The sequence below is a fragment of the Adiantum capillus-veneris genome, chromosome 8 (assembly GCF_014529385.1).
Source record: "Adiantum capillus-veneris isolate H3 chromosome 8, ASM1452938v2, whole genome shotgun sequence".
NCBI lineage: Eukaryota > Viridiplantae > Streptophyta > Polypodiopsida > Polypodiales > Pteridaceae > Adiantum > Adiantum capillus-veneris.
In genome coordinates, this window is record NC_140938.1 from 90300218 (window position 1) to 90372306 (window position 72089).

At 43.0% G+C, this 72089-nt stretch overlaps 1 protein-coding gene across 1 annotated transcript; it reads right to left on the reverse strand.

The window, feature by feature from the left end:
• Nucleotides 1-521: 521 nt before the first annotated feature.
• LOC147452542 (Eukaryotic aspartyl protease family protein) lies at nucleotides 522-46038 on the reverse strand. Its single transcript, XM_086518191.1, has 12 exons — nucleotides 45657-46038; nucleotides 45387-45507; nucleotides 44837-45267; nucleotides 44608-44764; nucleotides 9271-9350; nucleotides 8316-8412; nucleotides 8166-8238; nucleotides 5831-6010; nucleotides 5604-5731; nucleotides 5196-5297; nucleotides 985-1079; nucleotides 522-913 (listed from the first exon to the last, which is right to left on the reverse strand). The coding sequence occupies exons 1-12, from the start codon at nucleotides 45893-45895 to the stop codon at nucleotides 748-750; spliced, it is 1869 nt and encodes a 622-aa protein (XP_086374317.1). The 5' UTR covers nucleotides 45896-46038; the 3' UTR covers nucleotides 522-747.
• Between the last annotated feature and the right edge of the window lie 26051 nt (nucleotides 46039-72089).

A 72089-nucleotide genomic window follows, 5' to 3' on the forward strand; every position in this document is an offset into this window, starting at 1 on the left:
GTATGACACAACAGCATAGGAACCTGACCTTAGACAGAGAGGCTGTAGATCCTTAAGCTCTTAAGAGATGATCCACAAGAAACCTTCCGTACCAAGACATAATCCAAGTTGAGTTTATTGCGCCTTTTCTTCTCAAAAAACCTGTTTCATATGGAACGGTTTATACATCCATGTATGCATGCCATTGGTTGGACAAAACACAGACATCCCTCGAGCTGACCACCTTGATGAAACGCAGACATCCCTCGAGCTGAGACGATACACAAACTCTATGGCAAGAAAGTAGGAAGTGAGGGGCACTACATATGTAGATGCAAGGTATACAACTCTATCAAAGAGAGAAACCAACCTGACTGCAACAAATCATGGAGTCAACGAACCGACATCAATTTTGTCTTGATAGACAGAGAGATCACAGTACACTTAAACTACTCCGAGTCCAACAGTAGTCTCAAATCAGAGATATCACTAAAAGCCGCACTACCACAGCAGGAGTTTACACTTAACGCTAATCGAGGATCTCCCAGCAATACCATGAACTATAATATGAGGCCATACAACATTACATAGTGATCTTCACCAGATAAAGCATTCTATATACAGAAGGCGTTTATGCAGACCACTTCTTTCTGAACTAAGTACTTGCAAGAGCTCTGAGCAATTTTACATGGAAAATCTGAGGTTTGTGTCAGTCACATTATACAAGAATTAAAAAATCATCAGCAAAAATTGTGTACACTTAATATGCTATAGCTGATCGGACATCTCAACACTCTGTTGGATGGTCATGTAATTTTGATCACTGTATCTTCGGTTATACCACCATACTGTGAAGCCAATTGCGGTAGAAATTACAATCAAGCCTATTGCTATGAGCCCAACAAGCACAAAAATGCTTTTGACCTTGTGCGACCTGCAAGCAAGCTTGAAGTTAAATCATGTGAGCACGGAGTCAATCCAAATTATGAAATTCAATATAAAAACCTTGTGCTTTCAGGCTCTATGGTCCAATGCATGACTTGGTATTCGCCAAACACATTACCCAGACGAAGCTCTTTGTTTAGCTGTGCAATAATGCGCTGCGACCAAGAAGAGGAGTCAGATGTGCTCTCTCTCTCTCTCTCTCTCTCTCTCTCTCTCTCTCTCTCTCTCTCTCTCTCTATGTGGCATATTTGTGCGAGCATTCATGTCTCCAAAAACAATGACTTCACCTTGATCCTTGTAATGAGCAATGTCTTCCTCTAGTTCAACAAAGGGCTGATCTCTATCCATATTCAAGCAAGCATAAAAGTTGGAGTCAAAGTGAGGAATGTAGCAACCGGCCACAAACATGACTTGACCATTTGGTGGGCTGATTTTCAGCCATAAGTAGCGTTTATACTTATCTTCTTTGACAATGGAAACATCTTTCAAACCCTTTTTGGTCATACATGCTACGCCTTTTTTGGCCCACATCAAAGAATGCACATCGTATTTGTCAAATCCAAGAATTCGTTGCGCATCATGCTCCCATGTTTCGACAAGAAGTATCACATCGGAGTCATTGGTAAGCTCATCAATGCCAATTCCCGCATTCCATGGATACCCGTTACAATTCCAAAAGCTTATTCGCAAGCGTGAGTTGGTCTCATAGATCATGTGTCCCTATTTGTTGGGTGGACTTGCCACATGTCTCAAGAAGAATGGATGACTCATACATGTATAATCGAAGTTCTAATGATGCAAAAGAAGTGGATCACTATGGAAAGTCACTTCTACATATGTGCAATAGTACCGGAATGCTCATTGCAAATGGTGTATCTCTATGGCAAGGCACCAATGACTTTACATGTAGAAAGCACAACGGTGCTAGCGTGATTGACTATATGTTGTTCTCGGAAGCCACTCTAGAATGCATACAAAGCTTTACACTTGGTGAATGGAATCCGGAATCGGATCATAGGATGTTATGTATTGACCTCAAGTGTGGTAAACGGACCGAGCATGTAGCCTCCAATCATGATGTGAATCGTTTGTACCTACGTCTAGACTTCAAACGAGCACTTATATATGCTGATATGGTGGACCAAATGTTAAGCATGATAGAGCATCAAGAGAGCCCAACATTAGAATGCAAGTGGAAAGTTTTCAAAGAAGTAATTTTCTCTTGTGCGAAGGAATGCTTTTCTGTGAAACACATGTCTTGCAAAAGGTCAAAGAAGGGTAGCACCAAGAAGAAATGGTTTGACATGGAATGTAGTCAAGCCCGAAAACACTTGCTAAGATTGGATGCAATCAAAGACAAGGAAGTTTACTTGGAATGTTCACACACATACAAAGCACTTGTTCAAAAGAAGAGGAGAAGGTGGGAAGTCGAAAAACAACTTCTTTTAGCACAAGAGAAAGCACATGCATGTGGCAAGTTTTGGCAAAATCTAAAAGGCAAGCGCGTTGAGAGCTTTGGTGACTTGACTCTTGAGGATATGTATATGCATTGTAAGAATCTCTATGAGCAACCCAATGTTGATAAGATGGAGTGTTGTAGCTCCCTTCCGTTTATGTCTCCCTTCTTTACCATTGAAGATGTATGCCGCGCGCTTGAGAAACTTGCTACTCGCAAGGCAGGTGACCTTCAAGGTGTCAAGGCTGAAATGATTAAATGGACAAGCAAGAAAACACGATATTGGATATACGATATGTTTAACCTTGCACTTCAGTATGGCATACCTCATGATTGGAGTGCAAATTGGATCAAACCTTTGCACAAAGGAGGAGATGTAAACAATGTGAACAACTATCGCACTATAACGGTTGGTTCTTTAATGGCAAAGTTATTTGGATGTATCATGGAGATGAAGATAAGTGAATGGGCTGAAAAGAATGGTAAACGTGCACTTGGCCAAGCAGGTTTTCGAAATCATCATAGCACTATTGATCACCTTGTCACTCTTCGAGTTCTTATGGAAGCGTCTCGATTGAAAGGAAAAAAGTTGTATTATTGCTTTGTGGATTTCAAGAAAGCTTTTGACATGGTACCGCGAGGAAATCTTTGGAGACGTATGCAAAGCCTTGAAGTGCCGAGAGAATTTATGCATGCAGTCTTTCGCATCTACCAAAAAGTGATATGTCGATTACGTATGGGAGATGGAATTTCAGAATTTTTTGCAAGCACTATTGGTGTCAAACAAGGATGCCCACTTTCCCCAACCCTCTTTGGGCTACTCATTGATGAATTGGAATGCATGGTTCTTGACTTTATGCAGCAAGAAGGCATAGAAGAGGTTAAGATTGGAAATGCGGTGATCATGCTTTTGCTTTATGCCGATGATGTAGTGCTCTTGGCACATACCTTAGAAGATGCACAAAAGCTTATGAGTGTCTTGGAACGCTTTTGCCTACATAGCGGGCTGATCGTGAATGGATCCAAAACCAAGGTTATGCTTGTAAAGACCCTCAATGATGAAAATCAATGCATTGTATATAACAATGAAAAACTTTAAGTGGTAGATCACTTCAAGTACCTTGGCCTTGAGGTTCCATCCAATCATAAATGGAAGGATTGTGCAATGCGTCGCTTGGAAGCCGGAAAGAGGGCCTATTATGCATTTGAGAACATGTGCAATGTAGGAGAGATCAAGTGTTGGGCTCTCAAAAAGTACCTCTTTGACACATTGGTGACACCGGTGCTTCTTTATGGAGTGGAGGTGTGGGGTGGAAGCATCGGGAAGTCTACTTGGAAAGAGTTTGAGAATGTCCAAAAGCGTTTTCTCACCAACTTTCTCCAAGTCAAGACACAAACACCCTACATGCTCTTACTTCTTGAGTCCGGATTGCTTCCCATTGAGGTCTTGGGCATGCAAAGGGTTGTGGAGTACATACGTAAGACACAACGTAGCCCTTTGCATCGACTTTCTAGAATCGCATATGAAGCGAGTCAAATGGTTCAAAAGACATGCAAGAGCAAAATACTAAGTTCGGGGTGGATGCTTGATATCAAGAAATGGTTTGGAAGATGGGATGCATGTCACTTGGTCAAGGATGCGTCAATCGACTCCCAAGTTAATGAGGCCTTCTTACAACGCCAATGTATCACGGCTTGGGAGAAATCCGGAGGTTCTCGCTTCAGCCATTACACCACACACGTTGCCCCAAACTACAAATCTCTCTTCTTCTCGGAACGAGGTAACCGAACCCATTCCTACATCCTTGAGCCCATCCCGTTGAGTGCGATCCGCACCATTGCCTCCATTCGTCTTAGCTCCCATTCTCTACGCTGCGAGACAGGACGTTGGGGCACTGGCGAGGAGTGTCATCGACTTTGCACCTTATGCCCTCATCAAGTGCGAGAGAGTGAGTACCACACACTACTCGAGTGCTCAGCTTTTGACCACATTAGGTCCTCTTTTCCCCATATATTCAGCCATGATCTCTCCCTACATACCTTCCTCTCCCAACCACGATGTGGACTCTCTATTGCGACGCTCATTTCAGCCATTTTTGAGCATCGAGAGTCACTTATGAACTCCACTCACACCACGTGACATGTTCATTTGGTCCCATAGGTCATATTTGACCTCCCAGGACGATAATAGAACTAACTCTCTCTCTCTCTCTCTCTCTCTCTCTCTCTCTCTCTCTCTCTCTCTCTCTCTCTCTGTGTGTGTGAAAACAAACATATGCTCCTACTTGGAGGGACGAATGGTTAATTTAGACCATAACATTTGATATCACCTCACGTCTTTCAGAATGTCTTACAATTTTTAAAGCTTTAAACGTCTTGCAATTTTGAACCTTAAAATTGAACACTCCGATATTTCCAGTAGAAGTTATTAAGCTAAAAGATTTTGAAGCAGCATTTGGGAAAAGTGTCTCAGCTTATAATTGTGTCTTCTGGCAATTCAGTAATGCCTGTAAAGAGCAAGAGAAAGAGGAGATATTCCCCCTAAAATCTCAGAGAGACAGTGTCAAAATGTGAATAAAGAGCTCAAATTTCTGAAATTTCCTCTTTGAAAAAGTGTGTATGGTTCAAAAAATGGTTTTTCCCACACATTATTCATTGAAAGCATCACACAAAAATTACCCTTTTAGAAGCTATCACTCCAACAATACATTTCACCAATTTCTAGAAGCTCATTTCTGAGCTCATGATCTTTTTCTAAACTTATGCCAAGCTCATGCTAGATGCAGGATCCTTTATTTTAACTAGTTACTTTTACCTGGGCTCGATCATTCAAAAGGTGCTTGTCTGTTGCTGCAATTTGGACTGAGAATGTTACTGTCACGTTTCCTCCTGTATTTACAATTTTTACTATACTGACCTGCATCCAAAAAACAGAAGGCCCAATTGTTACTATTTTCCTGCTATGGTCACAGCCTCTAGATATTGAGCTAAAAATTTGGAAGGACAAAGCAGGCAATACCCCAGAAGCCTAGACAGAAACGATGGAAAATGTTTTCAAAGCAGAAAAGATATGGATGCTACAAAACTAAAGAGAGAAATAGGACCAATGCCTTAGAGCGCAAACAACAAAAAGACTATCGGAAAATGCACAAAATTTTCCACAGATAGATTGGTTAATCATTGCTTTATCTGCATCTGAAGAAGTTTTGAAAATAGTCCGTACCTGGCTCTTATTGACATGTAACTCTTCCGATATGCTATCCACAAACATGGATTTGAGACTGTCGAAGTCATTGAATTTTGTGCTCAAATACATGACCACATCCACAGTGCCTGAAACAGTCATTGGACCTGCTCTGCAACAGAAAGGAAATAGCTCAAAACGCATTTCTCTCATTCAGCAGCTCAAACAAATGGCAACACTCCAAAATCAGGTCCAAAATCAAGAACCTGGCAAGCTAGGAGAGCTCCCTTGTGGAACAAAAGCAGGACCTGCCACAGGAGCAGCTGCAGGAGGAGTAGCTGTGGCCGCTTGTAAGCTGTTCCAGAGATCAGAGCAATTTGTCCTCCAAAACCCAATCTGCTGATTCACACGGTCATAAGTGACTAGCATATTTCGCACCACAATGCCTGAAGCAGCAGACACGACCTTCAAAATGAGTTCAAGATTCTAGAAAGTGCACGAAACAGTTGTTCACAAGGGCCAATCATTCTGCCATAGGTCAACGTGAAGTGTTGTACTGATCAGTAAGCTTTACAAAAGAACAATCTCAGGCTTGCCCATGAAATTAATGACTTTGATAACAAATACTGCAACAGAAATATAGCTTGATGGACACCCCATATAGAAACTCAAAATGAGAGAAAACATGCAATAGTGAAAGAAGAGAGATATCTTCACACTTCTTAAAGGCCAGAACAAGGCACAACTGATAATGACATATCGCATACTCAGTGTCAAAGAATTGGCTTGTCATCCTATAAAGGCCCCTCTGTGTGGGCAGCAAGGGGCCTGATGTTCTCCAGTCCTTAAGAAAGCCTGTGTGTGACGCTAAGCTCCACTCAAGAGAACCCAAGGCAACTCGGGTCCTCAAAGCACACGATCTGACACAATGACCCAATGCCTCCACAACAAAGGCAATGGTACTCCCTTGGATTCTTAAGAGTTTCAGATTCTTGTCCGGTGGTGGCTCCAGTATCTCCTAGGAGCAGATTAGGGAGTGAGGGCTGGTTTGTGGCTGTGCCCCGCGTACCTGAGGTAGACATACTTTCTCAGCGGTGCATTTCATTTTGTTACCCTCATAGTAGGCTGGCGTGAGGTGGGACCCTTGTTCCTGAGGTTTCCTAGGTCAGAGTCTCCACTAAATGTGAAAAGCCACTATGAGTGACATCCTACCACATTTACAAGCGCAAGTGCAAAACACTAGCAGTCTAGGCCATTTTTACCAAGTCGTGGGCACATTTGCAGACCTCCTCCTTGTATATATATACACAGAGGGGGGTATATTTGTTTCTTGCCTATATATATGCAGACCCCTTCCTTGCAGTTGCGCTTATACAGGAGGCAATATGTCACTTATAGTGACTTTTCACATTTAGGAGCAGTCTAGGTCATTTTTACCAAGTCGTGGGGTTTTGCTGCAAGTAGGCACATTTGCTTTTCACATTTAGTAGCAGTCTAGGTCACTCTTACCAAGTCGTGGGGTTTTGCTGCAGGTAGAGCACATTTGTTTTTTGTCTATATATGCAGACCCCCTCCTTGTACTTTGCCATATCAAATAGCAGAGCTAGCCAATGTTTGGGTCCTAGAGCGCGCACACTAGCATTTTCTCTCTCCAACATTTGTGCTTGCCTGTCATTTTCTGTCTCTAGTGTTTTGCTTTCACCAGAGTCTCTCTCTCTCTCTCTCTCTCTCTCTCTCTCTCTCTCTCTCTCTCTCTCTCTCTCTCTCAGTCTTATGCTTGGCTCACATCGACCAACTTAGGCCCCCATAGTAGATATCTTTGTTTTGTATTGTTATTAGGCTATTTTGTTACTCTGACTTTGTATCAGATCCACCACTTTGTAACTTTCGGGTCTCATAGGTCATTATGGCCTTTTGAAGACGTTAATATAACATTTCATTTCATTTCATTTCTCACACAGTATTTGCCAGCGATCTCATCTTCTCTCTCTAGCGCTCCCCTTCCCCTCCGTGTTGACAGCCTACTTGCAAGTGTGCACTTGCAAATTGCTACCCATGCCCGTTCGATGGGCAGTACACGAGAGGAGGTTGTTTCTAAGAACATGTGCCACGATAGATTCGAGATCCATTGGCTGGAACAGGGAAGGGCAATAGGACAGAAAACTATTCCCTGTTACGCATATTCACATCTGAAACATGGAACAGGGATTCCAAACAAGAAGTTGGAATAGGAACGGGGTGGTACGGAGACCTGAAAATGGTCATTCCCTGTAACTATGCTTAGTTAGGCTTTTCATAACTTGTGGGAAGGGGAAAGGCATTAATAGGGATTTTATCCCTCCATAACCGAAGAAATGAGGAAAACAATACACATTTTCTGCTGCTTTTTAAGACAACTAAGTATTCATATCTATGAAGACTATGACATGTTTTATAGAGGAGATACCACAATTTTTATATTGATCTGTCTCATACGCCAAATTCAACCGCCAGAAAAAACTTTCTTCCTTTCTTTCTTCTCTCTCTCTCCCCTCTCACACACACATTTCAAAAAAGCCTTGCTGTTCTTACTACAGAAACAGAAAAGGTAAGCCCACCCACCTCCTAAAAGAGTAGCCGAATTTTTACCATTGGAGAAAATGCCCAAACAATAGCTTCCTGGCACCCTTAAATGCTGTAGAAAAGGAACAAGTGTCAAAACTTGCCATACTGCTTTTCAATTAAAATGCACCTACATTCACAGTAGCCTGCCTTGAAAAGATAATTTTCAGGTGCCAACGACACTATCTTCCCATCTCCAAACTTAAGCTGCACTTCTGGAAAGTGGTCCGCCAGCTTTGATAAATCACTGCAGCATTGATTACAAATAATAAATGTCAGTGTTCAAACTTACGCAAAAGCATCAATTTTCAGTGTCCTTCACACTTGCAAAATGCATATTTTTGGCCCCTCAAATACAAAATAGTTTCCATTTTTTGTGATAAGCAGAAAAGGTCTCTGACAAAAAAAAGCTCGAAGAAATAATACACATCAGTTTCCAAACTCACACACTTGTGTTGAGTTGTTGATAAGAAAACATTATATTGGTCAAATTCTTTAGGATTGGAGGAAATATTCTAATGGAACAGATATCTGCTATCTACCAATGTTGCAAGCGATTCCCTCCGATGTGATAACGAACAGAAAAAAGCTGAAATGAAAGATCAGACAGGTCTGAAATGAGCTAACAACTGCCAGAAACACAGAATCAAAATAACACACGTCACCTATTCATATATCTTATACCTTTGAAAAAAGAGGATTCAAAAAAAGTGAACGAGATAATTAACAGTTTAGTATTGGATTAATCAAAGAAATAGCCGAAAGAAGTGAGAAAAACTTACTTCACTGACTTTCGTCTCGCAAACAAAACTCAACTTACAGTCATGCATGCGTAGAACATACCATCAGAAAAAATATAAGGTGCTAATATTTGCAGAGAAAGTTAGCTTGAGCATGTGTAGCAGCCAAGGAAAATGAACTGATCAGCTGGTAAGTTATTGATAAAAGACTTTTTGGCCGTGAGAAAGAGTTTAAAGCTTATCTTACTGACACACAAAGAGCCTGAAAACTTTTGCTTGTCTCCACTTGACGTGATTGAGACTTGGATATGGGCATTTCTACTCTTAAATATGAGGCAAGAATAAACTTTTTTAATTTGAGTTACCTTCCTGCACCCTCGTAGCATACATCAGGATAATGAGAATCGGGCCCAGCAACTCGATGCAGTTTCACATGCTGTGAAAGCTGTCAGAATCAAATAAACAGATTTAAGTTCACAATACGGTGAAACTTTTTCATTTCATTTTCATCTCTCTCTCTCTCTCTCTCTCTCTCTCTCTCTCTCTCTCTCTCTCTCTCTCTCTCTCTCTCTCTCTCTCTCTCTCTCTCTCTCTCTCTCTCTCGTCCTTTCTTGCTGTGGCAGCTGCGCCAAAGAAGGATCCTATCGCTCATCAAGATGCCAGGATAACAGCCTTAGAGGCTCAGATTCAAGATCTCATCGAGGAGAATGCTCAACTTAAGCAACGCCTATGCAAGCTTGAGGATATTAGGGAAGTAGACAGCAAAGCTCCACTTGCAAAAGCACACAATGTCGATGTCTCTCTCACAGAGACTGTCAAGGCAGCCCGGAAAGAAGTCCACAAGGAAACACAAAAAAGATCGACGTCGAAATTCAAGACACATTACAAGAGAACCGGCTACAAGAATCTCTTAGCCTTAAGGTTAGGATTGGGGGACTCCATGCGCCATGGTGCACAAATGAGGATACTCTTGAAGAAGCAATCTCTAAGCTCAATGATATTCTTCAACCAGTAAATATCAAGCCAGAAATCGTCTCTTGAATCAACGACACACATAGAAATGTATACCTAGATGAATCCAGGATAAGCCCAGATTCACCCTTGAAGGAAAGTGCCAACCGAGCATTGTATTCTCACTCTCAAGGACAAAGAAGAGCGGTGGAAGCTTTTACGCCAATCTCGTCTCCTCAAAGGAAAGAAACTTTGGATCGCCGAAGAATTGACCCTGAATCAACTCAAGATCAAAGCAAGTAAGCTCAAGAGGATGTACGAAGCTAGCAAACAAGGAAAGTGGGCAGTCTATCGAGGTGGTAAAGCCGTCATTCAGGAGTTCCGAAATCCCACACCAGCTTCCCTCTCACCTGAACCCCCTTAGGTTTTTGTCCCTTTTCTTTTACATCACCCTTTTGATGGGTCCTCAGCCCTTAACTGATATATATCTATGTTTTATTTGAAGGTATTTGTTGTAATGCTTTGTTTTCGGTCCCATGGGTCATATCTGACCCCCGTGGACGATAATCTCTCTCTCTCTCTCTCTCTCTCTCTCTCTCTCTCTCTCTCTCTCTCTCTCTCTCTCTCTCTCTGTGTGTGTGTGTGTGTGTGTGTGTGTGTGTGTGTGTGTGTGTGTGTGGTGCTGATGACAGAGACAGAGCTGCACTACATGTCACAAACTACTGACGTGTCAAAGCCCTAGAGAATGGAGCCAACTTACAAATTCCAGCCGAGGGGCCTAAACCCTAAGAAGAACAAGTAGTAGCAGAAGAAGTCCTACCAACTTATGGGACCCCGTCCGATGGGACCCAAGTGACATAAAGGAATTAAAAAGCACGACCCACACACACACACACACACACCAAGAATTACGCAAAAGTTGATGACATGGCCGCTCTATGGACGCTCTGAATTTTCCGTTGGCATGATGACGTGGCACTCTATGGATTTCTGTGTTTTGTGTTGACTGCTGACGTGGCAATAGTACGAAATTCCGTGATTTGCACTGGTAGCTTTTTGGCATTGCTTTTTGGACCAGAAGCTTTTGAGTTTGAAGGCTTTTCATGTAAACTGCTTTTGGAGACTAGAGCCTTTAAATATGAGGCCATGGGCTCATTCTCTGGCATGCTTCTTGGAGAAGGTGCAGAGTCTGGAGTACCGCCTTGAACTGTGTTGATGCAATATAAAGAAATACCGAAAGGGGCGCCAAGGTTTGGGGCCAATACTCTCTGGGGTGGAATTCCGCCACTCTGTGTCGCGTGTCGTCTCTCTGTTATTGAAGTGCTAAAAGTCTGTTCAGTCTATTCTTTTCTATTGGCACGTGGTGCCCGTCTTGCGACAGTGGTATCAAAGCATCAGGTGTGTGCTTTTCTGAACGCATACTGGTCCTACCAAAGAGAAGACAGAGCAAGATCGCACTTCCAAAGTTCATTGGCAATTGTAGCTTCGTGTTCCGACCCCGGACTTATTAGCCACTCCCACCCTTACTCCATCGTACGTCGGCCACGTTATAACAAACTGCTGACGTGTCGAAACCCTAATTCCGCTGAAAGCCTAACCCTAAAATCAGAAACGCTAATTCTGTCCATAACCCTAATTCTGCCGAAACCCTAACCTTGAAATCAGAAACCTTAATTCTGCCCAAAACCCTAATTCTGTTGAAACCCTAACCCTAAAATCAGAAACCCTAATTCTGCCAAAACCCTAATTTTGCTGAAACCCTAACCCTAAAATCAAAAACCCTAACCCTGATTTGTTGACGTGGCCGGCTGACACGTGGCGGGCTGTACGGACACCAACGCAATTTACGAAAAGTTGGCAGCTTTCGGCATTGCTTTTTGGACCAGGAGCTTTTGAGTTTTGAAGGATTTTCACTGTAATTGCTTTTTAGGCCAAGGGCCTTTAAATATGAGGTTAGGCTCATTCTCTGGCATGCTTCCTAGAGAAGGTGCAGAGTCTAGAGTACCGGCTTGTATTGTGTTGATGCAATATAAAGAAATACCGAAAGGGGCGCCAAGGTTTGGGGCCAATACTCTCTGGGGTGGAATTCCGCCACTCCGTGTCGCGTGTCGTCTCTCTCTTTCAGTTCAGTTATTATTGAAGTGCTAAAAGTCTGTTCAGTCTGTTCTTTTCTATTGGCACGTGGTGCCCGCCTTGTGACAGTGGTATCAGAGCATCAGGCGTGTGCTTTTCTAAAAGCATACCGGTCCTACCAAAGAGGAGACAGAGCTATTGGAATTTTGTTCGAGGTATCTTGGCCCTGCAACCCGGACGTATTAGCTACTCCCACTCTTACTTCATCGCGCATCGAGCGCGCTCCCGTCTTCACCGCTCATGTCTTACAGGGCATAAGCCATTAAGATCACTTGCAAGAGAAGGATCCAAGATTTGTTTCAAGTTGCTGTTTTCTCAGAGACAGTGCCATGCAGATGATGTCTACAGCTACCAAGCCGCACACTTCCAAGGACTTGGCAAGCTTTCAAGAAAAATTTTACCCAAAGTTATATGGTTTCTGACATCTTCCTTCGGAGTGTAACTTCTAGCAGAGTGGGGAATCTTGAAATGCTTGCCATGAAAACCCTAGCAGATTATATCTTGAAATTTCTCGACATCTCTCAATAGTTGTCTCTTCTTGAATTGATAACCTTGGAGGTTAGGTGCGATTGCTATGTCCTGGGACTACCATCGCCGCCAAAGAAACACTGTCTGTCCAAGAGCTGATGGACCATACTGTGCTCGGCTACGACCTCATGGAAGGAACCTAACCCTAATTTTTGGTGCAGGTTTCAAGATGGAAAGTCAGTCGACTTTTCGAGCTCGATTATGTCGAGATTACTTTTTAAGTTTGAGTTCTGTTTGATCTTGTTTGGTGATCCTGTTTGGAATTTGCTTGAAATGAATAGTATTTGTTTTGAACCTGTTTTGGTGCCGATTTGAATTGTTTGACTCTGGTTTGATACTAGTTTCAATGATTGGTGATTTTACTCCCGGGTGGAGAAGTGAGTAAATATTGTTTTGGTATTGTTTGAACCTCGAAACGACGCACGCCAATGCCTTGGGAGCGTTTCGTTGTATGTTTGAAAACCTCCGAACGACACAGGCCGATGCCTGGGGAGCGTTTGGTTGTATGCTTGTAAAATAATTGTTGTTGTGACTCCCGACCCGAACCTGGATGGTTATGCGGGAGGAGTATTAAGAAGTCTGAGCAGTGGTTACTCTCAACACCTCCAAACGACGCAAGTTGTGGTCTGAGGGGTGTTTGGTTGTAAAAGGCCTCTATATCTCCCGACCCGGACCTTTTTAGGTTATGCGGGAGGAGTGATGAGGGAGTCGTTGAATATCTCCCGGCCCGGACTTTGCTAGGTTATGCGGGAGGAGTGTTCATCGGCAGCTTTATGTTTCTATGTCTTGTAACATGCATATGTAAGCATTTGTGTTGCATTGTGATGTGCCAACCACTGAATATTCCTAATTGGATGACATTGCCTGGGTACGTAATTTTAGTGCATCAAGACACCAGTGGAAGATCAATACTGTCTGGGTGTGATGGCTAATTTTACTACGACGGAATATCAAGAGTTGCGATCTGGCCGAAAGGAGAAGCTAACTCCTTGATCAAAACAGCGGAAAGGAGAAGCTAACTCCTTAATAAAAAGAGCAAACTAATTGTCCCTCGGAACGACCCTCGGAATTTTTTGAGCTAACTTGACTTATTTTGCAGATATGCTGTAATCGCAAACGATTACTCTCTTTCAAGAAGGGGAGATGTAACAAATTGCTGATGTGTCGAAACCCTAATTCCGCTGAAACCCTAACCCTAAAATCAAAAACCCTAATTTTGTTCAAAACCCTAATTCTGCTGAAACCCTAACCCTAAAATCAAAAACACTAATTCTACCCAAAACCCTAATTTTGCTGGAACCCTAACCCTAAAATCAGAAACCCTAATTCTACCCAAAACCCTAATTTTGTTGAAACCCTAACCCTAAAATCAAAAACCCTAATTTGTCCAAAACACTAACCCTAAAATCAAAAACCCTAACCCTAACCCCGATTTGCTGACGTGGCGGGCTGACACGTGGCCTGCTGTACGGACACCAACGCGATTTACGAAAAGTTGGCAGCTTTTGGCATTGCTTTTTGGACGAGGAGCTTTTGAGTTTTGAAGGCTTTTCACTGTAATTGCTTTTTAGGCCAAAGGCCTTTAAATATGAGGTTAGGACTCATTCTCTGGCATGCTTCCTGGAGAAGGTGCAGAGTCTGGAGTACCGGCTTGTACTGTGTTGATACAATATAAAGAAATACCGAAAGGGGCGCCAAGGTTTGGGGCCAATACTCTCTAGGGTGGAATTCCGCCACTCCGTGTCGCGTGTCGTGTCTCTCTTTCAGTTCAGTTGTTATTGAAGTGCTAGAAGTCTGTTCAATCTGTTCTTTTCTATTGGCACGTGGTACCCGTCTTGTGACACACGCTCCCGTCTTCACCACTCATCTCTTACAGGGCATAAGCCATAAACATCACTTGCAAGAGAAGGATCCAAGATTTATTTCGAGTCACTATGTTTTCTCAAAAGTAGTGCCATGCAGATGTTGATGTCTATAGGTACCAAGCCGCACACTCCAAGGACTTGTCAAGCTTTCAAGAAATTTTTGACCGAAGTTAAATGGTTTCTGACATTTTCCTTCGGAGTGCAACTTCTAACAAAGTGGGGTATCCTGAAATGCTTTCCATGCAAACCCTAGCAAATTATAACTTGAAATTCCTCGACATCTCTCAATAGATATCTCTTCACGAGCAGATGACCTTGGAGGTCCAATGCGATTGCTATCTTGAGACTACCATCGCTGCCAAAGAAACACTGTCTGTCCCAAGAGCTAATGGACCATGGTGTGCTCGGCAACGACCTTATGGAATGAACCTAGCCCTAATTTTTGGTGCAGGTTTCAGGATGGAAAGTCCGTCGACTTTTCGAGCTCGACAAATGTCGAGATTGCTTTTTAAGTTTGAAATCTGATAAATAAGTGGGCAGCCATCTAATAAATAAGGCAACAGATCAGCCAGCGTTTTCTCTCTCTCTTTTTTTGGCAAAACAGCGAAATAAAAAATTGGAAAAAAAAAAAGAAAAAAAAAACGGCCGCGATTTCTACGCGAGCAGCTATTCGTGCCCGTGGATAGGAGCTATAAAAGCATCACATGCCCTCACTCAGAGGAGAGGATCAGTTTTTGCAAGAAGGAGATGCTGCTGCAGAGTTCACCCACAAAGAAGACGTTTGCCGGTGATGCCCATGGCTGCCCCAAGTGTACCAGATGTCGCCAAGACACAGTGCGCGAGTTCCCTCGCGAAGAAGTGCCTACGGAGCGTGTTTCCATCGCGACAAGCTGCTGTTTTTCTCTGTTTTCAGCCCATAAACATCGTAGACGATCGTAGACGGGGTTGATTTACGAGAAGGAACCCGAGAACACACCTCTTTTGTGTGTAGGATTGGAAGAGAGGATTTTCTATGCAGAGATCTCTTCCGGGGAATTGCTTTTTTGAGAACCGAGTTGCGTTATGAGCGTCGCGACTTTGAAGGTACGATTTTTATGTTATGATCTCTAAGTATTTGATTGCAAGTGTACTTCCTCTTCGTGAGGGAGTAGGAGCAGAGGAAGGCATGAGCCTCTGCAGGATAAAAGCGCTCTGAGGAACTCGAGCCAGATCAGCCCAAGGGTTTCGTACCCAAGTTTGGGAAGCAGATCCACGGATTGAAGAGAGGTAGACTCTCGAGATGTGATCCGGAAGTTGAAATTCCCAAGGGAAGGACTTCGTGTCCAAGAAAGCGGAGTTATTCTGCAGGAACAAGACTCTGGAAACAGAGTCGGAAAAGAGTTGCAGAGATGTCCATTGTCATGCCCTGAGTCTGGAAGGTGAGATCCAGAGGCGAGAACCTTGATTCTCGAGGAATTGGAATAAGGAATGGAAGTTCCTTGGAATAGGGTTTTGCCCTAGGAATCGGAAGCTGAGGCTTCTGGGAACCATCAAGTCTTATTCTAGAACGAACGTGGTAATACGTTCGGTTCAAGTGCTTGTATAGACTTCTCCTCAGTAATAAAGATACTATTACGAGGGGGGGGACCAGCCCATCTTCTGGTCCCCAATACTATGTCAATCTTCTCACTTTATCTCTCTCTCTCTCTATCTATTTCTCTCTATATCCTCTGGCTTCAATATTAAGTGATAAATTTTATTTCTCCGAGTATATTTTATATTGTTATGCGCTCCCGTTTGTGACAAGCTCTCTTTCTTGCTAATTGCGTGGAAATTAAAGCAACTTTTGCGTAGAATTCCCAGCCTATTATGCGTAGAAAAAGCAGCCTGAATTTTTGTACACTGTTGCCACGTCATCAGCCCCGCAGAATGCGCCGCATTCTTCGGGAGGCTATACGGCATGCCACGTCAGCAGTCCAGCATAGCGGGTGTGTGTGTGTACAGGGCAACCACGTCACCAGTTTGTGACATACCCCCCGCTTGAAAGCATTGTGATCGCCTTCGATTACGCCTGCAAAACAGACAGAGGCCATAAACTGTCTTAGCAGACACTGGCTGTTAGTACCGACGCACTAGGAATACATCTAGCACATGTACCAATCGACAATCACATGACAAGACATCACAGGATATCACATGACAAATCACATTCAAAATTCATTCGGATCTCAGACCGTGATTTATCGGCAACGTATTTAGCAATCGCATCTAGATCCAGTCGGGACCTCACAGATGCCCGATTGACTAATCCTTATTGCAACCATGTCTATCAAGATCTTTCAGACCAAAATGCTGCAGTCATTTCATCTATCAGTTCCTCCACTTAAACAAGTCAAGAACAAATCAGTATCTTATTATCGAGAATTCCACTTCATAAAGTCATACAGCAGAATACTGTCAACTCACAATATCCCTGAAACTAAAAGAGACATCAGTGACTTTAATATCAAAAATCGAGGCAATCTGTTGACAAAGGAGTGGAGCACTCCCCTCTTGTGCATACCCACTGCACCAGACTCCGCCCAAGCTGAGTTTGGGGTTCCATTTAGACTAGACGATGCTAATCTAAATGCTTCAAGGTAAAGATTCACAATCTGAGGAGTATCTGCTAGGTCCTCCTCCTCCGTCCACTTCGCATCCAATGCAGGATAGTTCTTGAATTTAACCAAGAACTGCCTTATCACTTTACCCTTGATCTTTTTGTCTTTATGTGCCAATATCTGTTTGGAACAAGGATCTCCTCGTCTTCTTCTACTTCGGGTTGCTCATCAAGCTCCCCATCTTCGGGCACATCGCCTTTAAAAGGCTTCAAGAGACTCACATGAAAAGCATTGTGAACTCCAAGTATCAGGTAGCTCAGGCGTGCCTTCTCAAAACGTAAGACCACCCAATCGTTCTCCTTCAATTTCAAATCGTGACGATGGCGATATGTTGCCTTTTTCTGTCTTTCTTGAGATTTCTGCAAAGCCTCGCGGACCCTAAACCCTAAACCCTAAAGCCGTGTTCAAGTCACGCGTGTACTCATTGGCTTCAAAAATCTTATCTTTCGTGCTTAGGAAGGGTGGAACCTTCGTAGCACCTTCAATAATCTCAAATGGCTAAATCTGTCAATAATAGTCCAGATACCCTCGTGACCACTCTCTGTTTTCGGAACATCAAAATGAAATCCATTGCAATACTTTCCCAGGGGCGGGTGGGTATGGGTAAAGGCTGTAACAATCCATGTGCTTTATGCCTGTCAAACTTGACCTTCTCGCATACCAAGCAATTGCGCACAAAATCGTCCACGTCCTTCTTGAGTCTCCGACCAAAAGAAGTATCTCTCCACACCTTTCAAGGTGGTAGCAATGCCGCGGTGACCCATAAAAGGTGGAGAATGGCATTCGGTTATAACCTTTTTCCTCAACGGCTGTGTAACGCACAACATGGTTTTCCTCATCAAGTAGCCATCCCGAATGGAATATCCCGCTACTATCTCCTCATTTCATATCCGAGTGAAAATATTTGCAAAATCTGTATCTGTGGCATATTGATCGACCATATCCTCGAAGCTCCTATGATGTATCGCGGAAATAGCCAGAACCAACTGCTTCCGAGACAAAGCATCTACCACCAAGTTTTTATGTCCCTGTACATGGACAATCTGAGAGTGAAATTGTGACAAGATGTTCGCCCACCGCATCTGCTTTTCCGATAGCTGCTTCTGTGACAAGAAGTAGCGTAAACTCTGATGGTCTGTGAAGACAGTAAAATCCGCTCCGAGTAGGTAATGTCGCCACTGAGTAAGAGCATGGATAACCACCAAAAGCTCTTTCTCATAAATCTGTGCTGTCAATAAAACAATCGGCTTTTGTAGGCAATGACATGGCCTTCTTGCATTAAAACCGCACCCAGACTATGACCACAAGCATCACAATATACTTCGAATGACTTCTACAAATTCGGCAAAGTCAAAATTGGTCATGTAGTCAATTTCTCTTTCAATGTCTGAAAGGCAATCAACTCTGTGGATCCCCACGAGAAAGGGACTCCTTTCTGCGTCAAGATATGCAAAGGGGAAGCAACCTCTGCAAACTTTCTAATGAACCGCCTGTAGTACGAACACAAGCCCAAGAAGCTTCTAACTTCATGGACATTCTTCAAATCGGACCAATCACGGGTAGTCTCTATCTTGGCCTAGTCCATCTGCACTCCTGTTGCTGAGACAATGTGTCCCAAAAAGTGTATCTCGAGTAGGAAAAATTCACTTTTCTTCGCATTAATCACCAACTTGTGATCTCGTAATGCCTGAAAGACCTGTAGCAGATGTTCTCTATGTTCTGTCTCGTCCTTAGAGAAAACAATGATGTCGTCAAAGAAAGTGCCAACAAATAGTCTGTACTCTCAAAAAATCATGTCCATCATCCGGTTAAATGTCGTTGGAGCATTGGCTAGGCCAAAAAGCATCACCAAAAACTCAAATAACCCAAAAGTCATCCGAAAAGCTTACTTGTAGACATCTCCCGACGCGATTCGGATCTGATGATATCCGCTCTTCAAATAGATCCTGCTAAAACACAAAGATCCCTTTTAGTCGGTAAAGAATATCATCATCCTAGGAATTGGAAATCTGTTCTTGATGGTGATTTTGTTGAGAGCTCTATAATCGATGCACATTCTCCAAGATCCGTCTTTCTTCAAAACCAACAACACTGGAGAGCAGTACAGTGAAGTACTAGGCTGGACAAGACCCTTTTTTCACTTGGTTTATAATTTCTTCGTTATGGGCTCGATTCACACGGTAAGGTGGCCGGTTCGGTGGTGTGCTTCCAAGTATTAGATCAATGGTATGATCCTTAGGATGAGTTGGTGGTAACTCGCCTGGCAGGCCCTCTGAAAAGCAATCGGCATGAGTGTGGAGAAAATCTTGCCGTTCTTTATCAAGTTCACACATATTTGTCCTATTCTCATCATTCAACTTTTTCAAAAAGATCGAGTAAACAAACAGACTGGATTTCATTAATTTGACGCACGATAGTCGACCACGGCGTTGTTCTTGTGGTACTAGGGAATTCCCAAGAGGGCATCACAACTTCCAAGGGCATTATGTAGAAGTCCTCGTGTCTCAAATACCCCTGACAATCCAATCGAAGTTTGCCAATGACGGGTGTAATGGCTACGTCCTTGCCGGATGCCGCTAGAACTGCCTCTGCTAGTGGTTCCATTCGATCGGGTGTGATCTCGAGCCGCGCCGCCAATTCAAGTGAAATGAAATTGGCCTTGGCTCCTCCATCAAAGAAAATCAGGGCTTCTTGGTCTTTCACTTTGCCCCAAGCTCAGCAAAGTTCTGTACTCTCGTCAATCGTGCTTGGGTCAGTATCCATGCAATCTGGAACCAGTCCTGCTTTCATCTTGCCTTTTCGTCCACGTTCCTCAGTTGCTTTCGAACCCTCAGGAATGTCTTCATCCTTGTCGTTCTGTTCTTTCGGTGCCTTTTTAGGGCACTTCGCGGAGATATGCCTAGTTTCCCTGCATCCAAAGCACTTCCCCTCTTTGATGTAGAGAGCTCTCTCTCGAAGAGTGGCTTGGGTCGTGCATCCTTTTCTTTCTTTTCTGGGTTGCTCTTCTTCTTTCTACTTTCATTGTTCGAAGTCTGTTCGGTCCTTTGCGTCATGATTTCATCTGTGGGGTAGGTCAAACTGCCTGAATGAATGACAAAACCCCGTTTCACATGACTCATCAGTTCCTGAATGGAAACTGACTTTTTCTCTAAGTAGTGATCTCGGATCTCTGTAGGAAGTCCCAAGGTAAACCGCTCAATCTGTTCTTTGAACGAGATCTTCTTAAATGAAGAGGCTGGTAGAAAAGAGCTCTAGAATCTCTCGCAATATGCGTCCAATGTATCCTTCTTGGTCATCCGAAGATGGTTCCAAGCAGTTCGTATGTCGCGTTCGTACTCCCGAGTCAACCAAGAAGAAATAAAAATCCTTTTAAATTTCAGCCATTTAATTGGTGCTGACTTGTTCAATAGCAACGTGGACCACCAAATTTGAGCATTTCCCTTGAAGTAAGAGGTAGCCCTCCGAATCTTGGAGTGCTCTGAGTAACGCCCTCCAGAGAAAGCTATGTCAAACTGCTGTATGAAGGCCAAAGCCTTCGAAGCATCTCGATATCCTGAAAACGTGTCAAATTTAATTGATTGTCCACCTTCTTTAAACTCTCGGACTTTCTTGCTTTTATCCTCCAGAAAGTCATACTCGTTGGCTTTATAAAAATTCTTCTTCTTTGCATAAAAGAAGAAGTCGTCGAAGTCCGAACTACCCGAAGACGAGTTCTCTGTAGAACTGTCAATAAGTGGACGAGATTTAGACTTCTTTGCCTTTTTCTTGCCATTTCCGAAGCTTTGCTTTTTGCTTCGCTTTTTCCCTTTTCGGTCTTCTTTGCTCGAGTCAGAGGAGCTAGAAGAACTATCAAACGAAGAAGAAGAAGAACTGGATACTCCTTCAAATTTGACGTGCTTTTTAAGCTTTCTTGCCGAGGCAAATGTAGACTGACGACACAAATAACCCGGGAAGTCGTGCCTTTCTTCTGCTTTTTGTCGTGCTTTTTGGCTTTGTTCTGTGCGTCAAAAAGCTGAGAAATTCGTGTATCAACCACCTCTTCTAATTCTTGCTCTGTAAACGTCCTTGGAGTGGGAGGTTTCTTGAGTGCCGGTTTGAGGGGTGGTTCTGTGGTTTGCCGCCATTGTGAGTGCACCTCGTCGAAGGAGGTCTGGGTCATAAATTTTGCAAATTTCAGGTCCTTTGCAAAATTTAGCATCATCTTGGTTGCATTGTCACATGACACATCCAACCCTATGTGCCTGTGGATAAGCTACAGCATGATCAGGGTTCAGTCAGTCCAGTCGAGTCTAGATTAGAAGTGATCTAGCACTTTTGTGAGTCTATTCATAGACCGTGCATGCCCAATCACTTAGTGTAGATGCATATCCTCTGGTTGCACACAGCATGATCATCAGTATTCCCATCAGAATCCATTAGAATCAGTTAGGGGAATTTTCCAATCCTATTTTTCCTATTTTTGACATTTTTCACTTATTAATTTAAGTGACTTTCCAACAAAAGTAGGTAGGGCAATTTTGCTAAGTTTGTATATAAGCAAACCCAAGTTAGCACTCAATGGCAGAAGAAGCAACAGGAGCACATGCTCAACAGGCACCTTCTCAGCAGGATCCCAAAGGCTTCTAGTGTTTTTGCTCCCCAGCAACTTGGCTAGCGTTTTTGGACAAGACACAGCAGATCAGCCAGCGTTTTGCCATTGCAGATCCCTGGCGACAAGACCCCAGCAGATCAGCCTAGCGTTTTTGCATTTGCAGAACCGCGGCGACAGAAACACCATTTTCAGCCCTAGCGTTTTTCCATCCGCCAGCAACCTCAGCGTTTTGCAGATCTATCGCGACAGAATCAGCCCTAGGATCAGCGTTTTCAGTTTTCAGCAGTCAGACATCGCAGATCAAGTCCCGAACCTCGCAGATCTCACCTTTCCGCAGCAGTTCCTCGCCGCACGGTCAGTTTCCGCAAGGTTTACAGTTTCAGCCCGGAAAACGCAGATTTCAGCATCTGCGTTTTCAGCCCGTCGTCGTCGCATCGTCACCATCGACATCGTCATCGACATAGAGTCAGAATTCAGCAGATACAAGATTTGCAGATTTCAGCCCATAGCGTTTTTGGACAGCAGTAGAAAGATTGCAGATTTCAGCCCTTAGGTCGGTCTCGTCGTCATCACCGACATAGCCTAGACTTGCATCAGTCACATGCATTCAGTTTGTACCAGTTTGTGCAATCAATAGTAGACCACTCTCGCCGACAAGAGTGGGGCCTTCGGAGGAGGGTTTTACAACGTCTCTAGTGTCGTATCTCTCTTCTCTCTCTATCTCTCAGTCTCATGCACTTCCATTCACAGTGTCCATTCACTTTGTTTGTGTCCATTGCACTCTCTCACTAAAGAAATGGAAGGCTCTCTCCTCCATAAGAACAAAAGGAACCTTGAGCACAATTCGGAGCACTCATCTTGAGCAAAGCGCAAACATTCATTCCGCTGCACCTAACATGCATCCTCATCAATCATCGACGCTCCATCTCTTCAAGCTCCGCCTGAGTAGGCCGAGGCGGGCCGTACTCCTTGCGTGAATCTTCTTCGTGATCTCTTCCCGCATCTCCGGATGCAGAGGAAGTCGACTGATCTCTGTCTGAATCCATAAGTGCCGAGTAAAAAGGATCGGATTTCCCGGTAGAAGAGAAATCTATCGTGCTCTGATACCACTGTAACAGACTTGGACACTCCAAGTCAAGATTGTATCGCGACACGACAGGAAATCACTTCAAAACAGTTCACGGTTCACAATTGATTCGACACAGCTCGACGGAGTTCCGTGCCTAGAGATATTGGCCCCAAAGACTGGCGCCCATTTCGGTATTTCTTTTTGTATTAATCTGTTGCACAAAGTACACACAAGTGGTTGGGTCTCACTCTCAAACTCTGCGTCCAGATGCTCTGAGAAGTGGGAGCCCAACTACACTTATGAAGAGTTACAAGGGATGCCAAAAGCAAAGCCCCAAAAGCTGCCAATTCAAAGCATTCTCAAAATAAAGCAACTCCCCTCACTTGCTTGGTAAAAATAAAGCAAAGCTAAAAGCTCTCTCTCTCTCTTGCTAATTGCATGGAAATTAAAGCAGCTTTTGTGTAGAATCCCAGCCTATTATGCACAGAAAAAGCAGCCTGAATTTCCTACACTGCTGCCACATCATCAGCCCCGCAAAACGCGTCGCATTTTTCGAGAGGTTGTACGGAATGCCACATCAGCAGTCCAACAGGACGGGTGTGTGTACCGGGCAGCCACGTCACCAATTTGTGACAGGTTATTTTTGGGGGGGGGGGGGGGGGGGGGGGGGGGGGTATTAAATGATTGAAAAGTGTTGTTTTTACTCATGGCCCGGACCCTTGTGGTTATTTACAGGGAGAGTATTGTTGTTGTTACTCATGGCCCGAACCTGCATGGTTATTTACGGGGGGAGTATTAAGAAGTCTGAGTAGTGGTTACTCTCAGCACCTCCAAACGACGCAAGCTACGGACTGGGGGGCGTTTGGTTGTAAAAGGCCTCTATATCTCATGGCTCGGACCTTTTCAGGTTATTTGCGGGAGGAGTGATGAGGGAGTCGTTGAACAACTCATGGCCCGAACCTGGATGGTTATTTGCGAAGGGAGTGTTCATCGCGGCTTTATGTTTCTATGTCTTGTAACATGCATATGTATTATGTGAGCATTTGAGTTGCATTGTGATGTGCCAACCAAAGAATATTCCTAATTGGATGAGACTGTATGGGTATGTAATTTTAGCGCATCAAGACACCCGTGGCAGATCAGTGTGGTCTGAGTGTGATGGCTAATTTTACTACGTCGGAATATCAAGAGTTTTGATCTGGACGAAAGGAGAAGCCAACTCCTTGATCAAAAGAGCCGAAAGGAGAAGTTAACTCCTTAACAAAAAGAGCAAACTGATTGTTCCTCGGAATGACCCTCGGAAATTTTTGAGCTAGCTTGAGTTGTTTTGCAGATATGTTGTAATCGCGGATGATTTCTCTTTCAAGAAGGGGAGTTGTCACAAACTGCTGACGTGTCAAAGCCCTGAAGAATGGAGCCAACTTGCAGATCCCAACCGAGGGGCCTAAACCCTAACAAGAACAAGTAACAGAAGAAGTCCTACCAACTTATGGGACCCCGTCCGATGGGACCCAAGTGACATAAAGGAATTAAAAAGCAGGACCCACACACACACCAAGAATTACGCAAAAGCTGATGACGTGGCAACTATACGGATGCTCCGAATTTTTCATTGGCATGATGACGTGGCACTGTATGGATTTTCGTGTTTTGTGCTGACTGCTGACGTGGCAGTTGTACGGAATTCCGTGATTTACGTTGGTAGCTTTTTGGCATTGCTTTTTGGACCAGAAGCTTTTGAGTTTTTGAAGGCTTTTCATGTAAACTTCTTTTGGGGCCTAGAGCCTTTAAATATGAGCCCATGGGCTCATTCTCTAGCATGCTTCTTTGAGAAGGTGCAGAGTCTGGAGTACCGCCTTGTACTGTGTTGATGCAATATAAAGAAATAGCGAAAGGGGCGCCAAGGTTTGGGGCCAATTCTCTCTAGGGTGGAATTCCACCACTCTGTGTCGCGTGTCATCTCTCTCTTTCAGTTCAGTTGTTATTGAAGTGCTAAAAGTCTGTTCAGTCTGTTCTTTTCTATTGGCACGTGGTGCCCATCTTGTGACACTACACATGTCATTGCCCGGCATACTATGAGATACAAGGCCGCTTCCACTATCTGTTTAGAGAGGGTTTTGGACCATTTTCTAGAGTCGGTGAGATACGAGGATCAGAGATGTCTCGGATTGTTTCTACTAGAGCTGCGTAGACTTAGGGAGAGCGTGCTGAGGACATCATGGGGGAGAGAGTCTCAGAGACAAATCACAAATTTCTTTACACCAGCCAGGGGAGAGCCAGAGGAGCAGTCATCACAGCAGATCTCAGAGCCCACCCACACTAGAGGTACATTGATTGATCGAGCTAGGCAAATCCAGACGTCCACGACCTCGGGGGGTCTCCCACCATCGACAAAGGCTGCAGCACAAGATCAAGATCACTCTAGCTCGACATGCAAGACGCCCAGTTAGAATATTTGACCGTGGAGGATATTAATGAGATTCGACAGCGACCGATGAGAGATTTCATTTGAACCCACCAACCCCCTCCCTCTATCTCGTTTCAGTTCCGGATCAGCTTATGATTCATTTCCTTAACAAATCAGATGGATGAAAGCACAGAACTTTGTCGTGCATGGGGCGAAGTATGAGATCAAGAAGCCCTCATCTTCTTGGACGGAGGAGCCAAGGCAAACTTCATTTCACGAATTGGTGACTCGACTCGGAATCACGCCCGCCAACAGAATGGGGCCACATGCAGAGGTTGTTCCAGCGGCACCTAGACGGGATGTTGCCATTACACTTGTCATTGGCAAACTTCGTTTGCATTGTGAGGGGTATTTAGGGCACGAGGACTTTTACATCATGCCTTTAGAAGGGTGTGACGTCCTCCTAGGAATCTCATGGTTCCACAAGAACATTGTAGTGGTCGATTATAGGGCCAGGAAAGAGACTTTGAAGAATGAGAAGGACCAAGAAATTGTACTAGATGTAAAAATGAAGGGCGAGTCTGTCCCACTTGTATCGGCTTCAGCCGTTTCCAAATTAATGAAATCTAGTCTTTTTGTTTACTCGATCTTCTTGAAAGAACTGAATGATGAACAACGATCAAATATGTCTGCATTGGAAAGGAACGACAACAATTTTTGCACACACAGGCTGAGTTTCTCTAAAGGCCTACCAGGCGAATTACCTCCACCTCGTCCTGAAATGTAACGTGCATATCTAACCCTATGTGTACGTGGACAAGCTACTTCATGACATGGATTCAGTTCAGTTAGGTTAGGAAGTGATCTGGCACATTTATGAGTCTGTTCACAGATCGTGCATGTCCAGACACTTAGAGTAGATGCATATCCTCTGGTTGCACACAACGTGATCATCAGATTTCCATCAAAACCCATCAGGAGCATTTTTATAGTGCATAGACCTATTTTCCTATTTTAGCCAATTTTCACTTATTATTTTAAAGTGACTTTTGTTGAGAACTAAGTAGGGTAAATTAGCAAGTCAAGTACATAAGCAACCTAGCGCTAGCACTTTCTAGAAGAAGAGGCAACAAGAACTCCGCGTTCAACAAGGAACTTCTCAGCAGGACCCCCATCAGCAAACCTAGCATTTTTGCTACAACAAAAACCTAAAGTTTTCAGCGAGGCCAGCCCCTTGCGTTTTCAATTGCAGATCAGCCCTAGCGCTTTGCATTGCAGCAGCCTGGCAATAACAAGACACAGCAAATCAGCCCTAGCGTTGGCAGATTCCACAGCGACAACAAATCAGCCCTAGCATTAGCTGATTTCCTCAGCAAGGACAGTTTTCAGCCCTAGTGTTTTTGGTTTGCAGATCATCCTCGGCGTTTTGCAATTCCATCACGACAGTAACCTCAGTAAGCACCAGGTTTTCAGCTTTCAGCAGTGAGACATCACAGTAGAACCCCCAGACCTCGCAGATCTCACCTTCCCGCAATAGATCCTCGCCGCACGGTCAGATCTAGCACAATTTGCAGATTCAGCCCGGAAAAAGCAAACTTCAGCATCTACATTTAGTCGTCGCATCGTCGCCATCGACATCATCACCAACATAGAGTCAGAATTCAGCAGATAAAGATTTGCAGATTTCAGCCATTAGCATTTTCAGATTTCAGCCCGTCTCGTCGTCGTCCTCATCGTCATTGACCGTTCGGCAAGTCCAAGCATTGTAGAGATTTGTGCAATCAATAGTAGACCGCTCTCGCTATAGAGTGGGGCCTTCAGAGGAGGGTTTGACAACATTCTGGTGTCGTATTCTTCTCTCTCTATCTCTCTATCTCTCAATCTCAGTACCTTCATTCACAGTGTTTATCCACTTTGTTTGTGTCCATTGCACTCTCTCACTAAAGGAACGGAAGGCTCTCCCTTCCGTAGATAAAAGGAACCCTTGAGCACAATTCGGAGCACTCATCTTGAGCAAAGTTCAACATTCACTTCCGCTGCACCTTACATTGGTATCAGAGCTTTGGTAGTGTTTTGTATCACTCAAGGAAAGAACCACATTAAAAAAAAATTGCTTGTTGAGATCGCACGTAACCCAAGTCCTCTTGGGCGTGTCGATTCCTAATCATGTTTTCGAAGAGTGGCAGGAAACCCAAGAAAGAAGGGCTTGTCCAACCTCCCGTTGTTTCTCTTTTCACTCATTGAGAGCAGACCGTGCACTTAGCGTCCGGCCAATCGACGTGAGTTGGGAAAAAGCAACCTTGGTGTGAGCGCAAGGCTGCCAAGGGGTGTGCCCGCGGGGAAGAGAAGAACTCAGGTGAAGAGAAGATCCTTCTCTAACACAGATTGCAAGCTAAAGAAGAACCTCAAGACCCTCAAGAACCTCAAGAACCCAAGAACCAAGACCCACAAGAACCCGAGTTCCTCGTGAACTTAGGAACCCAAGACTTCAGTGGATAGTCATCACCCAAAGCGGAATGGATACTTCACATGGAGGTGGTGAGCATGGGAGTTGCGAAGAAGAGTTTTCCCCACGAGGAGGTTTTTCCGACCCTCCCCCTTCCCCATCTACGTCAAGGATTGGACTAACTCCTATGGAGGCTGTCACAAGACGAGCACCATGTGCCAGTAGAAAAGAATAGACCGAACACACTTTAATAACAACTGAACTGAAAGAGAGACGACACACAACACGGAGTGGCAGAATTCCACCCTAGAGAGTATTGCAAACCTTGGCGCCCCTTTCGATATTTCTTTATATTGCATCAACACATCACAAGCCGGTACTCCAGACTCTGTACCTTCTCCAGGAAGCATGCCACAAAATGAGCCCTAACCTCATGTTTAAAGGCCCTAGGCCCCAAAAGCAGTTTACAGTAAAAAGCCTTCAAACTCAAAAGCATCTGGTCCAAAACAAAGCCAAAAAGCTGCCAACGTGAATTACGGAAATCCGTACAACTTGCCACATCATCAGCAAACACAAAACACGGAAATACATACAGCTTGCCATGTCATCATGTCAACGCAATTTTTGAAAATCTACCACGTCATCAGTTTGTGTGTGCGTGTGCGCGGGTCCTGCTTTATTTTAATCCTTTATGTCACTTGGGGCCCCATCGAACGGGGTCCCCACAAGTTGGTAGGACTTCTTCTGTTACTTGTTCTCCTTAGGGTTTAGGCCCCTTGGCCGACATCTGCAAGTTGGCTCCCTTCTTCAAGGCTTTGACACGTCAACAGTTTGTTACAGAGGCGTTGGATAGATGTTTATGGAAAGGAAGTTAGACCACGAAGAAAGAATGGCAACCATAACGCGTGAGCGCGAGCAAGCACGCTTGGAAGCCAAAGTAAGAGAAGCAAAATTTGATCGCTCAAACAAAGCAAGAAGAGCAATGAACGACCGACACATGAAAGAGATGTTGCAACTCTTTTCTCAAGTGCAGGCACAGGTGCAAGAGATTCGGGAAAAAGAGACTCTCTCCATCTCTTCTTCTCCCAAGCATGACATACATGATTTATATGATTATGATAAGCATGATGATTTGAATGACAATGACAAGCATGATGATTTGAATGATAATGCCAAGCATGATGAATTGCATAATAATGACAAGCATGATGGTTTGTATGATCAAGATGTGATTTTTCACAAGGATGATAGTTTAGTTGATGCTTTTTCTAGTGAAGCTAACCTCATTGCAGATTCGATCAATCACGAAGACCCGATCTTGGCTCTCGAGTCGAGGTCCACAGAACCCCACAGGAAGATTCGATCAATCACGAGAAATCTGGCTCTCGAGCCTAGGTACAAAGAACCCCACAGGAAGTATTATGTGTACGAATGATTAGTCAACACAAATTGTTCAAGTGTTTCATTCGTGATGCTTTCCAGTATTTTAGTCACCCTCCTTATGTGATCCTATTTCATAGGAACGACATATTTCACGATGAGCACGATTCACTCATGAATGAGCACGAATGTATGCGGATTACTCATGAAAAGATGAAATGTTTGCATTCAAGGAATCCACACTCCATGTCTCTTCCTTTGCATGAAAAAGTATCAAAAAGAGCACAAGAAGGATTGAGCATCAAGCATCGGCATTTCCATTGTGTCTTGCCACAATTAATTGATTTAGGTCACAAAAGTCAAGATTCAACCCCATTGTTTGCGTGTGTTTGATGAACGGTTTGGCACTCCGCCACTTTGTTCATCTACATTGCATGCACAGTTTTTCCGAAGGAATAGTATTTATCCAGTCGCTTTACATGTATGTTCATGCTTTTGTGTTGGAAGTGGTTTCAGGAATTTTCAACCTCGGAGGTTTTTGAAGACAGTAGACGCATGACTATGGACGAAGTTGAAGCATTGAGGGGCCACAGTGTCGCTTTCGACGCGGCCCAAAGAAGCAAGCGTTGCAGACCTTTATGAAGTTCAAGTATCGCATGACCCACGCATCAGAGTGGGCCGGCAAAGAGTTCTTCACAAGATTCCAGACAATTGGCGATCTCCCCCAACATCATACAGTTCTGTACCAATACCTCACTTTGAAAAGGAGGGGATGTCACTTGCACATCTAACCCTATGTGTACGTGGACAAGCTACTTCATGACATGGATTCAGTTCAGTTAGATTAGGAAGTGATTTGGCACTTTTGTGAGTCTGTTCGCAGACCATGCATGTCCAGACACTTAGAGTAGATGCATATCCTCTGGTTGCACACACCATGATCATCACATTTCCATCAAAACCCATCAAGAGCATTTTTACAGTGCATAGACCTATTTTTTCTATTTTAGCCAATTTTTGCTTATTATTTTTAAGTGACTTTTGTTGAGAACTAGGTAGGGCAAATTAGCAAGTCAAGTACATAAGCAACCTAGCGCTAGCACTTTTTGGCAGAAGAGGCAGCAGGAACTCCACGTTCAACAAGCAACTTCTCAGCACGACCTCCATCAGCAAACTTAGCGTTTTTGCAACAGCAAAAACCTAGCGTTTCCAGCAAGACCAGCCCCTGGCGTTTTCAATTGCAGATCAGCCCTATCGCTTTGCATTGCAGCAGCCTGGCGACAATAAGACACAACAGATCAGCCCTAGCGTTAGCAGATTTCCTCAGCAAGGACAATTTTCAGCCCTAGCGTTTTTGGTTTGCAGATCGGCCTTGGCGTTTTGCAATTCCATCACGACAGGAACCTCAATAAGCACCAACGTTTTCACTTTTCAGCAATCACACATCGCAGCAGAACCCCAAAACCTCGTAGATCTCACCTTCCCGCAGCAAATCCTCGCCGCACTGTCAGATCCAGCGCAGTTTGCGGGTTCAGCCCGGAAAAACACAGATTTCAGCATCTGCATTTCCAACACATCGTCGCCATCGACATCGTCACCGACATAGAGTCAGAATTCAGCAGATAAAGATTTGCAGATTTCGACCATTAGCATTTTTAGATTTCAGCCCGTCTCGTCGTCGACATCGTCGGCAAGTCCAAGCATTGTAGAGATTTGTGCAATCAATAGTAGGCCGCTCTCGCCATAGAAAGTGGAGCCTTCAAAGGAGGGTTTGACAACATTCTGGTGTCGTATTCTTCTCTCTCTGTCTCTCAGTCTCAGTACCTTCATTCACAGTGTTTATCCACTTTGTTTGTGTCCATTGCACTCTCTCACTAAAGGAACGGAAGGCTCTCCCTTTCGTGGATAAAAGGAACCCTTGAGCACAGTTCGGAGCACTCATCTTGAGCAAAGTTCAACGTTCACTTCTGCTGCACCTTACATTGGTATCAAAGCTTTGGCAGTGTTCTGTATCACTCAAGGAAAGAACCACAGAAAAAAAAATTGCTTTTTGAGGTCGCACGTAACCCAAGTCCTCTTGGGCGTGTCGATTCCTAATCGTGTTTTCGAAGAGTGACAGGAAACCCAAGAAAGAAGGGCTTGTCCAACCTCCCCTTGTTTCTCTTTTCACTCATTGCGAGCGGACCGTGCACCTAGCGGCCGGCCAATCGACGTGAGGTGGGAAAAAGCAACCTTGGTGTGAGCGCAAGGCCGCGAAGGGTGCGCCCGCGGGGAAGAGAAGAACTCGGGTGAAGAGAAGATCCTTCTCTAACACAGATTGCAAGCTAAAGAAGAACCTCAAGATCGTCAAGAACCTCAAAAACTCAAGAACCTCAAGAATCCAAGAACCACGACCCACAAGAACCCAAGTTCCTCGTGAACTTAAGAACCCAAGACTTCAATGGATGGTCATCACCTGAAGCGGACTGGATACTTCGCATAGAGGTGGTGAGCATGGGGGTGGCGAAGAAGAGTTTTCCCCACCAGGAGGTTTTTCCGACCCTCCCCCTTCCCCGTCTACGTCAAGGATTGCACTAGCTCCTATGGAGGCTTTGGACCAGATGTTTATGGAAAGGAAGTTAGACCGCAAAGAAAGAATGGCAGCCATAGCACGTGAGCATGAGCAAGCACGCATGGAAGCCAAAGTAAGAGAAGCAAAATTTGATCGCGAGAACAAAGCAAGAAAAGCAATGAACGACCGACACATGAAAGCGATGTTGCGGCTCTTTTCTCAAGTGCAAGCACAGATCCAAGAATTTGGGAAAAGGAGACTCTCTCCGTCTCTTCTTCTCCCAAGCATGACACGCATGATTTGCATGATTATGATAAGCATGATGATTTGAATGACAATGATAAGCATGATGATTTGAATGATAATGCCAAGCATGATTAATTGCATGATAATGACAAGCATGATGATTTGTATGATCAAGATGTGATTGTTCACAAGGATGATAGTTTAGTTGATGCTTTTCTAGTGAAGCTAACCTCATTGCAGATTCGATCAATCACGAAGACCCGATCTTGGCTCTCGAGTCGAGGTCCACAAAACCCCACAGAAAGATTCGATCAATCACGAGAAACCGATCTTGGCTCTCGAGCCTAGGTCCAAAAAAAACCGCACACGAAGTATTATGTATACGAATGATTAGTCAACACGCATTGTTCAAGTGTTTCATTCGTGATGCTTTCCTATATTTTAGTCACCGTCCTTATGTGATCCCTTTTCATAGGCATGACATATTGCACGATGAACACAATTCACTCATGAATGAGCACGGATGTATGCGGATTACTCATGGAAAGATGCAATGTTTACATTCAAGGAATTCACATTCCATGTCTCTTCCTTGGCATGACATAGTCTCAAAAAGAGCACAAGAAGGATTGAGCATCAAGCATCGACATTTCCATTGTGTTTTGCCACAGTTGATTGATTTACATCAAAAAGTCAAGATTCAACCCCATTGTTTGCGTGTGTTTGATGAACGGTTTGACACTCAGCCACTTTGTTCATATGCATTGCATGCACAATTTTTTCGAAGGAATAGTATATATTCAGTCACTTTACATGGAGTGGGTATGTTCATGTTTTTGTGTTGGAAGTGGTTTCAGGAATTTTCAGCCTCGGAGGTTCTTGAAGACGGTAGACGCATGACTATAGACAAAGTTGAAGCATTGAAGGAGCCACAAGAGACTTTGTGTCGTTTTCGGCGCAGCCCAGAGAAGCAAGCATTACAGACCTTTATGAAGTTCAAGTATCACATGACCCACGCATTAGAGTGGGCCTGCGAAGAGTCCTTCACACGATTCCAAACATTGTTGGCGATCTCCCCCGACGCCATACAGTTCAGTGCCAGTACCTCACTTTGAAAAGGGGATGTCACGTGCACATCTAACCCTATGTGTACGTTGACAAGCTACTTCATGACATGGGTTCAATTCAGTTAGATTAGGAAGTGATCTGGCACTTTTGTGAGTCTGTTCCGGAACGTGCATGTCGAGACACTTAGAGTAGATGCATATCCTCTGGTTGCACACAACATGATCATCAGATTTCCATCAAAACCCATCAGGAGCATTTTTACAGTGCATAGACCTATTTTCCCTATTTTAGCCAATTTTCACTTATTATTTTTAAGTGACTTTTGTTGAGAACTAGGTAGGGCAAATTAGCAAGTCAAGTACATAAGCAACCTAGCGCTAAACTTTCTGGCAGAAGAGGCAACAGGAACTCCACGTTCAAAAGGCAACTTCTCAACAGGACCCCCATCAGCAAACCTAGCGTTTTTGCTACAGCAAAAACCTAGCGTTTCCAGCAAGACCAGCCCCTAGCGTTTTAAATTGCAGATCAGCCCTAGCGCTTTGCATTGCAGTACAGCGACAACAGATCAGCCCTAGCGTTAGCAGATTTCCTCGGCAAGGCAAGTTTTCAACCCTAGCGTTTTGGGTTTGGAGATCAGCTTCGGCGTTTTGCAATTCCAAACCTCGCAGATCTCACCTTCCCGCAGCAGATCCTCGCCGCACGGTCAAATCCAATGGAATTTGCAGATTCAGCCCGGAAAATGCAGATTTCAGCATCTACGTTTTCAACGCGTCGTCGTCACATCCTCGTCATCGACATCGTCACAGACATAGAGTCAGAATTCACGAGATAAAGATTTGCAGATTTCCGCCATTAGCATTTTCAGATTTCAGCCCGTCTCGTCGTCGTCCTCATCGTCGGCAAGTCCAAGCATTGTAGAGACTTGTGCAATTAATAGTAGACCGCTCTTGCCATAGAGAGTGGGGCCTTCGGAGGAGGGTTTGACAACATTCTGGTGTCGTATTCTTCTCTCTCGATCTCTCAATCTCAGTACCTTCATTCACAATGTTTATCCACTTTGTTTGTGTCCATTGCACTCTCTCACTAAAGGAACGGAAGGCTCTCCCTTCCGTAGATAAAAGAAACCCTTGAGCACAGTTCGGAGCACTCATCTTGAGCAAAGTTCAACATTCACTTCTGTTGCACCCTACATTGGTATCAAAGTTTTGACAGTGTTCTGTATCACTCAAGGAAAGAACCACAAAAAAAAAAAAAAAATTGCTTTTGGAGGTCGCACGTAACCCAAGTCCTCTTGGGCGTGTCGATTCCTAATCGTGTTTTTGAAAAGTGATAGGAAACCCAAGAAAGAAGGGCTTGTCCAGCCTCCCCTTGTTTCTCTTTTCACTCATTGAGAGCGAACCGTGCACTTAGCGGCCGGCCAATTGACGTGAGTTGGGAAAAAGCAACCTTGGTGTGAGCGCAAGGCCGCCAAGGGGTGCGCCCGCAGGGAAGAGAAGAACTCGGATAAAGAGAAGATCCTTCTCTAAAACAAATTGCAAGCTGAAGAAGAACCTCAAGACTCTCAAGAACCTCAAGAACTCGAGAACCTCAAGAACCCAAGAACCAAGACCCGCAAGAACCCAAGTTCCCCGTGAACTTAAGAACCCAAGACTTCAGTGGATGGTCTTCACCCGAAGCGGAATGGATACTTCGCATGGAGGTGGTGAGCATGGGAGTGGCGAAGAAGAGTTTTCCCCACCAAGAGGTTTTTCCGACCTTCCCCTTCCCCATCTACGTCAATATTGCACTAACTCCTATGCAGGCTTTGGACCAGATGTTTATGGAAAGGAAGTTAGAGCGCGAAGAAAGAATGGCAGCCATAGCGCGTGAGTGCGAGTAAGCACGCTTGGAAACCAAAGTAAGAGAAGCAAAATTTGATCGCTCGAACAAAGCAAGAAAAGCAATGAACGACCGACACATGAAAGCGATGTTGCGATTCTTTTCTCAAGTGCACACACAGATACAAGAGATTCGGGAAAAGGAGACTCTCTCCGTCTCTTCTTCTCCCAAGCATGACACATGATTTACATGATTATGATAAGCATGATGATTTGAATGACAATGATAAGCATGATGATTTGAATGATAATGCCAAGCATGATGAATTGCATGATAATGACAAGTATGACGATTTGTATGATCAAGATGTGATTGTTCACAAGGATGATAGTTTATTTGATGCTTTTCTAGTGAAGCTAACCTCATTGCAGATTCGATCAATCACGAAGACCCGATCTTGGCTCTCGAGTCAAGGTCCACAGAACCCCCACATGAAGATTTGATCAATCACGAGAAACCGATCTTCGCTCTCGAGCCTAGGTCCAAAAAACCTCCACAGGAAGTATTATGTGTACGAATGATTAGTCAGCACGCATTGTTCGAGTGTTTCATTCGTGATGCTTTCCTATATTTTAGTCACTGTCCTTATGTGATCCCTTTTCATAGGCATGACATATTGCACGATGAACACGATTCACTCATGTGAGCACGGATGTATGCAAATTACTCATGGAAAGATGAAATGTTTGCATTCAAGGAATTCACATTCCATGACTCTTCCTTGGCATGACATAGTATCAGAAAGAGCACAAGAAGGATTGAGCATCAAGCATCGGCATTTCCATTGTGTTTTGCCACAATTGATGATCAGAAAGTTGAGATTCAACCCCATTATTTGCGTGTGTTTGATGAGCGGTTTGACACTCCGCCACTTTGTTCATCTGCATTGCATGCACAGTTTTTTCGAAGGAATAGTATTTATCCAATCACTTTACATGGAATGGGTATGTTCATGTTTTTGTATTGGAGGTAGTGTCAAGAATTTTCAACCTCGGAGATTCTTGAAGACGGTAGACGCATGACTATAAACGAAGTTGAAGCATTAAAGGAGCCACAGAAAACTGTTGCTTTCGGCGTGGCCCATAGAAGCAAGCATTGCATACCTTTATGAAGTTCAAGTATCGCATGACCCACGCATCAGAGTGGGCCAGCAAAGAGTTCTTCACAAGATTCCAGACATTGTTGGCGATCTCCCCCGACGCCATACAGTTCGGTACCAGTACCTCACTTTGAAAAGGAGGGGATGTCACGTGCACATCTAACCCTATGTGTACGTGGTCAAGCTACTTCATGACATGGGTTCAGTTCAGTTAGATTAGGAAGTGATCTGGCAGCAGACCGTGCATCTCTAGACACTTAGAGTAGATGCATATCCTCTGGTTGCACACACCATGATCATCAGATTTCCATCAAAACCCATTAGGAGCATTTTTACAGTGCATAGACCTATTTTCCCTATTTTAGCCAATTTTCAATTATTATTTTTAAGTGACTTTTGTTGAGAACTAGGTAGGGCAAATTAGCAAGTCAAGTACATAAGCAACCTAGCACTAGCACTTTCTGGTAGAAGAGGCAACAGGAACTCCGCGTTCAACAGGTAACTTCTCAGCAGGACCTCCATCAGCAAACCGAGTGTTTTTGCTATAGCAAAAACCTAGCGTTTTTAGCAAGACCGATCCCTGGCGTTTTCAATTGCAGATCAGCCCTAGCGCTTTGCATTGCAGCAGCCTGGCAACAACAAGACACAGCAGATCAGCCCTAGCATTAGCAGATTCCACAGCGACAGTAGATCAGCCCTAGCGTTAAAAGATTTCCTCGGCAAGGACAGTTTTCAGCCCTAGCATTTTTTGTTTGCAGATCAGCCTCGGCATTTTGCAATTCCATCGCGACAGGAACCTCAGTAAGCACCAGTGTTTTCAGTTTTCAGCAGTCAAACATCGCAGTAGAACCCCCAAACCTCGCAGATCTCACCTTCCCGCAGTAGATCCTCGCCGCACGGTCAGATCGAGTGCAGTTTGCAGATTCAGCCTGGAAAACGCAGATTTCAGCATCTGCGTTTTCAGCGCGTCGTCGTCGCATCGTCGCCATCAACATAGTCACCGACATAAAATCAGAATTCAGCATATAAAGATTTGCAGATTTCAACCATTAGCATTTTCAAATTTCAGCCCGTTCATCGTTGTCCGCATCGTCGGCAAGTCCAAGCATTGTAGAGATTTGTGCAATCAAAAGTAGACCGCTCTCACCATAGAGAGTGGGGCCTTCGGAGGAGGGTTTGACAACATTCTGGTGTCGTATTCTTCTCTCTCTATCTCTCAGTCTCAATACCTTCATTCACAGTGTTTATCCACTTTGTTTGTGTCCATTGCACTCTCTCACTAAAGGAACGGAGGGCTCTCCCTTCCGTGGATAAAAGGAACCCTTGAGCACAGTTCGGAGCACTCATCTTGAGCAAAGTTCAACATTCTCTTCCGCTGAACCTTACATGAGACCACACGATTGATCAGACTCCCTGAAGTACACCATCGAATCGACTACCTTATCGAGTTAGTAGAGCCCAAAATGAAGAGATAGTGAACCAAGTAAAAGAACTTTTTGAGAAGGGTCTTATCCAACCTACCACTTCACCTTTTTGCTCTCCGGTGTTGCTAGTATTAAAGAAAGACGGACCTTGGAGGAAGTGCATTGACTATAGAGCTCTCACTAAAATCACCATTAATAACACATTCCCTATTCCAAGGATCGATGATATACTCGACAGACTACATGGAACCTCTTGTTTCAGTAGAATTGATATGAAGAGTGGATATCATCAGATCCGAATTGCTCCGAGGAATGTCTACCATAGTAACACGGAACGGGGGGTAATCGTACCGAAACAGTTCCTGCCGGTTCTGTGCGCCGAAACGGTGACGGGAACGGAAAAGTGTTCCGAATCCGGAACGTAACAAGGGAATGGGCGGAACGGGCAGCAAAATTGAAAAAAAAATTAGAGAGACAGAGAGAGAGAGAGAGAGAGAGAGAGAGGTGGCAATTTGGGGGAGATTTCAAACCTCTCAAGGCTAACACAAGGGAGGGGCAAGGGGTCCTTTTTTCTTTAAAAGCTATCAATATGGCTCAAGCCTCAAGGCTCAAGCGCCATCAATATGGCACAACTTACAAGCCTCATTGGGGGGGAAGGTGGGTATCCTTCCCATCCTCTCCTAGATAGTCCAAACCCTCAAGCTCTTAAGAGTCAAAAACAGGGCCCCCCCATGGCATATTTTAGGTTCACCGTTCCGGCCCCCGTTCCCATTCCGCTGTTCCGCCCCCCCCCCGTTTCGGGAACGTTCCGGAGGCCCCCATTCCCGTTCCCCGTTCCCGTTCCATGTAACTATGATGTCTACAAAACATCCTTCCGGACAACCTTTGGTTTATGCAAATATTTGGTTATGCCTATCGATCTTTTATGCCTATTGATACCCCATCTCTTCAGCTCTGATGCCCAGCTTCATAGCTAACTCTGGTGAGATAAAGTTGGCTTTGGCGCCTGGATCAAAGAAGATGAGTGTCGTCTGATCCCTAACTTTACCCCATGCCCTGCATAACTCACTGGCATCTGTGTTGGGCATGTCACCCACCATGTCTGGCACTAAACCTACCGTGGGTTTTGGCTTCTTGCCTTTCTGATCTTCTTTATCCTCTGAGTCAGCTGGCCTTTTCCTTTGTGGACAATTGATAGAAAAGTGACCAAGTTGCTCGCATATAAAGCATTTGTTCTCAGCCATTAGGACCTTCTTGTCCTCGAGCGACTTGCGCACAAAAGGCTTCCTTTTCTGTTTCTTCGCCTGCGCTCCAGAAGTCCCGGCTGAATCCTTGTCTTTGGTGGCCTTTTCTGACCCCTGTGACGCATCAAGAGCCGTTTTCACAAAGGGCTTCTTCGCTGAATTTTTCTTTTCCTGCCCTCCTTTGTCACTGCTCGGAAATCCACTGTCCTCTCCTTTCAACAAGGCAAGACCAGTGTTCGCAACTTCCATAAGCTGAGTAAGGGTAGCCACTCTGTTCTTTGTACAGTAATCGCGAAGCCCTTTAGGCAGCCCACAACAGTACTTCTCTATCTGCTCTGTCAATGGCACAAATCTGTAGGAGGTCACTGAGAGTAACGCTTTACAAAACCTCCTATTGTACTCCAGCAAGCTCTTGCACAAAGCTGAAGTAAGTTGGTGCCAATCTGTCATGATGTCGGCTTCAAATTCATTTGACAGCCAAGCAGATGCAAACATTTGCTTGAAGTAAACCCAAGTGACCGGTGTCTGTCCTTGCATTAACAATGTCGTCCACCATGTAAGCGCATTGTCCTTTAAGAAAGTGGTAGCTTTCCTGACCTTCGAGACCTCTGTAAAATTCCCTCCCGCATAAGCTGTATCAAACTGCTGGAGGAAAGTGAGGGCCTTTGTCTTATCCTCGAAACCACTGAAGGTACTGAACTTTACCGTTGCACCACCTTCTTTGTAAGCCTTCGGCTTCTCTAGTGCCCCCAAGTTGTCACAGGGAATGGTCTGCAACATGGGCACTGTAGTAGGCATGATTGGCACGTGTTGGCCATTCACATTTTGCGTCAGAGGTGCGATATCTGGCTGCTGTCCAGAAAAACCAGCCATGCCAAAATGACCCTGTGGCACCCCAAACTGGCCCTGGTTGCAGTGGAAACCTTGTTGCATGCCGATACTACCATACATGGGGTTTGGCATGATGCCTTGCATACCCCGAACATTGTTCCTGGCATGTACGGCTGACTTCCAGGCGCATAACCAGCCATACTTTGGAACACTAATCCACCCCCGAAATACCCAGGATGTACCGTGGGTGGTGGAAAAACTGAGTGCATAGCCTGGTATCCAGCTCCCTGTCCATTCAAGACAGCATGCTGGCTCTAAAAGGTGGCGGGCTGAACTAGCATAACCTGTGGAATAGGCGTTCTAGCCACCTGTTCAAGCACCGGAGGAACCTGCTTTGGAGCCCCCGACTCCGCAACATGCGAGTGTTCCCTTTCCTCCTGCGCCACATAAAGTACCTGGGCTTGAGCATCAACAAGCTCCGTACGCGGCGTAGGTTGCCTATTTTGCTGTTGCACTGGTGGCGCTTGCAAGAATTCCATAAACCTCGGATTTTGCACCAGCTGCAAAAAGACATTCACTGCGGCAACTAACTGAGTCTTGAACGCATCATCCGCAAGTTGCCCAATCATAAAGCCCCGTACTACTGGAGGGACATTCACGTTGACAGGAGGTACAGACTGACGTGGCCGTGAGCTCTCGCCAATCTCAAAAACCATAGGAATCTCTTGCATGTCCTTTGAAGAGGAACCCTCTTCCATAATTCCCTTTCCCTTGTCGGCCATAGTGTAATCCCCGCGTTCCTGCACTCTGTGTCTTTACCCTAAACAATCCAGGCTCACTCTTTAAGGAAAAAGTGATTGATATCCCGGCAATGGAACCATGAAACCGGCCCGTAATTCTTTACTTTAGACACACACACACACAGCACTTTGCAAAGAGAACCTGCGACGGGAATTAACACTTGAATACACACAACTCGGAAGCTAGAATGCTCCGAGCAGACACCGACAACCTATAGGCCCCAAAATTGGCGCCCCTTTCAGTATTTCTTTATTCCTTAGGAGGGTAAAGTACAAAGAAGAGTCATGGGAATCCTTTGACTGTATCCCACTAGATACCGCCTGTTTTGGCCAAATTTCGGCAGCATAACAGCCCCAAAACTTGCGCGAAACCAATTCCCCTGCTGGAACTCGCTTCTACTAGCGTATACCCTTTGATTCCTGCCCAAAAACAGTAAATTCAGCACGCTGTATTTACCGGTTTTTGCCCTGTTTTCAGCCCCAAACAGTCCCCTAACTATCCTCTGCCAGTGGGGCACGATTCCCAATGGTCCTAGCGTCCGTATGGCTGAAAAACAGTAAAATTACAGCGCATACACAGTGCTGATTTTGCACCTGTACGGTGAGGTTATGAACCTCACCAGTGCCTGCTTTGGAGCAGCAGCTAGCTACCCATGTTCTTGCTCAAGGAGGCTCTTGCCTCAGCACAAAAGCATGAACCCACACAACTGTACATCAGTCAAATGAGTAGCCCTCTTGTGGGGCATCACATAACTGCACGTAGGGGAGAGAGAGAGAGCAGTGTGTAGTGTGCAGGGCATCACTCCTAGCACCACATTGCACATGAGAGGGAAAGGAAGCACTCCATAGCTCTTAACCTGTGACAAATTGCAAATGAAGCCTCTCCCTTCTCTAAATTCAGCGCCAATTCTTCTGCAAGAGGAAAGTCCATGAAAATGTGACACTTGGCGCATTTACAAGCATTTTCCCGTTTCGGGTTCGCCGCTTAAAAATATCCTTACCGGTTGCCCAGTTGACTTCGCGGCAGAGTTGTAAAATGTTCCCCTAGTCATACCAGAGGTAATCACGGCCCAAAATAGCAGTTTCCTAAATTTTAGGAGATGCTTCCGTTGGGCTCCCACTGGTCTTCTAACCATCTATCCTCATTGGGACCGCATCCAAAAGTGCAATGTGGCCCAACTGTCGGATACTTTTTGTTGGTAGTCCCACCTTGACTTTACGCCTTAATTGAGTTCACTTCCTAGTATCCACCAACTTGCTAAGTGCGACAGGGGGACCTATATGATCTTGCTCTGAGCCTAGACATCCTCTTACCATACGAATTCCAATGCCGACCACTTCCCGTCTGCGGGTGAAACTACCGTTCACATTGGCCATACAATGTCCGACCGTTTGCTACTCCAAAAAGAGGGTCTCAAAACAAATAAAATAAACCCCATTGGAAAGAAACCCAACAACCAAGGTTAGCAATTGCCACATCTTTGTGACATGGTTAATAACTACCACGTCCTCGTAACAATCTACTACAGATCTTTCAAGCATTGCAGAAGCATAGATTGGTTATCAACGCGAAGAAGAGTGAAATTTTCTTGCCCGAGATACATTTCTTGGGGCACACTCAGAAGAAGGAGTACAGATGGACCCGATCAAAATTGAGACTATTCGCAATTAGCTTGACTTATAGAATGTTCATGAAGTTCGAAGCTTTCTAGGCTTGTGCTCTTATTATCGGCGGTTCATTTGAAAATTTGTAGAAATAGCTCTTCCTTTGCATTTACTGACTCAAAAAGGAGTCGCTTTCAAGCGGGGACCGACAGTGATTACCACTTTTCAGATTCTCAAAGAGAAATTGACTACGGGACCAGTGTTGGCTTTGCCAGACTTGCAAAAGCCATTCAAAGTTTATTGTGATGCTTGTGGCCGTAATCTGGGAGCAGTTTTGATGCAAGAAGGCCATGTCATTGCTTATGAGAGCATAATGTTTTCACGTCCGAAGATGGTAGCAATGATTTATGAGAGAGAGCTATTGGCAGTTATCCATGCTCTTACTCAGCGGCGACACTATTTACTTGAAGCTGATTTTACAATCTTTACAGATCATCAAAGTTTACGCTACTTCTTGTCACAGAAGCAGCTTTCGGAAAAGCAGATGAAGTGGGTGAACATATAGTTACAGTTTCATTTCCAAATAGTCCATGTACAAGGACAAAAGAACTTAGTGGCAGATGCATTGTCTCATCGAAGCTTTGAGGATATGGTAAATCAGTACGCCACAGATCCTGACTTTGCAGACATCTTTAGCCGGATACAAAGTGGGGAGACAGTTGCAGGCTATTCTATACGGGATGGCTATTTGATGCGTAAAACAATGTTGTGTTAGACAGTCGTTGAGGAAGAAGGTTTTGACATAGTGCCACTGTCCACCCTTTTTAGGCCACCGCGGCATAGATACCACCTTGAAGAGTGTTAAGCGTTACTTCTACTGGCCGAGGCTTAAAAAGGATGTGGACGACTTTGTTCGAAGTTGCTTAGTATGCCAAAAGGTCAAGTTTGACAGGCATAAGGCACCAGGACTTCAACAACCTTTACCCATTCCTTTATGCCCCTAGGAAAGCATCGCTATGGATTTCATTTTTTATCTTCCCAAGACCCAAAGTAGGCACGGCGGCATTTGGACAGTCATTGACAGATTTAGCAAGCAAGCTCACTTTATTCCGGTAAAGAAGACAATCAAGCCTGACCATTTGGCGAGACTATTCATTTCACAGATTTTTCGGTTACATGGCATGCTTGGGTCGATAGTCTCGGACAGGGATCCCTAATTCACGAGTTTGTTTTGGAGGGCAATCTAGGAGAACATAAGCACGCGGTTGCAAATCTCATCCTTATTCCACCCACAGACAGATGGGCAATCTGAGCCAATCCAGTAGTTTTGGATGTAGTGAAGTCTTACATTTTGGATCAAAAGAATCAATGGGAAAAGTACTTGTCGTTGGTGGAATTAGCCTACAACAACACGTTTTACTCTTCCACGAGGAAGGTATCATTTAAGGTAGTTGAAGGTGCTAAGAAGGTCCCTCCTTTCCTAAGCACCAAAGAAAAGATTTTTGAAGCAGATCAAAACACAAGGGATTTGGACACTGCTTTTGCCAAGGTTTGCGAGGCTCTAGAGAAGTCTCGAGCACGGCATAAGAAGGAAGCAGATAAACATAGATGCAACTTGAAGTTGAAGTAAGATGATTGGGTGCTCTTACACTTTGAGAAGGCACGCCTAAGGAGACGAAAGGGAAAGGAGTGGCTTTTTCCAAAGCTCAGCATGAGGTATTATCATTTATGGCCCTTTTTAGAGTCAAGAAAAGATAAATGATGTATCCTTCAGACTCAAGTTGCTCGCCCAATTTCCCATTCCGGGTAACTATGAACTGAATGTGTAATACAATGGAGGCAAGGGGTTGCTTATATACCAACCTCAGTAAATTGCCCTACCCAGACTTTGACGAATAAGTAAAATAAGTACCTAAAAGCCAAAATAAATAATGGGATCACATTGGGCAGTTCACTTGAGATGTCAAAACTCTTAACATTAAGACCCTTCGTGGGAGATGTGTTGGAAGATATGTCAGATGAGGATCAGCCAGAAGTTGAGGAACTTGATGAGATCTTGATGCCTGAGCAGATTTTGGCACATAAGGAAAGAAAAGTTAAGGGAAAAGTTGCACGATAATATTTAGTGAAGTTCACGAACTATCCAATGATTGTTGAGATAAGCCCAACTTGTGGCTTGTGTGGGAAACCCCACTAACCACCTAGGAAGCATAAAATAATGGCATGGTCCAATAGCAAGAGGGTGCAATAGCACTAGCCAATGATTGTAAAGCACCAAGCCTATTTGAAAGGCTCCTTTTCTGATGAATTTTTGCACTTTGAGCTATTATCATTGTGTCTATACTCTTGCTCTTGGCATAGCCCTAACCCTAATCTCTATTGCTCTAACCCTAACCCTAGCATCATGGTGAGCTTAAGGCTTCATCCACCATAGCCTAGCTCACACTAATGGCAAATTCCAATTAGGGTAGAGCACCCCAACTCTAGCACAGTTTGCAAGTAACTCTTTTGCTTGATTAGAGCAAGATACACAGCCAGACGACTATATATATACAACATAAAAACAAGGTCACCCTCCCAGAAGCACGGGTCAACCAAGGGCTAGCATACCTATATAGCACAATGGATGTAGCCTCTACAAAATGGAACTTGGGAGCAAAAGACGAACAAAATGCAAACGACTTTTGAATGACCCTTGTGACAATAACATACGAGCCATCTCAGAATACAAGGGTTGAAAAATAGAAATCCAACAACAATTGAACACTAAACTTTTACATCCATCACAAAATACAATTCATAAGGTATGAGTAGATTGTTACAATTGTACAACATTAGTTTCACCTCAATGGTCAATGGTGTGAGGGCTAACTCGCATACAATTGCATGAGCCTAGCATCTCATGAGCACAATGCACCAAGGAAACAAACAAAATACAACAACTTACAGCAGCAGTTAAAGCTTTGAATGCCCTATCGGGGAAGTATGCATATGTGGTACCACTATCCAATACTGTTCCAAAATTTGAGTCGAACACACTTTGATCCACGGGCAATGGCGTACCACCCACAATTACTTGTTGTAAGCCAAGATTATAGTAAGCACTGTAGAAACACAGTTTTGGAGTCTCAAAATTGATATATCAGCATTGTTGCATTTAACATAAAACAGACTACCTTCTCCTAAAGTTCGATGCAGTAAAGACCATTTGGGGAGGACTTGGAATGGCCCCCATGATCATGGCCCCACCACCCTCACTCATACCACCATAACAAAGAGAAAATGATGCAGTCATTGCATTGCGATTGACAAGTTGATCTACAACGCTAAGAGGGCCTCTTCCTAAACCCATTATACCATCAGCCTTTTGCTCATATATATCACCTGATTCTGCTGTTTCGCAACCAAAAACAAGGCGTTCCGGACCTAATGTACTAAAGTTTCCAAATGATACAAGGTCGTCCCCAAGAAGACCTTCACTTGTGCTCATCTCAGCATAACGGCGGAGGTACTTGCATTGATGTCTATCAGAGTCGCAACTTGAACAGGATGGACCACACTCCATGGGTTTGTAGGTGCTGGAAGCTTCTGGATTAAACCCCGGATCCTGCCAAAAACAACAATAGGATTCAAGTTATCCTTTCCAATTAAGGCCAATGATTGGCAAAACGAGTAGTGACATCACAAAACTGTCTATTTAACCGATGAATGGATCATGGACTTAACCTGGTGAGTGCCACATTGTGTACATGAGGAGCATGGAACATAGGTAACCGTGCTACCAGTATCCACAATCAAAGCAAACTCTCGAGGAGGAGAACCAATCCATAATCTAGTAGTGTAATACCTGATTAAAAAAAGCTTACAAACGTTTGAGGACTCCAGGAATATTGCAGGTCTCGATATACTTCCACATTGAACTACTTACGCACAAACAGCTCATATTCAACAACAAATGCGTCTCATAAAAGCTAAAGCACGGAGAAGAAACCGTACCCTTTTGTCAGGAGGTCATCATAAAGACTCATCTTCGCATTAGGATCAGGACCATCTGCAAGATGTCTCGAACGTGTGATGTCTTTGTATCGTGCAAACGAATCATTTCCTGGATGTCTGGAGAGCGGAAGGAGAAATGCATATCCCAGGTCTGGATGGTGAAGAACATTTGGGACTGACTGGGCTGCAGAGAGGCTAAACAGCAGCAAAACAGAAAAGTAAAAAAGACAAGGTTCCATCGCAATGAAGCACCCTTGCTAAGGGTGTAGCTCTAGTCTGTCATGCGTCATGCGTGCTGACAGATCCAGAAATCTGGCGCCAACATTGCACCTGCAAGTAGCAATGTGATACCCCAGTAGCACGCTGATGTTGCCCGAGAAGATAGGGTTTCTCTTTTCGCGCTGAGGAATGCGTTCTCTGCTCTCGGGCGACAGAAAGCCTTGCTCGAAGCGGGTCTGCTGTAGAAAGTTTGAAGCTGGTAGGTCCCTCTATTGACTTTCTTTGCTGGTTTATTTGACCATCCGAAAGCAGTCTCCGACTCATGAAAATTCATTCTTTTTATGATTTTTGGCTTATTGTTTCAATTTACACGTAACACAAGGCTTTGGTAAAGCTTGGGAGCAATTGTGGACCATTGCATAAAGCTTGTGCAAGATGGAAGTTAGAACCTGCACCCCTATGTGTTAGTGAGAAATTAAAATCAAGGCCTTCTGAAACTGACACCTTTTTCTTTTGAAAGGGCTATTGTGTCTGGCATAATAGGTGCTTCAAAGAAACCTCCTATCTTCTTCTTTTTTTCCACCATCAACGCGTGGGAAGGTAGTAGGGAGAAACTATACATATATCATGTATTTACAAATGTACATTGTTGTAAATTACACCTCGAGGGGCAACCGTGGGAACCCCCGTCCCCCCCTCCTCCCAATAGAGGAGGAGAATATACCCAAGAGAACGCAACACGTGAGCCTCGAACCCTCAACCTTGGGGTTACATCGCAAAGGTCTCGTCAATTAAGCTACGCTTCTTGGGTGAAACCTTCTATCATTTGACATGCTATAATCTTAAAACTACCTGTCATTTAAGGGGGCTTGAAAAATTGCTTGTCAAAAGAAATTTCTACTATGTCTGTCAATTTTAAGCCATGGTGGATTAGTAGCATTCAGTAAATAGAGCACCCAAATCGTGGTGTTGGTTTTGTGTATAGAGCACCCAAATCGTGGTGTTGGTTTTGTGTGGTTACACATTCTTAATTTGAATTTAGTAAATAGAGTAAATAGTCTTCAATTGTGGTTACACATTCTTAATTTGATTTTAGTAGAACTAAGGGAACACGTTCCTTGAAAGTTGTAGTGTTCCTAATACCCAATTTTTCTCAAATATTTAAATTTGGGTCCCCCACTATACCAAGAGTATTAGTACAATTAAACTAATAACCTTGAATAGGTGCCACACATTTTGTAACATTTAATGGTCTAAAAACTTATGTGTAGTGGAAATTAGCATGAACATAGTGGGCATTTCATTAGAATAGATTCCTAATGAGAATTACAAGAGTGCTTGGGTGGAGAGAGCAACAAAAAGCATAACACCTAGTTAGATAGCATCGACAATACTTTCAAAAGAGAGAGAAATTAAGCTAATGACAACAGTTGAGGACCGGATTTGCATGGAGCCTGTCCCCCCTCCAAAAGGCTTTGTATTATGGTTTCTCCCATCAAAAGAGACATTGTACAATACAATTCTTTGTGTTCCTTCAAGACTAGCTAGTGCAATGAAGATGAAAGCTTCATGCACTAAGCAAAACACTTAACAAACACAACTTTAATTATCCCCGTTCTCAGACCCAAGACCTCACACACCTTCGAAGATGGTGAGAGCTAGCAGGGTATGAGAGTAGATTGAGAGGAAGAAGGAATATCTTACGAGAAAGATGTACATCTCCTCACATAATCACTCATATTAGCATAGCTTTAGCTTAGTAATTAGCTTGGTAGAGGAGATAGCATGCATTGAAGCTTGGCTCTTGGTTGGATTTGCATCCACAAGCCAAGAGTGTGTCGATGTAGGCTTCTATCTCACAAGCTTGGAGTAGGTGATGAGCTCTCCATTAAAGCTTGGGAAGAGATAGTCTTCCCTTTCTTCACACATGAGATTGTGTGAGTGTGTGTGTGATAATGCCTTGCAAAAATCAGCCCCCTCTCTCTCTTGGGCGAGCCCTCTTGCTATTTGCTCTTGCTGAGCCCTCATTGGCTCTCCCCAAGTCAAGCCAATGACTATTAAGCAGCATAAGTGATAGCCTTCTAACATGTGTCCCCCTTTCCCCTTTTGTGAGAGCTTTAGGTAATGAAATAATTAAACTAAACTCTCATTGGACCCCTTTGCCTCCTGGCCAATAGGAATCAGGCAAGCCATTGGGCTCCTGAATGCTCATTGGACCCCTTGTGAGACTGCCCAATAGTCTTCTAGGAGACTTAATTCTCATTGGTTTCTTTTATTAAATGTTTTTTAAATTAATTAAACTAGATTTACTCTAGCTTAATTCTCATTGGTCCACTTCAAGGGTCATCCAATAGAAACTGGGCACACCTTGTGGGCATCTGGCCTAGGGAGCTGACATGTGTCCCTCATTCCCTTTGTGTAAAGGGAGCATGTGTGTGTGTGTGACTTTCTCTCTCATCCCCTACTCTCAAGGCTCGCCCCCTCCCATGTAGGGATATGCAAAGACTTTTTAGTCACACACAAAGCATCCAATTTCCCCTAGGTTTGACCTTTGGACACAACCTTTGAATTTTGGAAGTCTTAATCGGCTGAACCTTAGGGTCTTTTTAGCCCATTGTTGCACATGGCTCTTTTGCAGATGGCCCCCCCCTTTGGATCCCTACTGTGGCCGGTTTGCTAGCTTAACCAATATTCTAGCTTTTTTTCCCCTTGCACTTCCCCACATTAAATGATCAGTTTAATATGAGAAAATCATTTAGGAGAATTAGATATTGATTATTATGACACATTTAGCTTTTGAAATTAGTAGGATGAAGGGAACATTTTCCTAAATTATAGCAATGCATGTAATAGTCACTCTTTTCTTTGTATTAGCGGCAACCAACAATGTCTAACCAATGAGAATTAACCTTTGTTTTTGCATGTGCAGTTCAACGCGTGATCTCTTTCTTTTCTCGTGAAGTGCACACAGGCTATTGTAAGCCTTCTAACTTTTACATGTGAGACCACTCTTTAGCCTCTTTTCCCCCTAATATCACCGATAGGGGGAATCAACTCTAACTCTCACCTAGATGAGACTATCCAATGACAATTCAGCCTTGTTTTTAGCTTGACTTGTGAAGCCACTATTCGTTCTTTTATAGTAGTTTCACTTTTGTATATTATTAATACTATTTTTATAGTAGTTTCACTTTTGCATTTTTAGTGTTTTGCTTTTGGAATCTACAACTATCACATAAAGCAACAAGAGTCCTTCTACACGTGTCCAAAATTGCATGCCTCCCCACCTTTTCCATAAGGGCTATATAATATAATACAAAATCCGGTTAACATTATCCTTGATGGGCTTCCAACAAACTACACTAGAGAGGATCAAGTCTGGAAGGTAGAATGGACAAAGTATTGCACCCTCTCTACCTCCGATGAAGGTGTCTCTTATGGCAACAAAAAAGAGGAGAGAGAGAGAGAGAGAGAGAGAGAGAGAGAGAGAGAGAGAGAGAAGTGGGGTATGTTTGATAACGGTGGTCCTCCCTTGGGTGGTCGTCTGGTTGGATACTGTTAGTAGTGGATTTTGCCTACTGCATACTGCTTGTAGCGAATTCAAATTCACAGATAAGAGGATACTCATGCAAGGTTGAAAATTGTTACCTCTCTCTTTGAGGCCTCTTGCTCTTGGGGTGATTGAGGGGTGTTGTTGGCCCTCAACTATAGATCAATGTTAGAGAGTCTCCTTTTTTGAGTATTTTGCTAAGGTTAGTGATATTATTTTATTGGGGTGCCCGAGTCTAGATTTGTCTCTCCACATAATTAGAGTGTTGGGGCTGGATGCTAGCTTATCTCGTTCTTTTATAACAAATTTTGGCCTTTCCTCTCGTATTTGCAAATTACTCTACTCCTTGTGGTTGATGGTTCATGTTGGGTTGGCAATGGGAACATGTGCTAGCAATGTTGGCTATGATTGAAGTTCTTTTGGGGGTGTCTCACATGTAGATGAGACCGTTAGCCATTGGGGATGGGAATCGAGAGAGCTTTTTGAAGGAGGTTTTTAGGGAGTTTGTTTATTTATTTTTACTTGAAATAGCAAAAATAAAAAAAGGATCCCTCAAAAAGGTCCCTCGTGGAGAGAGCTTTAAGAGGGAGCTCTCTCTCTCTCTCTCTCTCTCTCTCTCTCTCTCTCTCCGGTCTATCTATCTCCCCCTTTCTCATATATATATATATATATATATATATATATATATATATATATATATATATATGTGTGTGTGTGTGTGTGTGTGTGTGTGTGTGTGTGTGTAGCTGTTTTAAATCTTACTTAATAAAACATAATTGAACTTTTACATTCAAAAGACAATTGGCCAAGGAACAATGCACTGATTTGTACAAAAATAACTCAGTATCAGAATTATCTAAGTACAATGATTGTAAGAAAGAGATCCTCTTTCAGTGGGGTTGGTAGTAAAAAAACTTCCCCGTTCTTCAGTGGATATTTCATAACAGTAATGTTGCTTGCCAAAGAAAAGAAACCCTCCAAGATAAGATAGAGTCCTTACCTGCATCCATCCAAACAAGACAACAATTCAGTTAGCCTTGGATGTGTTTTACAGGTATTAATGGACCATATCAGTTGTTATCCATGTCCATCTTATCGGTTTTAGTTACTTTAGACAAGCTAGGTTATTGGTATTTTTAGCAATCTTTTCTTATTCTTTTTTAATGTACTTTCTTACATGGTGAAGTCCATTAAGAGTCAAAACTATTTCGAGATCCATATCTCAGTAACCATATACTTACCTTCAGATTTAAAACAGATAGTATCAAAGGTACTCCTTTAGCTAAGGAGATGTGAAATCCGACTTTTTGTCTATCAATGGTACCAAATGAGGGTGATACCTACCTCACTTTTTTTTAACAAGCTATCAATACGGTGCTAGAATAACCTGTTAGCATGACTGCTAGGTATACTCTTTTTTGAGTTTCTGTTGAAGCCAAAAAACTGCCATATACTTACCTTCATCAACCGTATGAACAGAGAACCACTTCATAAACCATAAGCAAACCCAAAACGTTGGGTTATATCCAATCTTTATTTTCAAATATAGATGATGATCCTTTCCTCAGAATGTGAGCAAGCACCGAGATAAAGAGTACTTAGTGCCTCTGTTTTTATACAATCTAGGAATCACATCATTTATAAAAAAAAAACCAGTTATGCCGATACTAGGGAATGTGAGAACCCACAGTAAAGTAGTTTTGAACAGCGCCTTAAAACCCCATTTTTCTGCGAAAAAAACCAGTTATGCCGAAATAAGGTACAGCATGCAGATGGTGATTCCCTACAGTGTTTTAATAGGAGACCCATATCATATCGCAGCTTTTCAGCCCTGCTGCTCATAGTTCCTTTCCAAAAGAATAGCAAAAAAAGCCTATCTATCAATGTATGCCAAATCCTTCCAACCAATTCCTCTTTTACTGGCCTATTATGTGCCAACTATACATAGTATGAAGAGCCGATAGGCCCCGACAGTTTACCAAATTAATCAGCATCACTGTTTTATCCAAAAAAAACATAGCAGAGAGATGTATGTGTTTCATGCAGTCTCTTTTCAGAAAACCAGTAGGCAAAAACACCTCGACTGTAATCCAACAGTGGATATCAATTCCTTTTAGCAACCAACTCCTATGCAAATAACATGCTGTAGTTGATGTTTAAGAACAGCCAATAAGCCAAACCACCCATCATGCTTCCATCCACATACTTATTCATTTAAGCATTCGGCTGCTTTTTATAGAGCCATTTACAAAAGCCTGTGGCAAGACCCGGCTATTTATGTAGAAAAAAAACACTGCGGAAAGAACCTGTATATGGTATTCTCCTGCACATGAATTAAAAAACATCCTTTCCTATGTTAATGAGTTCGACAGTTCCTAGTTACTTTCTTCCACAAAGCAGCAGAACACCCATTAATTATCAGTATATGCCATGGTATTACCTCTATTCCTTTTCATTGCCCGGCTCAAGAGGAGCTAGTCAATCCCTAAAAAACCAGTCGATCTCTGACAGTAAGTCATAAAGGAGGCAAAAGAGAGTTTAGGTAAACCATAGTACCTGAGGAGTTTGAGCTGCAAGCTCCATAGCTTTAGGAAGTTCAAGTGTGTGTGTGTGTGTGTGTGTGTGTGTATGTATATGTGTGTGTATATATATATATGTGTGTGTGTGTGTGTGTGTGTTCGTGCATGTGTGTGTGTTTCTTTTCGATGATTTTTGTTGAAGTTTTGGGAGCTTCTTTTTGAAGTTGCAAATGATCGGACATTGTATGGCCAGTGTAAAATGGCCAACAATCGAGAGTTTCACCAGAATCCCAGCAGTAAAAGGGTGTCTTGGCTAAGTTCAAAGTCATTTAGACCCCTCGCTACACTTATAAGTCGGTGGGTGCTAGGGAATTAACTCAAAAGAGGCAAACTAGACACATGGCGGTGCCAGAGTGACTTGCCAAGTTTGCAAGAAGAGGGGGCGCCCAAAATTGAAGTGGGGGCTGATTTTTGTTGATATTGTTCTACAGTGTGTGTGAGTAGCGTAGCCGCGAGACGCGTTTCAACAGGCCTGAAACGCGAAACGGGTGAAACATCCGAAACGTTTCACCTACAAGGTGGAACGCCTGGAGTGAAACGCCTGAAATGAAAAATTGCCTTTAGAGAATTTAGCCATTAAATAGTTATTTATTTATTATGTATATGCTATTTCAAGGTTAACATAGCATGCGTCTCTACTCACTGCACTGTGAACACTTATTTTGTCGATACATAACTCTATATATACACAAAATTGGCGTTTCGGTCAGACGTTTCACTGAAGCCTTGGCCTAGGGTGAAACGCCACGTTTCGGGTCTGAAATGTTTTGTTGTTACGCTGTGTGTGAGTAGTGGGTGCAGGTGCTCACAGCTTTAATGGAAAGCTTGCCTTCTCCCTTGCTCTATGTAGCGCAACGATCTTCTCTCACACATCTCTCTCTCCCTTTGCACATATGGTAATGCCCCTCTAGTTGAACTTCTCAGATGACCATGTACAATTATGGGGGTTTTATGCGTGTTTGCCAAGGAAAGAACCTTTTGTACAGGAACCGGATTAGCTAATTGCTAATCTTCTTTAGGGATGCACAATTCTATCACGAAGGAATGCAAAAACAGAGAGTTTTCTTGCATGAAAACTCGTCCGATTTGAAAGGGAACTATATGTGTGCGTGTATATATCCCTCTCTCTCTCTCTCTCCGTCTATCTATCTCCCTCCCTCTCTCTCATATATATATATATATGTATATATAATATTTCCCTCCCCTCTCTGTCTATCTATCTCCCTCCCTCTCTCTCATATATATATATATAATATTTCCCTCCCTCTCTCTCTCTCTCTCTCTCTCTCTCTCTCTCTCTCTCTCTCTCCATCATGCTCACAAATGTGTGTGTGTGTGTGTGTGTGAGAGAGAGTGAGTGAGTGAGAGAGAGAGAGAGAGAGAGAGAGAGAGAGAGAGAGCTCTCTCCACGAGAGAGCTTTGGAGGGAGCTTTTTTTCATTTTTGCTATTGCAAGTAAAAATTGAGAAAAAAGCTCCCTCAAAAAACTCTCTCCAATCCTCTAATCCGTTTGGGTTTGTCCGTTTGGTATATGGTATGGCGTGCAATTTGTGATCTCCTTTTGGACTTTTAGCAAACGTTTTGAGAGGTTTTGTTTTGGGTTGCTAGCTATTTCATTTCCCAAGTTCTTACCCTATCTTTGAGGAGGAAGGAGAGGATCTTGGTTTGGTGTTGATGGAACTTGAGTACGACTGGGCACATTGCATAGGCCTATACTGTTGTGAGATACTATACATTTACATGCTTTTGAGCCTCACGCCCAAGAGTTTTTTCTTTTGCATGTAGTTGTAGTCATCTTTGTGGATAATTTCTAAGGCTAAACAATTCTCAACTTTAATAGAAGAGTATTGCTACTATAGTCACCTTGAGGATGATTAATGGGAAGGTTAGAGGCTTGTATGTTATAATTTGTGGTCAATCTTCTACTTCTAATACAATTGGACTCCACATATGTCTCCATATTTCTCTCAGGAGATACCCGCCATCCCCACTTTACACGATCCCACAATAAGTGCAGGAGGCTCCTTGAGCCAGCCAACCTTGGGTTGTATGCTCAGTTGCCAACAAAAAGATTGTCATTGCCATCCGGCATGACTCATGTATAAGCAGGCACACAAAACCCATGCCCTGACTCTCTACCTCGGCCCTTCTCTCTCGCTTCGTCTTCGATGCCTATGTAGCACCCGTAGCCATGAGAGCCATGACTCATGCAGGTTTGTTGGCACCAGTGGCTTTGCCGACTCTTCCACAAAGTACACAAGCACCAACAAAAGGGTGGTTGTCGGAGAGTACATAGCCTCCATAGCAAGCTTTTGTAAGGAGTCTCTTCATTGCCCACACACACACACACTTTTTAAGGAGTTTCTTTACCCTCCCCCCCCCCCCCCCCCCCCCCCCCCCCCCCCCCCCCCCCCCACACACACACACACACACAAAAGTAACTACATGCTTTTGTGAGAGAGACCTTGCGCCGTGTGTGAAAAATGTATGAACACAAAATGGAGGTCACTACTCGTTTAGTAAGCCTCTTCTTCATCAGCATGTTGCGGCAGCTCCCGCAATGCCAAGCTCGACTCTTTGAGTTGTCCACAATTGGTGCATCTTTGTTGTGCTTTTGCGTGCGGTTTTTTTACCTTTTCCAATCGTATATTGTCTCGAGAGGTAAAATGAGATGCCCTACTTCATGCGGTCATGGTGTTTGCGGGGAGAGAGAGAGAGAGAGAGAGAGAGAGAGAGAGAGAGAGAGAGAGAGAGAGAGAGAGAGAGAGAGAGAGAGAGAGAGAGAGAGAGACTCCTACCTGTAAGTATTGTGGCCATAACTCCGGAGATGAGAGAGAGAGAGAGAGAAAAAGTATGCATATCCTATTCATGATCAAATTTCCATCATTGCTTTTACAGGACGCTCTCTCTTTTCCATGATTCATTCTTGTCTCGTTGTAATGAGGGTTTCTAATCACTGAGCAAAAAAAATCGAGCGGAGACACATTCCAAGCAAGTTCAAGGGTGAATTCGCACAAGAGCAACAATTGTGAAAGAAAATAATTATGCCATGCATGTTATTTTCACTACCACAAATTCGTGAATCGATGGACACAAATTTAGATTTGAGAACCATTCATAAAATTGTATACTCGACACATAGTGCAATTCTAGGTGATCCTCTCCAAAATAGTCCACCAAAAATTTGGCATGTACATCTCCCAAAAAAGTCAACACATGAACTCTATAACCTACGATGCTATCCGAGAACCTCCCAAAGCTTGAAAGAGCTCTACTTTTGTAAGTACAGATTGATGCACAAACTCATGGGCAGCGGAGTCCAAGCCCAAGATTCTAAAAAAGTAGATGTGCTTCCAAGGCACGTATGAAACACATTTGCTATCACATCTTTGAAAATCCTCGCACAAGCACCGAGGGAAGTCTGCAAGTGTGACAACCTATGTAACACCTTTCTCCACTGACCTAGTTGTACTAACATGAAACACATGTGATACATTGGGGACCACAGTTACCTCCCTTACTAATTTGGCCGCCATAGTTCTTCCCTGCGCAATCCTATCTTGAAAATCTCTCGTAATTTTTTATCTCCATCTAACAAGTTATCCATCCCTAAATTTTGGACGAAATGAACTCGGTGCGCTACCACATGTTCTAACATTGCGGCTGCACTCAGCACTTGCATGTGCTTCTTTAAGAACAAACCCATTGTTCAATAACATTTTAACTTCAGATGGTTGCATATTAGTGCCCTCTGCCACAATCCAAGCCCCAGGTGCAGATCTTGGAGGATCGACAATCAGGTCATCCACGTTCCAGGTATGAGTGTTACTATTGTTGCAGAACCATACAAAGCCCTCTACAATGCCTCCTGGATTGGATCCTCTTGCAGGATATTTCCGCCTTTCGCAAAAGCTTGGTGTAGGAACTCCATGTTTCACGGAAGGTGCCATTTCATTAATAAACCTCCCACATCTTGTAGTATGATCTGCAAGAACACCAAAGCATGTCATTTTTCTCCCAAGCTCGGTACGCCTAATTGTCCACACAATTTGAGACACTTTTTGCTCCAACCACACGAGGGGAGTTGTGAAATCCTGCTGGTGTCTACTCCCATGTAGCCCATTCATCGTTGTGACTGTCACATACTCAGGTCTGTGACTGTCATCTACTAGTATTTCATCGGGATCCACCAATATTGGTCTAGATCTTCGAACACTCTTTCCCTCATTGATTCTCTATCTGTCTCAAGACTTGGCATGGGCATCTCCTGCAAAGAAGAATGAGCTAGGTATATAAGCTTCTTACCTGACCACCAATAGTCTGCTGACTTATAAACGTTGCAGCCAAATCTGCCACCCTTGGTCCAATGCATGTGTCAATCCCTTTAAGATAGGCATTGTACCTAACACTGTGCAACACAACTAGAGCCATAACTGCACATGTTGCTTCATACAAACCAATACGACTTGTATCCAATAGTTGCACGCATGCTTGCATGTTTTGCCTAAGCAAGATTGATTCTTGGCACAAAATCACCTGCTACATATTGACAAACAAATCTATCATCCCAATGAGGCACTCTTCCATCCCACCAAGACAACCATGTCTCTAATGATGGAATCTCCGACTCAATTGCATGCCCGCCAAAATTGTATAAGCTCCTCTTTACAAATATTTGTAGCATTCTCTATGGAGGCATGCATCCACTTTCAACATTTAAGTTTGTGCTCTTCCTGGTAAGAGGGACGTATACACTTTGAAGTATGCTTAGCCATACTTTGCTCCCAATGGAGCACACGTGATCTTTCTTTTTCAGGCATTTTCTTATTTGCACTGCCAAAGTAAACAGTACGAACAACAATCCAACTTGCATTAGCTTCATCTGCCATGAAACCTCTAAACTCGGGTTTCTCGAATCCCAGATCCATCACCATTTTGTTAAGAATTCTCCAAGACTCAATCTGTGCATGTTTATTTTTAAATGTAAGTTCACATATTGCAAAAGTTAAAAGTTCTTGAAGATAAGGATCATATACATGTGCTAACATAGTAGGCCATCCATCCACTCTATGCACATGATCAAAGTGCACCCACGTATCTTCAAATTTACCTCTGGGACGCACACGATTCACCAAGTCCACCCCACTACTAGGACCCATTGTAGACATTTTGAAAACACGAGTTGTTGCTTGGCTCCTAACTGACCTGGAAATAGAACACTATACAGGTATGGGTATCGGCTATTGCTCTTCAATTTCAATATGAAGTGATACCTTTGGCTTTTTTGGATGTTTCCAAACTCTGCTGCACATGATGCTTATTAGAGAGTGGAGTCACCGGGTCAAGGAACTTGGCAAATTCATCTTCGGTTAAGGAAGTATTCTTAGAGGAACTTAGGCCCATGAGCCTATCCATTACAATCTCTTTTGTTGTTACTCTCTCCAACTGTTTGGCTATAGTCAAAGGATCTAAAGCCGCACGTACAAGCAAAGCTTTGGAAATAACTTTGTCTGTGGCTCTACTTTTTTCCCTCGGCCACTGGATGCTTGTAATAACCAAGATCAATTACACATCTACTAACAATTTCCTTAATTGGGATGCATCAATAAATGATTGTAGCACAAGCATTTACACATTCTGGCATCTGATGACAATGGACACACATAAGCTTGCCAAATCCCCTTTGTGGTGCTCATGACAATCATCCCTTCCACTAACTCTCATTTGGAAGCTTTGTTCTCAAATGATAACTACAATCAAGATCAACACACCGCAAATGGCCATAGCATTTGCTAAAGCGCACGACACCTTTGAACAAATCACTGCTGCAAGTCACATATTCCACTCAGGAATGTCCATCAAAATGTTGTTCCATACCATCCATGCTCGATCTTTGACCATTTGGTGGCAACTCAAAAGCAATATACCCATCATATTGACATGGGAGCTCAAACATTGCGTAACATTTTGAACTTGACTCAAGGCCACAACAAGGTTAGTTTGCAATGGTAGGGTTCTAACAATGTCAATGCCCTTCCCACATGGATGCCTCGAGTCGGTAATTTTCTCTTTGATCACTATAGGCGAACCTTTTGAGCCAACAACATTAGGCAATAAACCAGAGGTGACAAGAATCTTGTAGAACTGTGAAACTCAGAGAGAGAGAGAGAGAGAGAGAGAGAGAGAGAGAGAGAGAGAGAGAGAGAGAGAGAGAGAGAGAGAGAGAGAGAGTTGTTTTACGCTCGCTGCTGCCATATCTGTAATAAAATCGCTCAATGCACATTTTTTAAAAGCCCCCTTGCTGCTCTGCAGCTTGCGCGAGACCGCTTGCTCCAATAGCTGGTTTGATGTTGCAACCAGTCTGCGTCGGGCGGATTGGTTGCAGTAGTGAACCGATTATTGGAGCAAGCGGTCTCGTGCAGGCTGTGGAGGAGCAGGGGGACAATTTTTTTAAGAATAATTTGAAGCTTTGCTTAGTGACGGAGCAATACAAAATTTCCTAATCACATAATATTTCTAATGCAGTTTGATAGCGTGCATCCTAAAGCCGTCCTCAAGTCTAACGAACTGGTTACCGCTTACTGTTCCTCCTTCCCACGACAAACTCAAACCTCAGAATGCCACCACGTCGTCGCCACAAATTAGGTTGAGAATTTTATTTTTTTTTGCCTTTGCATCTTGCTCAGCATATGGGCTTTCCCTTGCAAAAGGGTATGTAATGCTGCTACAACCAGTCCGTGTTGGCGCGGACTGGTTGTAGCAACATTACATACACTTTTGCAAGGGAAAGCCGATATGTTGGAGCATTTTTTTGGATATGTCAATAACTGATTTAAGAGCAGGTGGGGGTTTCATGGAAAATGCAATCAATAATTTTTGGTAATTGTTGAGTAAAAGCCTCATGTAAACCTAAAAAATCATGTGAAACAAAAAGGCCCCTGACTTGCCCCTTGGTGTGGTTCTATATAATTGAATGTGTTACAAAATCGAATGCTTTGAATTGAGTTAAGGTGTGCTTCATTTGGTGGCATTGTGGATTTAATAGGAACATGGTTCTATTTTGAGAATGAAGATACCATTTCTTGGTTATAACAAATAAAAGTTCATTGTGATTGTTTAGGTAAAAGTTATTTTGATAGCAATCATAGAAGGGGTTATTTAATTTGTGTTTGAAAATTTGTCTCTGCAGTCCTCCAATTGGGATACGTTCTCATTAAAAGGGGAAAGGACCTATGGCTCTTGCTCCTATTTGCAATGATTAGGTGAGCTCTGTGGCAATCACAAAGGACTTTGATGACAATGATCTTATTGGCGATGAGAGTGAGAGTACTTACATTGGCTTAGGGTTAATGAATGAAGTTGATGCTCAAATAGCTAGACAAGAGGTAGCTTTGGGATTGGTTCCATTTCAAATTGCCCCTGAAGGTGCACCATTTGCTTATTTTGAAGATGATAGTGATTTGCATATGGATAGACGAGAGGACATTCTCAAAACCATAAGGGTTTTTAGTTGTTTTGAGTGTCCTCTAGTGCCTTTGTGTAGACTCATTCCATATGCTTGCGCACGTGGCCTTAGATTGGATGTTTTAAGCTTGAAAGCTGCATTTGCTAGAGAGGGTTACATAAAGGAAAAGGTGCCTTTACTGTTTCGGTGCAAACATGTCAAAAGGAATAACATTGGTGACAGGTAATCATTGTTATTTCAAAGTAGTTTAGTGTATTGAATTTTTTTTCTTCTTTTGATTGTTTAACAATGTTTTGGAGTCTCGTTTATTTTTGAAAATAGTCGATATTGTTGACACATGGGACCCACTTTGGAAAGACATAAATAAAGATTATGAAGAGGAGTTAGCACTACAGCCACAATTAGAGTCACTGCTTGGTAGAATGTTCTATGTGTGGGAAGGAAATCATAGGACAGTAGCATGGCAAGCAGCACTCAGAGAAATGTTTTCCAATAGCAGAAAGAAGCATTGCAGGGTCCTGTGTACGATCATCGACCCTACAAAGGTTTTCGAAATAGCATTATTGGAGCTTGCAACGCATGAATTTGTGAGTGGCACTATATTCTTGTTTGTAGTTAAACTTTATATGTTTGAAGATTAATTAACTTACTAATATTTTAACCAGTATGAACACCCATGCTCTAGTTTAATCTCATCTACAAGATGAGTTGGTAAATTGTGCAAACATTTGCTCTGCGGATCATGAGGATTACCTTCGTGCATTGCTGGAGAATGACCAAAAATTGATTAACACTTTGCATAAGAGAATCACAAAGGGAAAGGAGCCATGGCATCCTCTTACATGAAGATATCTAGCTAAGCTTCTTTTTTATGTAACTGTGCTTGACATTGTATCACTTTTCTGTATGCTTTAATGGAAGCCTTTTGTTTTGAAAAGAATTGGTTCAAATGTCAAAAGAACTACACACTAAGCTAGAGAGCAAGAATTCGTTGCTTTCTAAAGAGGACTTGAAAAAAGAAGAGGTTAAGATCATGAATGATCTTTATTATAAGTTTTTGGATCATGTAGGAAAGGTACATAACCATCTCTTAGTGTTTTCTTTGATCTATGGTAAGAGGGAATTTCAATTGACTAGAATCCTTATTTGATAGATTCCTTATTTGGTAGATTCTCAACATTGTTGACCCAAGGCTAGGGAAGGATTGGTTTGATCGTGTGATGAGCCTTCAATGGGGAAAGATAGTTGGGCTACTCTAGAGAAACTAAACTTGATTGCTCTACATGATGCTTCCATAGAAAATAAAATCTTATGGGTGTCATTACTAGAGGCAAGCAAGATCACCCATGCAACTTATTGCATGGTGAAAGGAGACCACAAGTTTTGAGGGTGAGCATCTCGATGCAAATGGTTTATCAAGGAACTTGTTGATGTTTGAGTTATTTGTTTGATTTGGCGTGCTTTGTGAGAAAGGTGGTTGAAACGAGAGGGAGCTTTGCAGAGGATCTTAGATAAATCCAAGAAGCTTCTTGTAGACTATGTGGATGTGCCTGGAGGGATTGATATTCCTCCCTTGTGCACCATGGATATGTACTACACCGAGATTGTGGTGGAGGGAAGGAAATTTTTATTTCCTCTAGAGGTGGCTTTGGAAAACAAAACGAAGGACATAGAGTTGCAAGCCTTAAAGAGGATTGACTATTGTCGCATGGCTTCTCAACAACTAGTTTACATGTAGATAATGGTTTTACTATTTTTGTATCATAATATGGGCTTCAACTAGTGTTGCATATGGCTTCTTGTTTGAGATTAGAATAATTCTTTGTTGGATTTTGTAGATACTTTGCTCACCTCTTGACCATGTATCACATTGCTGTGATACTTGTGCTTGCACGTTCTTAGACTCACATTGAGAGCGGGGAGGGATGCATGTATCCACCGGCCACGCATTAACTCTCGTAGTGGGAGCTTGAGCATTGCCCTTGGTGGATCAACATGGATAGAGGCCATGTCCTTGCTAGAGAGAGAGAGAGTAATGGAAATGGCCTATGAACTTTGAGAATAATGCAATTAAGAGAATTAGAGTGAGCATTTTTGTGAGATTACTTTAAAAACATAGAGGGTGAACTTAATTGATGGTAGCAACATTAACATAGTACTTAATTAACTTGGCATGAACAATACTTTTGCAAGAGAGAGAGTATTAGAGAACATGACAATAGTTAAGGACTGGATTTACTTGGAGCCGGTCCCCCCTCCAATAGGCGTTTGTATTATGGATTCTCCCATAAAGAGAGCCATTTGGTCTGCCTTAATAGTCTTTTTGACAGGAATAAAGTGTGCTTGCTTGCTAAATCAATCGACAATTGTCCATATTCCCGTATTCCCATGGATAGACTTGGGTAATCCGAAGATAAAATCCATGGATATATCTCCCATGGTGAATCAGGGATTGGCGATGGCTGGAGTAATCCAAGTTTCTTCCCTCTATCATACTTCGTCTTTTGGCATACCACACATTTTGAAACATACTCTTGAATGTCAACTTTCATGGTAGGCCAATAGAAATACGTCTCTACTCCTCCGAAGAGTAGGTTGAATGCCTCTATGCCCCACATAGGAAGGAGCATGGCATTAATACATGACTTTCTCACGAAGGGAGTGGGTAACACATAGCCTATTGCCATGGAGAAGATAACCATCCTGCAAGGTGAATGGTTCCTCTTTCTTCCCCAAAGCAAGGGATGACATTACATCTTTAAAGTCAGGGTCAGTAGTATACTCATCTATCATAGAAGATAGGTCATTGTGAGTTGCTATAGACACCACATTGACTTTTGGTCTTCGTGAAAGTGCAACGGCCACTTGATTGTGCTTACCGGCAATGTGAGCAGTATGAAAATAAAATTTATGAAAGAAAATTTTCCCACTTCATTTGTTTGTCGAAAAGCTTGGTTTGCGTCATGAATTACTTGAGACTTTGGTGGTCTATTTATAAAATGGATAGAGTCCCTAATAAATAGTGCTTCCATGTGTCTAGGGCATGTAGAACAACTAAAAGCTCTTTCTCATAAATTCTCAAGACCCGTTCATCCGTATCGAGCCTTCGGCTCTCATATGCTATGGCATGCCCTTCTTGAAGCAAGACTGCTCCAAGGCAATCACCACAAATATCACATTGGACCTCAAATGGCTTTGAGAGATCCGGAAGCACGAGGATTGGTTGAGAGGTAAGCTTCTCTTTGAGCTTGTCAAAAGCATTTTGCTCCTTAGCAGTCCATGGATACTTAACGTTCTTCTTTGTTAAGTCATGTAATGGTCCTGCTATTTGAGAAAAATTTGCTATGAAGCGTCTATAGTATGCACACATACCATTAAAGCTTCTTCGCTCATGTTGTAGATTCTTTGGATTAGGCCATGCTTTTATTACCTCTAACTTTGATGGATCCATACGAATACCATCTTGAGAATAATACGACCTAAGTATTGAATCTCTTGAAGGAAAAATTTGCTTTTCTTTTGGTTGAGAAAAAGCTTGTTTTCCCTCAATGCTTGAAGAATCACTTGGAGATGTTGCTTGTGTTCCTCCAAGGACTTGGAGTAGATGATGATATCATCAAAGAACACTCCAGTGAACTTGAAGTAGGGTCTAAATATTTTCTCCATCAACCCATTGAATGTGGTTGGTGCATTGGTCAAGCCAAAAGGCATGAGTAGATATTCATAAAGACCAAACGTTGTACAAAACACGGTCTTTATGATATCTTCATCCACTATCCTTATTTGATGATAGCCACTTTTAAAGCCAATCCTACTAAAGTACGTGTAGCTTATCAAACAGATCTTCTACCCGAGGCACAGGAATCCTGTTTTGATAGTGATATGGTTAGTGCTCGATAGTCCACACACATACGATATGTACCATCTTTCTTTTGCACTAAAAGGACTAGAGAACAAAAGGGAGAGGATCTAGGCCTCACCATCCCTTTGTCTACCAATTCTTGTACTTGCTTCATGATCTCCTCTTGTTGAGCTTGGGAAACTCGATAGGAAGGTTTGTTAGGCGGTGAGCTTCCTAGTAAGTCCATGAGGATATCATCAATGAAAACATCTTGGAATCCATTTAGAAAAGTAGACAAGTCTAACTCTTCTTGATTCCTCCCATTTTCATTTGATGAATCATTAGCATCATTAGTGGATTCTTTGACAAAATCCATGTACGCAAAAATTGAGCTTTTCATTGACTTATCAAAAGCTGGTGAATTTACAAGTGGTATAGTACGATCAGACTCATTAGCATCTATATGCATGTTCGTTACCCTGTTAGGTGAAGTAGATTCTCCTTTCAGAGGGAACTTCATGTTGGAAGCCATGCGATGAAACCATGGCCCCTAGGATAGCATCCTCATGTCGGAGAGGAGAGATGAAAAATTCTTCTTTGTCGACATAGCTTTGGACATGAAGCCTTAACTTCCCAATCAAGGGAGTAACAAAGGCTTGTTGTCCCTTGAAAGCTGTGTCAGCTGTTATAATATCTCCCATCTCAAAAGCTTGAATGCCCAACTTGGTGGCCAACTCCGTTGATATGAAATTGTGAGTAGAGCCAGGGTCAAACAAGATGAAGGAAACATGCTCCCTTACCTTTCCCCAAGCATAGGAGAGAGATGATCCTTTGCAATGAGCATCCTCTTTTGGAGCTTCGATGGTGGAAGCCCTAGGAGTCTCATTGCAAGCATTTTTCTTGGGGCAAGAACGATAGCCATGTCCTTGCTCCCCACACCTAAAACTTTTATGGTCCTTGCAAAAAGCTTCAAGCTCTTCGAGTTTGTTTTTACCTTTGTAAACTCCCTTCTCCTTGGACCTATTGTTGTTGTTGTTGTTGTTGTTGTTGTAGGAAGTGCCTTGGGAAGAATTGTGGGCATTGGTTTTCCCCTTTGTATCATTTTTGTCTTGGGTTTTCCATGGGTTTGACATTCCGTCTAGCCCCTTGTTGGAAATTGATGCGGGAAGCAACCATGGTGTGGTGGATTACTTCAGTGATAGAACCAGGCCGTTGGGAGTTGACATACTCGGCCATTTCTTCAGGTAATCCCACACAAAATTGTTGCTTTTGCTCGACGAAGTCTATCTTTTGGAAGACTGTAACCTTGAGATGTAAATCCCAAAACTTGTCCACATATTCGTGAATAGACTCATGTGAGAGAAGCTTCAAACTGCACCATTCGGTAAGTACTTTGTCCTTTGCATCGCTTGCAAGGAATTGCTTCATGATGGACACCCGTAGATTTTTCCATGTCTTTGGGGCTTCATCGTTGCCACGAACGCTAGCCCACCATTGACGAGCTGATTTTTGGAAGTGCATAGCTACATTGTTCCGAGACTGGGCACCCTCCTGTTGTAGTGGCTAGCTGCAATTGGGATAGTTGGGCGTAATGGTTAATTATGTACTATCTATTTATTTTACTAATTGAGTTGATGATGATTTTGTAGAGTGGAATGCGGGGAGTTGATGAAGAGGCGACGGCAACTACTCTTGGCCACTTTATATTTGCACAGAATCTTAGAACATCATTTCAATAAGCCACTATGGCTTTGTAAATAGTTGTAGTGGGAACTCCCCTTATGGGTCATGCAAGAACTAATGAGCTTCACTCATTTGCAAAAGTAAAGTGGTTGTAAAAGAGGGGCCTCAATTTTTGGCACCTTAAACTCAAAATAATATATTAAATACCAACTCCACAAGAGAGGTGCCGTGGAGTTTGGGGCTAGATTTAGGCCTTTCTCTTGCACTTTCTCTTCTCTACTCTCTTAAGCTATGGTTATTTTGCTGTGTACTCTCTAATCTAGTCTCCATCTCTTACACATCTCTTACACTCTCTTACAAGCTTGTCTATGTCAATTCTATGTTTACTCTGTGTGTGTGTGTGTGTGTGTGTGTGTGTGTCATAGTCTAGGTGAGTGTGTGTGCTTGGAAATTGGAAGAAGAGGTGGACAGGTTGATGGTGATTGCTTGGAAGCTTGTGTTGAATAGTTTAAGCGGTCGATCTCCCCCTCTTCTCCCAACAGTGGTATTAGAGCCTCAGGTTCGAGGATTAATCGGCACCAGATTTCCGTTCTAAGAAGGAGTTTCTCTCATCGACAAAATTTCAATTGCAATTCATCAACCTTGCAATTCAAAGATTCAAGAATTTGTGGCAATTCCAAAACTAATTGATCGAATTTGCAAAAGAATTTTTGCTTGGGCATCAATTGTCGGCCAATCGGCAACTCATTGGCAACCGGCTTCTAGTTTCCACTTCAGGACGATCAAGAACGGGTATGTTCCACAGCTAAATTCAAGCATTAGCTAATCGTGAGTATATTTGAAGATACGGACGAGAAGGTGAACCTATTCGGAATTGAAAGTAATCGAGAAGCTTCAATTACGACTTTGAAAGAGAAGTGAATTGGGTAAAAGAAATCGGCAAAGCTTTGAAATCGGCAAGAAGAAGGTAAAAAGCTTGGAGAATCGGACGGGTTTTGGCTTCGAACAATTGGCAATTTCCAAGCTTGGTAATTTGCCTTGCCTTGAACTTCCTCATCCCCAAAATCCACCGGTTCAAAGGCTGTGGGAAGGGTTGCCTAACAGCAAGTTAGCTTGAAGTTTCCGGCCGTGGGAAGGACCTCCAGCTCATGACGACGACCTGCATGAAACTACCTGTAGCTGCCATCGATGTGGTCGCCTAGACCTGCCGGGTAAAAGCCCTCACCTCCTCGCGGTTCGAAGCTTCCCTTGCATGGCGTTCTGAGCCAAACCCCCTGCAGAGCGCTTCCCGCAGCTTTCAAATTTGCCATGCAGGCTATTAAAAGCATGTCCACACCTTTTTTTTTCAAACCAAAGGTGGAAGATTAAAAAGTTGGCTGGCCGCCCACTGCACAATTTGTAACTCTGGCCATTTACATTGGCCAGCCAACCAAATTATTAAAAGACTTCAAGCCACCGACTCCTTCGGCCACACAAGCACTTTCTCTTGCTGTTCAAAGGAAAAATATGGGATGTCCATTCCTCGTCAACCATATCGGACTCCAATTGGTGGTTCGGATTTTGTTATGATAATTTTGAGAATCATGCTCTCATTAACGATAGCCGATTTTACGAACCACAGTTTACAATGAAAAGCTCAAAGTACCATTCTCTTTTGAGGATACGGGAGGTCGAGCATTACAAAAATTCGACCGGCTAGCTGATGCACCGTCGGACTATCTACTCTCTGGCAATTTCCTAGCGCATTGCCATTCTGGATTGGACGCCACCGCTCTTTTTCAGCTAAGTACCTTACATTTTTGTTACTTATTTTATTTTATTCCGCATATTGCATCTGTGAATATCACCAAATAGCTTTTTTAAGCCTTACCATTTAATTATTTATTTTAAATTTAAAAAAAAGAAAAAAAAAGAAAAAGAAAAAGAAAAGCACGCCATCATGGCACATCTTCCTCATGCACTCACGATTGCAGAGCAACTTCAAAATTTGCAGCAGTCACTCACATATGAACGCATGCGAAGGCAAGAACTTGAAGATAAATTATTGCATTCTGCACGCACCGAATCTGCACCGGCACCCAAGAAAAACAAAATTAGCAGAAAAGCCTTTACTTTCAAAGATTTTGATGGCACTAAAGATGCTAGCACGGTTCTAGCATGGGTTAGTCAGTTAGATGACTACTTTCATGATGAAGACTTTCCCGAGCGTGAAATGGTAAAGTGTGCATCCAATCATCTCACTAGCAGCGCTGCATTGTGGTGGAACGCCACCAAACAACATGGAAGAAGACCACGCACATGGAATGCATTTAAAAAAGTGTTTTTGCCCCAATTTTTGCCCACACAGTACAAAGCTAAAGCACGACGTCAATGGGATTTAATTCGACATGGTAGAAATGAAGATGTACAGGGTTACACTGACTGTTTTTGGAATTGTCTAATTCAATTGCAAGCTATTGAACATGTTAGTCGCAGGAAATTGAAGCGAAAGTACATATCAGGCTTGGCACTACAAATTAGTGCTGAGGTAGATATGTTCGAACCAGATTCTCTGTCAAAGGCCATTAACTTGGCTCTCAACGCAGAAAAGAAGAAAGGTGGACATTCCTCTCACACTGATCAACCTGCTAACACTAACCGCAACAAGAGACCTCCTTTTTCTCCTAACTTTGACAGAAGTAAACACCAAAGCCGTACCTTTTTCAAAAGACGAAGATTTGACAATCCTCCTACCACTGCTCAACTTCATACGAGCAACAATAACAACAACACCCAGCAACGAGGCAACCAAAATTCTTTCAACCAACGTTCTCCTCCAACTTCTAATGGTAACAAAAAGGTGAAGTGTTTTAAATGCTTTCAGTATGGTCACTATGCAGATAAGTGCCCAAATGGTCATGCTAAGGGCAATGGTCAATCCAATGGCCATTCAAATGGAGTCAATAGGAATTCAAATCAGAAACCCTTCAACAACAACCGCCCCAACGCAGCTACTCTTAACCTCATTGAAGATGCTACACCCGATGACAATGAAGTGGAAGTTAACTATGGTGAGGGATATGATCCTGATTATGATAACGATGACAACCCATCCTTAGGTACTCCTATATCTCCTCCCACTTTGTTTAAAGTGCACGGCACTGTTAAGGGTGAAAATGTCACCATTCTGCTAGATGATGATAGTAGCCATGATTTCATTTCCACACGGTTGGCATAGCAGCTATGACTCTCTGAAATTTCGTCACCTCATAAGGTCAAAACTGTTTTTAATAATCAACGTTTTAATTGTAAAACTCAAGTCACTGTTGAAGTTTGCATTGGTGAATTCACACAAGCACGTATATTTTTGGTAGCACCATTGCATGGACTCGATATGATTTTGGGAATGCCATTTCGTCACGAATTTGACCCGTTGATTAATTATAAAACACGTACAATGTCTCTCACTCATAATAATAAAACTTTCTCCATCCAAGCAACACTGGCACAACAAAAATTTCCACTCCTCTCTCACACTCAAGCCAAACGAGCAACTTGAAAACAAGGGAAAACATATTTAGTCTTGGTAAATCAAATTTCTGCTGAAACTGAAACTTCACGTAATTCCACACACGATGAATTTCTCTCACAATTTAAAGATTGTTTAATGCATGATCTGCCACATGGAATTCCACCATCACGCCCCGAAGACCACAAAATTGACATCATATCGGGTAGTGAACCTCCTTGTAGAGCACCTTATCGTGTAAATCCTACTGCACACAGGGAAATACAAACTCAAATCACTGATTTACTTGACCGAGGCCTAATCCAACCTAGTAGTTCACCATACGGAGCTCCAATACTTCTTGTCAAGAAGAAAAATGGAACCTTTCGTATGTGTATCGACTACAGGGCTCTAAACAAGATCACCATTAAGAATAGATTTCCTATTCCTAGAGTGGATGATCTACTTGACAAACTGAAAGGCGCACACATCTTTAGCAAAATTGACCTTAAATCAGGCTATCACCAAGTCAAAATGTTTGAACATGATGTCTACAAAACTGCTTTCAGAACACAAACTGGGCACTATGAATTTCTTGTCATGCCATTTGGTTTGACAAACACACCAGCTACATTCACACGCATGATGAATCGCATTTTCATTGACCATCAAGATATTGTGATTGTATTTTTTGATGACATTTTGGTATTCAGTAAATCTGAAGAAGAGCATAAGCAACATTTAACAAGTGTATTTGATCTGCTTGCACAAAATCACTTGTATTTGAATCCTGACAAGAGTTCATTTTTCCAATCTGAAATTGAATATTTGGGACATATTGTATTGGGTAAGGGAATACATGTCGATCCAAAGAAAATTGAAGCCATTCAATCATTGGTCTTTGCAGCTATTACAGGAAATTTGTTCGTAATTTTGCTTACAAAGCACATTATTTGACTCTTTTGTTGAAGAAAAACACGCCTTATGAATGGACTGATTTGCAAGAAAGCTCATTTAATGCACTTAAACATGCTTTCACTAATGCACCTGTATTGCAATTGCCTGACTTTGAAAGACCATTCTTTGTGGTAGTCACGGATGCTAGTGGGAAAGGTATCGGTGCAGTCCTTATGCAAGATAACCATCCCATTGCTTTCGAAAGTCGTAAATTCAAACCATCTGAAACAAAGTTCAGTACTTATGATAAAGAGTTGACTGCTGTGGTACATGCATTGAAAATTTGGAAACACTATGTAATGGGTACTGACTTGATCATTAAAACTGATCAACAAAGTATCAAATATTTACTTTCTTAGCCCTTAATAGATGATAGACATATTAAGTGGGCCGCTTTTATTCAAAGTTTCCAGCCCAACATTCAATACCAACCTGGTAAAGAAAACGTTGTAGCTGATGCTTTGAGTAGAAGACCCTCACTTAATCATCTATCAACCATTACGGGAACTTCCTTTGACACTATGCCTGACACTTATGCACATGATGATGACTTCAAAACGACATGGTTGCACATGCTTGATAATTCTGTACACACATTCCTCGAATACACTATTCAAGAAAACTTCCTTTATTTCAAACAAAAATTGTGTGTGACTAAACCTTTTCGTACATTAATTATTGACGAATTGCATAAACCACCTTATGCTGGACGTAGAGGATTTGCTGTCACTTTTCAAAATTTATGTCGTGATTTCTATTGGCCTAATATGAGAATGGATGTTAAACAGTATGTGTCAACTTGTTTGATTTGTCAAAAAATCAAAGTAGCTACCGGTAAGAAATTGGGACTTTTACACCCTCTCCCCATTCCTGAAAGACCTTGGGAACATATTTCCATGGATTTTGTTACTGGGTTCCCACTCACAACACACAAACATGACATGATATGGACTATTATTGATCGTTTCTCTAAACAAGCGTACTTTGTTCCATGTAAGAAAACACTCACAGCACATCAAGCTGCACTTTTGTTTCTAAAGACTGTTTTTCCACATCATGGTTTACCTAAAGTGATTATTTCTGATCGAGACTTAAAATTTTGTAGTGCTTTTTGGACTACTGTATTTGAAAATCTTGGCACTACACTTGACTTCACTTCTGCATTTCATCCTGAATCTAATGGTCAAACCGAAGTCACCAACCGCACTATTATTGACTTGTTGAAGGCTTATGTTTCCTCTCCACATAAGAAATAGGATGACTACCTACATATTTTGCAATTTGCATACAACAACACCACTCACACTGCCACGGGTAAATCTCCCTTTGAAATTGTATATGGTCACTCACTTCCTACTCCTGCTTCACGTCTTTCTAATGTTGTGCCTGCCGCTGATGATTTCACTACTGACTTTCATGATATTTATGCAAGTGTGCATTCTGCCATTAAACACTCACAAGAACTTTACACAAGCATGCTAACAAGCACCGCAAGGCACACCAATTCACAGAAGGTGATCATGTTTTACTTCGCATTGAAAAACGAAGGATCAAAAGTGTTGATACTAATGTCTTTGTTAAGCTTGCTCCTCGTTTTTATGGACCTTTCAAAATTTCAGCTGTCATTAACGATGTTTCTTTTCGTTTAGACCTACCTGCACATTGGCACATTCACAATGCCTTTCACACTTGTCTTTTACGCCCATTCCGAGGACCCCTACCTACACACCACATTTATGAAGACCCACCTTCACTTGTAGACCAATAAGAGCAACTCATTCCTGACAAAATAGTTGACCATGAGACCACCACTACACGCACTGGAATGGTTTATAACCGTTACCTTTTGACTTTCAAGGGCCACCCTAGAGAGGATGCCAAATGGATGCTTGAAAAGTTTTTTCACAACTTTCCCTACCTTCTCCACACTTTCCATCACTCATGGTCCAGTTGATTTCTCTATTGAGCAATTGAGGACAGTTGCTATCCCTGGTGGGAGGGATGTTACGAAACTGGGCACCCTCCTGTTGTAGTGGCTAGCTACAATTGGGATAGCTGGGCGTAATGGTTAATTATGTACTGTCTATTTATTTTACTAATTGAGTTGATGATGATTTTGTAGAGTGGAATGCGGGAAGTTGATGAAGAGGCGACGGCAACTACTCTTGGCCACTTTATATTTGCACAGTATCTTAGAACATCATTTCAAAAAGCCACTATGGCTCTGTAAATAGTTGTAGTGGGAACTCCCCTTATGGGTCATGCAAGAACTAATGAGCTTCACTCATTTGCAAAAGTAAAGTGGTTGTAAAAGAGGGGCCTCAATTTTTGGCACCTTAAACTCAAAATAATATATTAAATACCAACTCCACAAGAGAGGTGCCGTGGAGTTTGGAGCTAGATTTAGGCCTTTCTCTTGCAGATTCTCTTCTCTACTCTCTTAAGCTATGGTTATTTTGTTGTGTACTCTCTAATCTAGTCTCCATCTCTTACACATCTCTTACACTCTCTTACAAGCTTGTCTATGTCGATTCTATGTTTACTGTGTGTGTGTGTGATAGTCTAGGTGAGTGTGTGTGCCTGGAAATTGGAAGAAGAGGTGGATAGGTTGATGGTGATTGCTTGGAAGCTTGTGTTGAATAGTTTAAGCGGT

What these genes read in the sequence shown, in the direction of transcription:
- LOC147452542 (XM_086518191.1), bottom strand. Translation starts at nt 45,895, where the DNA reads ATGGAACCTTGTCTTTTTTACTTTTCTGTTTTGCTGCTGTTTAGCCTC. An exon ending in TACATGTCAATAAGAGCCAG is followed by an intron (nt 5,298 to 5,603) that starts GTACGGACTATT and finishes TTTTGGATGCAG; the next exon opens with GTCAGTATAGTAAAAATTGT. An exon ending in ATAGAGCCTGAAAGCACAAG is followed by an intron (nt 914 to 984) that starts GTTTTTATATTG and finishes GCTTGCTTGCAG; the next exon opens with GTCGCACAAGGTCAAAAGCA.